The 53,650-nt window shown below is 33.5% G+C and overlaps 3 protein-coding genes across 3 annotated transcripts; all 3 read left to right on the forward strand.

The window, feature by feature from the left end:
- The first annotated feature begins 6,811 nt into the window (after positions 1–6,811).
- On the forward strand, positions 6,812–20,038 carry LOC111715115 (uncharacterized MFS-type transporter C09D4.1). The gene is made up of 16 exons (XM_023490377.1): positions 6,812–6,998; positions 7,101–7,136; positions 7,423–7,488; positions 8,526–8,666; positions 9,429–9,488; positions 9,576–9,701; positions 10,907–11,024; positions 12,180–12,251; positions 13,106–13,190; positions 14,747–14,867; positions 15,519–15,623; positions 15,900–15,964; positions 16,307–16,351; positions 16,803–16,952; positions 17,193–17,270; positions 17,967–20,038. The coding sequence occupies exons 1-16, from the start codon at positions 6,978–6,980 to the stop codon at positions 18,025–18,027; spliced, it is 1,350 nt and encodes a 449-aa protein (XP_023346145.1). The 5' UTR covers positions 6,812–6,977; the 3' UTR covers positions 18,028–20,038.
- A 2,047-nt stretch (positions 20,039–22,085) lies between these two features.
- On the forward strand, positions 22,086–26,555 carry LOC111715113 (centrosomal protein of 131 kDa). The gene is made up of 6 exons (XM_023490376.1): positions 22,086–22,140; positions 22,337–22,415; positions 22,506–22,583; positions 22,635–24,398; positions 24,814–25,104; positions 25,160–26,555. Exons 1-6 carry the CDS (start codon positions 22,096–22,098, stop codon positions 26,500–26,502), a joined length of 3,600 nt encoding a protein of 1,199 aa, XP_023346144.1. The 5' UTR covers positions 22,086–22,095; the 3' UTR covers positions 26,503–26,555.
- Positions 26,556–32,320: 5,765 nt separating this feature from the next.
- Positions 32,321–34,480, forward strand: LOC111715116 (acidic mammalian chitinase-like). The gene is given in 4 exon segments (XM_023490378.1): positions 32,321–32,383; positions 32,480–32,572; positions 32,574–33,454; positions 34,101–34,480. Coding segments are annotated over 4 exon segments (1,290 nt in total). The 5' UTR covers positions 32,321–32,375; the 3' UTR covers positions 34,409–34,480.
- The last annotated feature ends 19,170 nt before the right edge of the window (positions 34,481–53,650 follow it).

A 53,650-nucleotide genomic window follows, 5' to 3' on the forward strand; every position in this document is an offset into this window, starting at 1 on the left:
CCCCCCCCGTAAGCCCATGAAATCTATCCTATTTTTACTTAACTTATTCTTTGTAGGATTCTTTCAAATAGAAGAAAGTAAATGTTAAGTACTTCAACAATTAAAAAATATTTATTTTGAGCTGAAAACTTTAGAATGATGGATATCAAGATAACGGCTTAAACTCCTGGTTTTACTAAACCTGAGATTATTTTAATACGCATTCGATATCCAAGAAAGAAGTATAAAATTAAACCAATCAGCGTATAATGTTAAGATGTACTCTTTAACTTTTAAAAAACAGGGTTTTTTTCTGGTGTTAATTGTGTCATATCAATTGAACTAAACATCGATTAAATAAATATAAGTTTTGGAATGTTTTTTAAGACTCGTTTTAAATGATGAAAGTCCTAAAATGTGATAAATATATTTTTTAATAGGTTCATATTAAAATGATTAAATTTTACATTTGTTCAATTATGCTCTAAAAGCCGGCTTGTGAACAGCTGACCTGACTTTAATTCAATCGGATATTAGTTCAATCAATCGTATCTGTAATTGTTATCAAACGTAACTTTTATACAGAAGGGATATCCAATAAAGAGGATTAAGAATAATATCAAAACTGTGTACAGGATAAGTATATCTCATTCTATAGTTTTCAGCTCTGATTACAAAAAAATATAAAGCAAAAATTCATGATTCTATATAATCATAATTCTAATAGAAAAGAAAGCTAAGGAAAGTATTGAAAGCTCTCTCTCTAATCTCACAGTACACTTGTATACAGACCTTGTGTATACAGTATACAAGGTGCAGACAGTAATAATAAGAACTTAACAAGCTGTTGACCCGGTAATATTGCAAAGTGATACACCTGAAAAATTTCACAGTAAGGACACAGAAATGATGTAAAAAAAATCAAAACCTTGAAAATCTTTATTGAAAAACAAAACAGAGTGTACAACTGCCGTTTTTTCATTTTCAAATCCATAAAAATTGAGATTTAGAACATTTCGATAATATTTAATTACCTGAAGCACGGACACATTTCTCCCTTACCAGCCAATTTTGACGTTACAAAACAAATAGACCACATTTTGGAATACCCAGGATAAGGGAAATGTTAAAATTTTTGCGGCTTAATTGTATTGATATCTTCGGTAGATTAACGAATAAATTTCTATCGAAGACGATATGAACGTGAGAACTGTATGCCCATGTTTATTGTGACACCCTGTAATAGCATAAAGCTGGATTTCCCTTGAATTTAGTCCGTTATTTTTCTCCGTTTTATTCATACAAGCTGGAGAAGCCGGCATTGCCCAGGTTTATATTATTATAAAATGTTACTTCAGCGTTTAGTATTAACACTATGATTTTATGAACATTGATCATTATGAAATTTTTCGATATTTTTAGCCTATGTCATCCGTTGGGTATCCATGGGTTACCTCAAATAAAAATGTTGTCAAAGTGCCCAGCAAACCAGAAAAGTAGTTGAACTTCTTGTAAACAGAAAAGTAGTTGAACTACCTGTAAAAAGAAAAGTATCTAAACTACCTGTAAACAGAAAAGTAGTTGGAACTACCTGTAAACAGAAAAGTAGTTGAACTTCTTGTAAACAGAAAAGTAGTTGAACTTCTTGTAAACAGAAAAGTAGTTGAACTACCTGTAAACAGAAAAGTAGTTGAACTACATGTAAACAGAAAAGTATTTAAAGTACATGTAAACAAAGATTATTCCTTATTGTCTGTAAAATATTTCTTTAAAAGAGAAAAATATCAGGTTTAAAGTGTCACAACATTAGACTTTGTGATTTTAGAGCTTTTCCTCAGAGGAGACTTATTTTTCTTTCACCCCGTCCTTCCTCAGATCTATTCAATTTATTCATTTATTCAATAGTTTTGTTTTATGTTTGTTATATGGCCAAAGTAAATGCAAAGATATGATCCTCAGGAAACGTAAAAAGAATACAAAATTTACGACATTTCTCTTACTGGATTCAAGCTTGGGGTTTTTAGGTTTTGTTTGATATTTTTTAATTGAAAAACTAGGTAATACTGTTGGAACAAGGCAAGCTTTCAAAGGTTTTAAGTTTGTTGAATCTCACTGCAAATTAGTAAATTTTTGTTTGAACAGGAAACATTATCTTTGTAAATAATAATATGAGGAATATGTTAGGAGTACATTTTATTGTTAGTTTAAGCTGACGTAATTTTTTTTTGTTTTTACAGTTTTCTCATGGAAATGTTTGTAACTAATTATAACACTGTTATTTTGGTTCGCAGTGTTATAAAGTTTTTGGACAGAAATTTTTTCTTTATCGAGAAGTTTCAAGCCTTTGTTAGACTTAATTTTGTTCCGAGCTTTAGCGTGGGACAAAATATAATCTAAAAAGGCGAGAACCTTTGAGATATAGAGAAAATTTAAGTCCAAAAACTTTATAGCACGTCGTGCCAAAATAAAAGTGTTATAGGTAATTTTATGAAACGTTTGTGTACTTTCAAAAAATAAAGTTGATTTCAATTTTATTTTCATTTCAATTGAAAAATAAATATTTTAAAATTATCCTAAATTTTTTGGAGAAAATCCGGGAACCAATCAAACCTTGTAGCACACATGCTATAATGTACAGCTAATTTAATTCAAGTTCATTATGAAATTCACGATGAAGTGAGTAAGAATGATAAAGTACACAATGGTTTCATAAAATTATTTAAAGGGACTGTGGAACTTATCTCAAGTGGGGGGGGGGGGAGTGTGTACCCACCATTTAAATTTATTTTTTAAATCTGATGACTGGAACCATCATTACTTAAAGGGACTGTAATTGTAATTTTTCAATTGATCCTCCGTGCAAAGATGACAAGGCCCGATTTACAACAGTATCATTGAAAGCTTTGTCTGATCAAGTATTAATTAGATATCCATGTTTACTTTTTAAAACTTATTTTTAAATGTGGTTTCTGTACAAAATTCGATTCGTGCATTACTTCTGCAGATACCATGGGAGGAAATTATCAGAATTTAACACTTGAAAAGCTATAAAATTTTGAATGGAGCCTCTCTTTAATTGGAAGGTCATTTGAAATTACAACGTCAGTCCCTTTAAATGGAGAAAAACTTAAAATTACATCACAAATCCCTTTATGTACTTTATCATGAAATGTGTTCCATATGTTATTGAGCTTATATTAACAAAATTTCTGAGATCAGAAATTATTTTTAACAGTTAAATTTTAATCCCTTTTACCAATTACATGTAAGGAAAAATTATTCTTTTATTAAGTTTAAAAAAAAAATCTTAAGAAATTCACAGAGATAAGGATATATTAGACATTAATTTGACATAATCTTTCAGTAGGCATGCAACTAGTATTTTAAACTTAACAATTCATCGAGTTATAAGTAATTTTAAGTTAAACATAACTGTATTAAGTCAATAATCTTGATTTGGTTTAAAGTTTTTTTCAAAGAATTATTCAAAATACCGAAATCCCGACTATTTTATCATCTCGAACTCTTCTACTTTTTCATATTAAACGGATCCACCGACAAAAAAGTGAAAAAGAAACGAAAAAAAGAAAAAATTAAGTTTTATGATTAACATTGTAATTTAAACAGAAATGTTAAATCTGCCAGGCATCGTAAAGTTTTAAAATTCTTTTTCGTATATTCATCTGATTATTTATTTTAGAAAATGCACTAATTTTTTATCATGAAGAAAATACAGCTTTGAACGTTTTTACAGTTCAATGAAATTCAGCAGTTTCAAAATAAATAGGTTGATACAACATGTTATACTTGATTCATTGTTTTTTTCCCACCTTTCCACCAAATTTTACAATCTTTAGTCGTTTTATACTCTTGCAAAGCATAACTGTTGAATATTTAGAATTTCTAATTTTGAAAAGCACAAGTAACAAAAAAGTAAAAAATTTTGTAGTTTCATATAAAGAAGTTTAGGTTTTATGGTGTCCCTGAAATACAGTGAATTTATTTTGATGAGGTTATAGGGTATCCCTAAAAGTCTGAAACGTTAAATCTAAGTGTTACTGAGTTTTTGCCACAAACTCAAATTTTCAAATCTTTATATCTTTGGAACCTGATGGTTAAAATCTTTGATATTTTAAACTGAGATTATTTGATCTAACAGACTTCATAGTTTGAAATATCTAAGGTCTACGACATTGGGTTGTAAATATCTATAGGGATTAGATAAACAAGTTTGTGGCAAAAACTCAATTCCTTTGTTTTCACTTTTTTTTGTCAATTTTCATCTCTTCTTTTAGATTTTAAAAGTATTAAAGACCTTTGTTAGCCCTTTTAAAGCAGATTTTTTGCATTAGTTTATGCAACTCTGCTTTAAAGATGAAAGCAAAATACTTCTCTTTAAAGGAAACTTTGAGACAGATAAGATTATTTTTAATGTTTTGCATTCAGTGGAATAACAACTCTTGGCAACATAAATTTAATAATTTCTTTTTTATTTCCAGCACTGTATGGCTGTTTTGTAATCTTAATTATTCTGAAAACGTATCCACCCCCGAAGAAGGAGTTCTAAACGTCGAATTTGCGCTTAAACTCAGGATTTACAGATCTTTAAAAAGTTTAATATGTCTCAATATAATCCGAAAGAAGTTTTTCACAACGCTGCATACTCAGTTCAACTGCCTTACAAAGCCGGTCACTCCCTTTAATGCATTTTATCATTATAGATAATTTAGAAATCTCTCTATAAATTTAAAGAAGGGAGCCTATAACTATGGAGAAGGGGATATGACCTTTTATATATTTATTTGTATAAGTTTTGTTGTTAGTAAACAACAGATATTTATACAGCAGTGGTTTCTCAGCCCCAGGTTTACAATCTTGTTTATAATAAAACTAGTTCTTAAGCTGTCCTCATGCGTAGCAGTAGGATTATAGTATATGGTTTGATGATGTACTCTGATCCTTTACTAATTGTACAGGCCATGTACTTCACTTCCAAATGTCAATCTGTATATTACAGTACTCGGGGGTGATTTCTTAAAATATTTTAAATGAAGAATTTGTTTTCCATGTAACTGTTAGAATCAACTACTCCTTTATCGTGTGTAGGATTTCATTTTCACAGGAAGACGTACATTTACAGTCTTTTATAGAGCAATATTTCATCAATAATAAACTGTTCTGAGAAAACTGAGTAGAATTCAAGATATAAAACCTCCCCATACACTTTTACTCCGAAAGCGTACTACATATTTGATGTTTGTACTGTATGAATGGACCATAATCTCTAAACATCATATCCCAAGTGTACACTCAGGCTAATACACACGGAGAGGTAGCTAAGATCCAGCCCCCCTGAGTAGGATGTAAACAAACCCTACACTACCCTACACTACCCTACACTACCCTACACTACCCTACACTACCCTACACTACCCTACAAACACTACCCTACACTATCCTACACTATCCAACATTACCCTACACTACCCTACACTACCACTACTCTACACTACCCTACACTACCCTACAAACCCTACAAACCCTACACTACCCTACAAACCCTAAACTACACTACAAACCCTTACAATAGCCTACAAACCCTACACTACCTTAGGATACACTACCCTACAAACCCTACAGTACCCTTCAAACCCTTACACTACCCTACAACCTTACACTACCCTACAAACCCTACACTACCCTACAGACCCTACACTACCCTACAAACCCTACACTACCCTACAAACCCTTACAATAGCCTACACATCCTACAATACCCTACAAACCCTTACAATAGCCTACAAACCCTACACTACCTTAGGATACACTACCCTACAAACCCTACACTACCTTTCAAACCCTTACACTACCCTACACACCCTACACTGCCCTACAAACCCTACACTACCCTACAAACCCTACACTACCCTACAAACCCTTACAATACCCTACAAACCTTACACTACCCCAGGATACACTACCATAGGATACACTACCCTACAAACAACTAACTTTTCAGTTATTTGTTGAACCAGTTCACAGGTTTTAAGCTGTACCTTATCTTATCTTTATCTTTTATACTGATCTTTATTGATAAGAGGGAGAAAGGCAAGCGGACAGGAGCCACAACAAAACTCTCTTAATACCACATTTCAACAGTTCTGTCTTCCGTCAGGCAAGAGCCACAACAGTCCTATTTTTCTTTCTGCAATATTTTCGTCTTCGAGAAATTCTTTTTGCTTGGAACGTGTTTACTAAAAAAATGCTTTACTTTAATAATTAATAATTTCTATTTTAACCCTTTAAGACAATTTGGCGTAGTTAAAAGGAACTCTTGAGGGTCATGGTTGTCGAAAGACATGGAGATAAATATATAATATTCAAATATTGTGGCTCAAGACAGCTTGCCTTCCCCCGATTATTAAGAAGATAAAGAATGTAGCAATATGTATTTCACAATCCCAACCCTAGAATATAGTTCTATCAAAATTCATCATGACCGTGATTTACAATGATTTTAGATGATTTTTAGTGATTTTCAGTAATTTCAGTGATTAAAGGGACTGTGGACGTAATCTTAAGTGCAGAGTGGGATGTGTGGGATGTGAATATCCTTATTATTTTGGCTGAAAATTGAGACTTTCACTCGAGTTTACGCTATAGTTGGGTTTCGGCACTAACTAACTTGGATGATAAAGTCTAATCAAAGACATCTATCTCTGTGTAAACTATAGTTCAACATTCAAAATTAAGAGCAAGAAATTTTTTTAACGTAAGAACTTTACTTTTTTTATTTCTTAGTGATAAAGTAGAAAATTAAACGACTTTAATTCATTAAAGTTATTTTCAGAAAGAATGTTTATCTAAGAAAAATTATAAAATTTGACACTTCCACATATTTGTTAACAAAATTAGAGAAATTATAGAAAACGTAAAAGTAGTAGTGAATCTTGAATTTAGAACTTGGACAAAAATCAGATAGAAAATTAGACTGAACAATGTCTTCCAGTGAGGCCAAGGTGAGCAATCATCTAAAAAAATGGCGAATTTTGAATGTCATGATTTTATTCTGCTCCGTTTTTCTAAATTCAGAAATACTGTCAAATTAAAACTATTTTTAGGAAAAAATCGTCGTTGATGAAGAACGCGAATTCAAGGTATGACAATTTAACATTTTAATCTATATAAAACATTCTTAAATATATTTTTAAAATTTTAAAATATCAGATATCCATCTTCCAATTCGAAATGTTCATAAAAGGCTTACATGGCGCTTCGATGCTGGTTTCTCACGTAAACAATTTAACCCTTTTTAAAAAAAAAATTTGATACAAAATTTATTTGATACAAACAGCCGAATCTACAGATAAAACCATATATATGTGTTTAAAGAAATAAAAACATTAAAAATTAAATTGATAAAATAATTTCAATAACCTGTAGGCGTATCCATACAGATGGTTAATATTGACTCTGTTCATCTTGTGTTCTGCTTCAAATGCATTCCAGGTACTACAGCTAGGGGGACCCAGAAAACTGTGGAATTGGAAGACGACAGTTTAAATCAAATTATGATCTTATATATTCCCATGAACAAGAAACACAGCAATTGTTAACTGACCCATTTTCTTGCTGATTTTCCAACTTTTTGCTTATTCTCAAGATAAAAAAATAAAAAAAAATTTGTGAAATTTTGTCTTCATATTCCACAGTTTAATTGATTTCATTGTAATGCAGTGTAAACATATTGCAGTGTAAACATATTGCAGTGTAAACATATTGCAGTGTAAACATATTGCAGTGCAAACATATTGCAGTGTAAACATATTGCTGTGTAAACATTTGATGTACTGCAGTGTAGACATATAATAAACTGCAATGTTGACATGTAATGCACTGCAGTGTAAACATGTAATGCACTGCAGTGTAAACATGTAATGGATCACATCAGTGTAAACATGTAATGTACTGCAGTGTAAACATGTAATGTACTGCAGTGTAAACATGTAATGTACTGCAGTGTAAACTTGTAAAGTACTGCAGTGTAAGCATGTAAGGTACTGCATTATAAACATGTAATGTACTGCAGTGTAAAGATGTAATGTACTGTAGTGTAAAGATGTAATATACTGCAGTGTAAATATGTAGTTTACTGCAGTGTAAGCATGTATTGTACTGCAGTGTAAACATGTAATGTACTGCAGTGTAAGCATGCAATTTACTGCAGTGTAAACATGTAATGTACTGCAGTGTAAACATGAATGTACTGCAGTGTAAACATTAAATGTACTGCAGTGTAAACATGAATGTACTGCAGTGTAAGCATTAAATGTACTGCAGTGTAAACATAAATGTACTGCAATGTAAACACATAATGTACTGCAGTGTAATCATTAAATGTACGGCAGTGTAAACATGTAATGTACTGCATTGTGAACATGTAATGTACTGCAGTGAAACCATGTGATGTACCGCAGTGTAAACATTAAATGTAGTGCATTTTAAACATGTAATGTACTGTAGTGTAAACATATATTGTACTGTAGTGGACCCAGCTTGTTATAATCACCTCTATCCTGGAGAAGTACTACGATGTGTCCACGTTGTACGTGTACTGGAGCAGTATGATCTTCATGCTCACCTACATTCCTTTAATATTCCCAGCAACCTGGCTTCTTGATAAGAAGGTGAAGATTTATTTAATGTATATTTTGTAAAATAACCCCCTCCCCTCTTATAGCAATATATTTTGTATTTGTACGGAGCTCAAAAAGTATTGTGATTTGTGGCTTGCGATCCACAGTGTTTTAGTTTGAATAGATATTTTAATCTTCCAAAAAACTAAACCTAGCATTTTAACCCTGAAAATCCATAAAAAATTATAATTTCATATCATTCATTTTCCCTATTCACAACTGTATCTAGAAAATGGTGGACTACTATTAAGGGACCTTACTGTAATGTTGTAATTTGTAATCGCTATCAGACATTTTCTAATAAATGTTCAAGGAACATTTTTCACATTTTGGTATTAATCTTTTTCAGAAAAATTAAAAGATATTGGGCGAGATTGAAATCAAGGGCGCCAAAAAATTGTTGCCCCCCTCTAACAGATGCAAGGCTGAGGGGGGCAAAATTTAAACTGTTAATTAAAAACATTTGGCTTTTTGGACACTGTAAAGGTACACATACAGACCAATTACCTTATATAAGTATTACTTTATCTCTCCTTCAAACAAAACTTGCAGAAAAAAACAGCAAACTAATTTTTTTATGTTCTTCACTCTTCAGTTTCAGATTTGAAAAGTCTGATACCTCAGAGTTCAAAGGGTTAGCCCCCCCCCCTTTACATGTGTATACAGTGTGGGGCACTGCTCCCTTGCCCCCCTCTGAATACCCCTTGATTGAATTATAAAAAGAAGACGACTTTCGTTCTAGTGTTCTTTTAGGGTTTACGGATTGGGATTCTACTCGGTGCCCTTGGTACTTGTGCTGGAAGCTGGATTAAGGTAAAAACGGGATATCAATTGTTTTATAAAATAAGTCTGAATTGAAGTATTGAATTAATTAAATCAAAATAATATTTTTAATTTTAGGTTTTTTCCACTGGTCCGGATCAGTTTTTCATCACATTCATCGGTCAAACTGTAGTAGCGGTCAGCCAGATCTTTGTTCTAGGTATACCAGCTGAACTAGCAGCTACATGGTTCCCAGCTCATCAGGTATAATCTAGGATATAGAGAGATGGAAACCTTTAAAAGGTCCAAGGGTGTTAAACTCATTCTCTTCTCTTCTTGCAGCTACAGGGTGTCCCACGAAACATGACAGTTGGTGAATAGTTTAGAATGTCTTCTTCCATAATTTGTTAAGTTGATTGATACCAAAGACATGATACAAATACTGTATGGGAGTCATGTTACAGTAAAACTGGTTTTAAAGTAAAATATGAATAAAAAACATTTTTTAACGAAATAAACTTCAAAAAGCCTTAAATATCAATAAAGTATATGTAAGACGACTTATATAACTATTTACCGACTTGTCATGTTTCGTGGGACACCCTGTAGCTAGAGGGAACGGTTAAACATTATCTGCACAGAAAGCAGAAGTTCAAGCGTTTTGATTACTTATCCAAATGACCGAGAAAAACTCGATCTATGTCTTATAGAACTATGCGTATTACAATTTAAAAATATGCAAGGTTTACTTCATCCTCCTATTGGTCGATATTCCGTCCTTCTGACCGTCCTGTTGGTCGGTATTCCGTCCCTCTGACCGTCTTGTTGGTGGGTATTCCGTCCCTCTGACCGTCCTGTTGATCGGTGTTCCGTCCCTCTGACCGTCCTGTTGATCGGTATTCCGTCCCTCTGACCGTCCTGTTGGTCGGTATTCCGTCCCTCTGACCGTCCTGTTGGTCGGTATTCCGTCCCTCTGACCGTCCTGTTGGTCGATATTCCGTCCCTCTGACCGTCCTGTTGGTCGGTATTCCGTCCCTCTGACCGTCCTGTTGGTCGATATTCTGTTCCTCTGACCGTCCTGTTAGTCGGTATTCCATCCCTCTGACCGTCCTGTTGGTCGGTATTCCGTCCCTCTGACCGTCCTGTTGGTCGGTATTCCGTCCCTATGACCGTCCTGTTGGTCGGTATTCCGTCCCTCTGACCGTCCTGTTGGTCGACAGTCCGTCCCTCTGACCGTCCTTTTGTTCGGCAGTCCGTCACAAGGCCAACTAATTAGTAGAGCGCAAGCTTCAGCTTTATTTACATACTTATACTTTTATAAATAACTATGATTTAAGTCAACTCTGCGAAGTTTTTAAAATTGTGATGTCGCATAAACTTTCTGCGAGAAGGGAGATAGTTTAACTTAATCCGTCTTTTTAAAAGATCCCGGCTCAAGAAACTTTATGATTATGGTTTGAAATATCCAGGTTAGCTCTGCTACTGCTATCGGTGTGTTTGGAAACCAGCTGGGAGTAGCACTTGGATTCGTTCTTCCAGCAGCTGTTGTAAAGGACCAGGAGAACAAGGAGGATTATCATCTCATAGGAAACCATATATTTTATAAAGAAACCAAATGTTCACTCTTTATTTATTAAAACTGCATCTAGATCTGTTGTGGATGAATATTTAGTACATATTTATTCTTCATTATCAAACCCGCATTTTATTCTTTTTTCAAACGATTACATCTTGATCCTTCATTTCAAATCAAACTTTTTGATGATCCTTAATCCTGAAAAACTAGATATTGATTTTCTTATTATAGAAACCAAAGTTTTATCATCTACCAGAAAAATCATATCTTAAATGAAAATGAAAGTGGCATTGGCTTACGTCGAAAATATTCGATTGTGATTGCTACTAATCTTACTTCTATCTGTTGCGTCTAAAGGAGAAAATTAAAAACACATACCTAAAAACGTAGTGTCCACACAAATTTAGAAAGTTGCAGTTTTCAACTTGGATCGTAAAAAATCAATTTATTTCCAAACAAATCATTCAGATATTACAACCTATAATCATCTCTTTTTTTCTCGATTTATTTGTATATAGTTGATATTATATAATATGTTTTACTTGCTTTATAAACGATGTACTTTAAACGAACGATGATTTTTTTGTGGCTAGGTGTCGTTGGAGTCTCTTCTACATGGAACTCCAGGAGCATCGAGCCAAATAATCGGCCTTTTAATTATATTGTGTACTAAACAAGTAAAACATATTGAAATATCAACTATAGGAATGCGTCGAAAAAATCGATGATTATAGAATGTAATATCTGAATAATTTGCTTGGAAATCAATAGATTTTTTACGATCCAGTTGAATATTACAACTTTCTGAATTTGTGACGCTACGTTCTTCGGTGTGAGTTGTTTAATAATTTTCTCCTTATAGACGCCACAGATAGAAGTAAGATGTAGCAATTACCATAGAATATTTTTCGACGTAAGCCTATACCCCCTTTCATGTTTCGCGAAAACTCCCTTTAATCCTTTATTACCAAACCACACTTTAATGCCAAAAATTACCTCTTCAAATTTTTTTCTAGCAAACGCAAAAAAGTCCATTGCTTAGGCTTTTGAACGAAAACATAAACATTTGTTACTTTTTTTACCACAAAGTGTGAAAATAAACTAAAAAGTAAAATCCCCGCATTGAGTTATTTTTTTGATTTATAAATTATGGTTGTTGAGTTCAGGAGATGATCTATACACTATGTTCTTGGTTGTTGCAATCTATACTTCCATTCTCTTCGTTCTTATTGTCATATGTAAATATCATTATTTTTCTATTATAAAATAACATATTTATTTTATGCTAATAATTATAATTAGGTCATTTTAGTATAATTGTTGTCATAATTGATAGCATCATCATCATTATTATTAATATTATATTATTATTTTTACTATTATTATAACTAATTGTTACCATTTAAAAGTGGTATGAAATAAAGGAAATCTAAAGCCAAACTGATGTGAGTAAATCTACAGAGTATAGGAAAAATGTATTTAAAAGTAAAAAAAAAATGAAATGATACATATGAATCACGGAAAGCCGGAACTCTCTGGTGACTCTCTGCTTTTCATTCGCCTGATACTACGAGTTAATCTTCTGTCTTCCCGTAATGTTTATACTAACCATCATTTCGGTTTTAGTCCAGACCGATCCTATTTCCTCCTCCCTTGTGTCAAGCTGTGTTTCCCGCCTATTGGCTTGAATTTAAAATAGAAATCTCCGTCCAACGGTGGTTTTAGTTTTCAATGCGTTCAAATTTTCCACACATTCAAATCATGCGTTAAAAACATGTTTTCTTTTAATGGATAAATCTCTCCACACGATATTCATGAAGCGACTTATCATCCGTCCTGTCCTACCTATACCTATATACCAAAGAGCTAATACGTTGTCTTGTTTATAGGCCGGACTACTTGCAATCCGAGCTTAGCTCCAGGTCCGTCTGAGGACTGAAGGGGTTACATCAATGGAACTATCCCTAATACTAGATATTGAGCATACACTGATTACACTATTTTCGTTACTCCATTGTTAATTGTTTTATTAACGTTTATCTTAACTGGGTAACCTTAAATATTTTTGAAATTTGAATTTTCTAATTTTTAGTTTTCAAAAATGAGCCTCCAACTCCACCAACCAGAGCACAACAAAATAAGAAGGAAAACAAGGAATCTTATGTTCAGTCCATCAAGTGAGTAAACGCTAGCATAGGATGTATCAATAGAATCCTTTAATTAAATTCAGAAAAGATTTATTTTATGATAATTCATTCATTTATCAAAGTAGTTTTTAGAAATATCAAGGATCGAATTTATTTTACCTTGGATTAATTAATGAAAATATATAATCATAAATGTGGCCGCAGCGCTCGGCCCCCTAGCCTGTCCTAGCTGCATTGCTTGCCCCAGAAAATGTCTTAATCTAACCAAATCCCACATATCGGCTTTAACTTGGTCATTTTGATAAATGTGGCCGCAGCGTTCGACCCCCCCAGCCTATCCTATAGCACTGGGCTCGGCCCAGAAATCCGACCTACTAAAATTGTGCATCTGACCTACTAAAGTTGTGCATCAGACCTAAAAAATCTCTGCATCCGACCTACAAAAGTTTTGCATCCTACCTATAATACTAAAGTTGTGCATACGACCTACAAAAATTGTGCATCCAACCCACTGAAGTTGTGCAGCCGACCTACTAAAGTTGTGCATCTGACAAACTAAAGTTGTGCAGTCGACCTACTAAAGTTTTTCATCTGACCTATAACTAAAGTTGTGCAGCTGACCTACTAAAGTTGTTCATCTGACCTATAACTAAAGTTGTGCAGCCGACCTACTAAGGTTGTTCATCTGACCTATAACTAAAGTTGTGCAGCTGACCTACTAAAGTTGTTCAGTTGACCTATAACTAAAGTTGTGCATCTGACCTATAACTGAAGTTGTGCATCTGACCTATAACTAAAGTTGTGCATCTGACCTATAACTAAAGTTGTAAGTTGTGCATCTGACCTATAACTAAAGTTGTGCATCTGACCTATAACTAAAGTTGTGCATATGACCTATAACTAAAGTTGTGCATCTGACCATACTAAAGTTGTTCATCCGACCTGTTCAAGTTGTGCATCCGCCCTACAAAAAGTGTGCATCCAACCAACCAAAGTTGTGCATCCGACCTGCAAAAAGTGTGCATCTGACCTACAAAAGTGTGCATCTGACCTACAAAAAGTGTGTATCTTAAATTTGTGTGCAACCGGGACATCGATCCTTATGGTAGCACTGTCAACTATATATACTGACAATATCTGCAGTTCCTGCGTAGGTCGGAGTAACAAAATAGACTATATATCCGACCTATAGTTGGATCGTAGTTCCAAAGTATCGTAGGACGGAAGTACTGTAGGACGGAAATGCTGTAGGACAGAAGAAACCGTACCAACCATACTTTTACATGTATGATTTCTAAACAATCTGCTCCGAAACTTTGGATATTTCTTACTGGTATTGACCATGGGATGAATAAATAAATGAATGAATAGGTGAAAGGATGAATAAATGAATAAATGAATGAATGAATAAATAGGTGAATAATTGAATGAATAAATTAATGAAATAAATGAATGAATATCTAGGAATCTGCTCCGAAACCGTGGATATATCCTACTCCTATTAAACTATAGGATGACTAAATGAAAAGATGAATAAATGAATAAATGAATGAAAAAATGAATGAAATAAATTAATGAATATCTAGGAATCTGCTCCGAAACCGTGGATATATCCTACTCCTATTGACCTATGGTATGAATGTAGGAGTATTCTACGCTATTTCAACACTTCTCAACAGTACTGTCGTAAAACATTTCCATTATGAGGTACTCTTCAACTTAAATATTGGGATTCATGAAAGTTATCATTATCGATTCACAAAGGTACCCTGTAAACCTTCCCGACATCCAATATAAATTCGAAGTAAAGAGGTTTAATAGGTGATATAGAGCATCTTTGAGAATCGCTTATGAGTATATATTTATATAGGGTCATTTTAGATTTCGTTTACAATACTTTTAAAATCCCAAATAAAGGAAGTGTCCAGGAGTAACTTAATCCTAAACCTTGGAAGTATCCCGGAATTGATTAATCCTAAATCTTGAAATATCAATTAGTCAATTAGTCCCAAATTTAGGTAGTGTCAGGATTAGATTAATCCTAAATCTATGAAATGTCAAGGAGTCAATTAATACTCAATCCAGGGATTATTCAGGATTATATTATTCCCAAATCTATGTAGTGTCCTAGAATGGAAAATCTATAGAAATAAATTAATCCCGTTGATCTAGGGAGTATTTAGTAATAAACTAATGAATCTAGGGAGTATTTAGTAATAAACTAATGAATCTAGGGAGTATCAAGGAATAAACTAATGAATCTAGGGAGTATCTAGGAATAAACTAATGAATCTAGGGAGTATCTAGGAATAAACTAATGAATCTAGGGAGTATCTAGGAATAAACTAATGAATCTAGGGAGTAACTGAGGATGCTGGGTGGATAGGTTTAGTGATAGTTCTAAGTGGAATGGCTGGTTCAATGCTCTGTGGAATTATTCTGGATAAAACTCATCAGTTTAAGGTTGAAAAATTCAAAAGTTAAAAAAATTATATTTTATTCTATATTTTTTCTAAACTCTTCATTTAGTGAAAGTTTTTATATTTTGTTAAAACTCTACATTTTTGTTAAAATTCTACATTTTTGTTTTACATTTTTGTTAAAGTTCTACATTTTTTAGTTAAAATTCTACATATTGTCCAAATTCTGCATTTTGTAAAAACTACATTTTGCTAATTTCTTGCATTTTGTTAATTTCTATATTTTTTAATAAAATTCTACATTTTGTTAACATTTTAGGCGACTACCTTGACTGTGTACATATGCTCGTTTATTGGAATGATACTGTACACTTTTACCTTCAGGTAAATACGATATGTACATTGTACAGTGTACAGTGAACTCTTAAAGGGACTGTCGTTGCAATTTTAAGTTGACTTCCATTTAAAGAGGGACATGCCCGATTCACATCGGTTCCCTTTAAACCCACGATTTCAATGGAAAATTATGGATATCTCCTGCAGATGCACATGCATATAAGACATGGTTTTAAGGATGCTGATGTGAATCGGACATTCTATTCTATTCATGGAAAGTCATTTGAAATTAAGTTCCTGTAACTTTTACCTAGAATTCTGATAAGAAGGTTTGTTATTTACATTTTCATGCATTTTTGACTACTAGTTGAAGAACTGTTTGTTTTCTAGGTGTGGTTACATCTGGATAGTGTATGTGACTGCTTCAATGCTTGGGTAAGTTTATATTTTAAAGATCTAAATAATATACTTTACTTTTCATGGGACGTTAGTATTTATGCCAGTTTAAGCACCACTTCAAAGCAATATTGGTTGCGCTCTCCAGTTCTATTGCCAGTGGCAGTGTTAGTGTCATAGTGATAATGCCATTTCCAGTGTCTGTAAGTGCCATTTCTATTGCTAGTGGCAGGGTCAGTACCAGTTTCATTTTCGTTGATGGTCGTTTCCAATGAAATTTCCAGTGATGGTCCAGTGCTAGTGTCATTTTAGTGATGGTCCAGTGCCAGTTTAATGTTCAGTGATGGTCCAGTGTTAGGGTCATTTAAGAGATGGTCCAGTGCCAGTTTCATTTCCAAAAATAGGCCAATGTAAGTGTCAGTGCCAGTGCCATATTTAGTCTCATGCCTTAACTGGAAGATTTTAAACAAAATAATATTTCCTATTTTAGATTTTTTATGACCGGCTACCTGCCTCTCGGGTTTGAATTTGCAGCCGAGATAACCTACCCGGAGTCGGAGGCAACCTCCAGCGGTCTTCTTAATGCCTCCGCCCAGGCCTTCGGAGTAGTCTGCACCATGTTCGGAGAATGGATGTTCAGGTTGGGTTATATTCTTAACTCCATTGGACATCACCATTGGAGAAAGATCGTCTTGAAAATCAAATTTGTAAATTGAAAAAGGGTTTAAAATTCCAATTTGAAATTTACTTGAAAATAAAACAATTTTTTGCCTTTTTTGTGCGTGCATTGTCTTTAAATTTAACTCTCATAGATTAAAGACGATATTTTTAATTTTCTGAATAATTTATTTAAATAAATATTTATAACCATCATATTTAGGATTCTAGATGATAGAATAGCAAACTGTTGTTTGGCTGGTTTGTTACTAGTTGGAGTTTTTCTTACTGCTGCCATTAAGTAAGTTTTTTTTTCTTTTACAGAAGTAGTCTTAACTAAGTACGTATTTTAAAGCAGTTACCAATAAGTAAATGTTTTCTTATACAGAAGTAGTCTTTACTCTTAAATGCGTTTTTTACAGCGGTTACCATTAGGGAAGTTTTTTTTTTGAAACATCAGTTTTAATTTTATAGAATCTAACTAAGTAAGTTTTCTGTGACAGGAGTATAATAAAAATTAATGTTTAGAATAAACAATTTTGAAAAGTGTAAAACCCTTCAGATTTTGTCAAACCTTTTTAAAGTCAGAAACCTTTAATAAAGTGTGTTGGGTTGTCAGGAGTGTCAAGTGATATCAGGGTAAACAAAATCGAACAAAATATTTGTGTCAGAATATTAGAGGTGAATTACAGAATATGAGAGGTGAATTACAGAATATGAGAGGTGAATTACAGAATATGAGAAGTGAATTACATAATATGAGGTGAATTACAGAATATGACAGGTGAATTACAGAATATGCGAGGTGAATTACAGAATATGAGAGTTGAATTACAGCCTTTTTTTGCTTAAATCTACTATGTTGCGTTTAGCGTCCATAATCGTACATACAACAACATGATCGTTCTTATCTAAATCATGTTGTATTCAAGCAAAAATATCGTTTATGTTTATAAATTAAAATGTTCCAGAATAATAAATTTTCTTATCTATTTAGACCCGACTATAAAAGGCAGGCTGCTGTTATTGCTGAGAGAGAAGAAAACAATCAAGTTTAAATTACACAAGAAGAAAACAATCAAGTTTAGAATACACAAGAAGAACAAAATTCATGTTAGCAAGGACAATTTCTAATAATAAACAGCCAGAGCCCAAAAATAATATTAAGCCTAAAAACAAAGAAAAAAATAAAGTATAAAACCCAAGATTACAATCAAGTCTAAACCTTAAGTCTTAAACCCAATTGTAATATAAATTTGAGCCTAAGATTAAAATCAAGCTTAAAAACCCCCCTAAATATTAATTTTAGAACCCAAAAATTAAATAAAATTTAAAACTCAAAAATAAAATCAACTCTAATACCAAGGATAAAATCAAGTCTAAACCCTGGGATAAAATAAAGTCTAGTAATAAGGATAAAATCAAGCCTAAAACCCAAGAATAAAATCAAGTCTAATACCAAGGATAAAATTAAGTCTAAAACCCAAGAATAAAATCAAGTCTAATACCAAGGATAAAATCAAGTCTAAAACCCTGGGATAAAATCAAGTCCAAAACCCAATGAAGAATAAAATCAAGCCTGGAGCCCAAGAATAAAATCAAGTCTAAATCACACCATTAAAAAACAAGTCTAAAATCCAAGAACAAAGTCTATCTTGATTAATAAAGTCCATAGTTTAATCAACCAAATACAAAATCAAGTAAAATCAAAGCCATGCAAGAATTAAATCAAGTCACAAAAATCTTTGAAATGCTAATCAAATCAAGATGAATCAAGCAAAACTAAAAAACAACATAAAATGAAAATGCTAAAATGAAGACTACATTTTTTAAACGATTTGCTTTCAGGATTTAACTTGGCTTTCAGCAGAAACTTTGCATTTACACAAATACTAAAAATGAAAAACTTCTTATATTATTGGAAGTTGATTTTGTGAAAAAATGCTCTTTTTTATATTATACCGTAAAGCATTGGAACTCGTGTATATTGGAATTGATCTATTCCATTTGCAACTTTATTGTTGAGTTCGTCATTCTGTCTTTTTCAAATATTTTTTTTTATGTATTAAAATTGTAAACATTTTCAATACCCATTTAGGGCCAAACATTCTTCCTGAATTATTTAAAGAAGCAAAAAAGTATATTGTTCTAGAGAAGAAGAAAAAGCTTAAAAACCATTTTAATATCATAGAACCGACTTTAAACCCGGAGCTGAAATCGTTGAAAATTTTCATTTTTTTTTAATTCTGTAAAGTAGGTTTCAACAATTTTTATATTGAAATGTTTTTTTCGACTTTTTTCTCGATTCACAAGCTTATTGTAACAGTATATACTCACTTCGTCAAATGTAACCTTTTTGCTTATGATGATTCATTTTATACATCGTCTTTGCGTGCAATCGCTTTATCGGCCATTATAGTTCAATGATGAATTCGATGTGTACAATCGTGTCTGAAGACAATCACCTTTCAATCATTTCTGTAAATGGACAATTTCTAATACAGTATAAACAGTTAACGATAATTAACAATGTGAATATATTAATAACTTCCCTGTCTGCTTTTTTATTTTTCCTGTAATCATATTTAAGTAGAAAGCTGATGATATCAACTAAAAACTGTTAAACGTGCCAAATGTTGTAAAAACGCTTTCAAATTTTTTAATCAAAATATTTAATTTCAACTTTGAATTTTAAGCTTTAAAATATTGAACTTTTGTAAAAATATTTAAAATGGAATTATGTAAATAAGACGTGCATAAATTTTCAAATATGTGTTTATTTTGTAATTATAAATATATTGTTCAGTGTTAATGGTATTTTATCTTATATTCTTTATATTTCAGCTTTATACACTTACAGGGTTATACGCAAAGTATGTGACTTCAACGACGACTGAATTGATTCAGGATGTCCCACGAAACATGACAATTGGTGAATAGTTTTGAATGTCTTCTTCCATATACTGTATTAGATATTAAATAGTTTGTGTCGCAAGAAAATCTCTTATACTTGAATAATGTTTAACTTGAATAATATTTTACTTTGAAATAAATTTTACTATACTTTAATCACTGCCATATAATTTTCTATTTGGTATCACAACAACTTAACAAATTATGGGAGAAGACATTTAAAACTATTCACCAACCGTCATGTTTGCGTGGGACACCCTGTATAAATAAATTCTCTGCAGCTGTTTACCTTAAACCTTTAGATCAACCTACAAAAAGAGTCATCTTTGTGGGTAACCCTGTATAAAGTAATGATAAACTACCTAATAACTAAAAATGATGATTAGTAACCAAAAACAGTGACATTATTGACGTTATTTTACAACATATTTCGATTTAAATAAAAAGAACTTACGGCAGCAAATCATTACAGGGTTACCCACAAAGGATTAGCATTTAATGAAGATCATTTACAGTCTGAAGATCTATATAAGTAGGTTAATTTTTATCTTTGGTCTTTAGTATGGTCTTTTAAGGGTGTGTTAATTGGTTTGGCCGAAAATACAAACAGTTATAAAGCTATAAGGAAGGAACCATCAATTTAGGATACAAGGGTGTAAAGATTACGTAAATTTAGGATACAAGGGTGTAAAGATTACGTAAATTTAGGATACAAGGTTGTGAAGATTACGTAAATTTAGGATACAAGGTTGTAAAGATTACGTAAATTTAGGATACAAGGTTGTAAAGATTACGTAAATTTAGGATACAAGGATGTAAAGATTACGTTAAGCCGTATCCTAAATCTCATTTTTTTGTGGGTAATCCTGTATAGTCACAGTGTCATGGAATTGAACGTTGAAAACCCTGGTTATTTTACATTAAGAGAGAGTAAAAGTTAAGAATAAAATAATTGATTAAAAAATAATAGAAATAAGAATTAAATGGCAAAATCGAAAGTGTTTTTGATAGAACATATACAGTTTTATTGATCACTAACTTGGGAACCCAGCTCTTCCTGGAAACAAAATTCAACCCACTCAATTTAAAACTTTAAAACCCAGCTTAGAACCCAGTTCCCCAATCTAAATTTGAGACAAATGGATTGAGTTTTTATCGGACTTCCAAAGAAACAAACAGACATTACTACTTTATATACTTAGATCTCGTGAAAACATGTGGAGGCTTTCAAGCGAAACACGTTCAGTATATTGCGAACTACTCCTTTTAATCTAATGCCAAAAACAACTACGCTGTCATTTCAAAAACTATAAGTAATCCTAAGACCAAGGGGTTGCGAAACTTTAAATTCGACAATCGATACATATACGTTTTACAGCTGGCTGGATTGTTGTGACTGTTACTGTCTATTACTGTCAGTACTTGAATGCTGCGTTTAATTAAAGACGAATTCAAAGTCGTCATCTTATATTAACTCCCTGTAGCATATTAAATGAGTCATGTATATATGCTCCTCCTGCCTCGGTTAAAGTTTGTACGGGGATATTGATCAATCTAAACTCAAGGAATAGAAATATTGATTCTACATTCCTGATGCGTATACAGGTATACACCCTGGAGTAGGGACAGTTAAACCGGAGAATAGAAATATATTACGTATTATATTTTTAAACTAATATTTTCTTCATTGAGACTAATAAAACTGTGTAATAGGAAGACGACATTTCAGCCATGTTATTTGTGGCTTGAAAATCTACTTGTGAAGTGGTGTGGGTCTGTGTGTAATAATGGAAAAAATGAGTCTAACAGTCGTCTTCATATTGCACAGTTTCATGGGTCTTACTGTATGAAAGGACGTCTTCCCCCCACTGTTATTAAAAGGTCTCAAGCTCGCAAGCAAAAATCGATGATAATTTTGCCAATCACTTCTTGAGCAAAAATCTAACCAAAAATGCATTATATTTCTACCATGTACATGTAAAGGGCTACAGCAAAGTATTTATGAGTTACAGCGGTAAAATCAATTGCGACACTTAAAAATCGACCCTGTCTCAAACATTTTATAAGCCTGCAACATTCTACCAGCAGGCTTATAAAAAATTTTCGGAGAAGAAGGCCAATTTCTTCCTGAGGTAGAGGGGGGACTAATTTTAGTAAATAATAATTTCGTTGTTTTCGAAAAATTGTGAAAATTGTGTTTTAAGATAACGATAATGAAGTATTGTGAAGAGCAGAGTTTATGCCTCAATGGAGTTCAGGTCAGAAAATATAAAGGAATACAGTCTTCTACAGTTTTCTGGTTATCACTGTACCGTAACAAAATTCGATTCGATCAATCTAAAATTAGAAAATCTTTACTGGGATACCCAAAAAGATTGAGACTTTTAAAGCGACCTAAAACTCATTATCTAAACCAAATATTAAGACTGTTTAAAACGACATTTATTTCCGTAGGTGAACTCTGGTTTGAAGATTGTGGTTCGGAATATGGAAACAAACAGAGAGAAATCTTTCACCATGAATCCAATAAAACAGACTCAGGTGCTAGGGAAGGGCGCGCGCCCGGCCGCCGCCCCCCCTAGTTGCGCCTCTCGTGTGAATGATTCAGTTCTATTTTCTATTTAGAGAAGAAAATCTGAACCCGGGCTGATTAAGACGAAGAAAAAGATGAGTACAGGAAAAAAGAAGAATTTGAATCAAGGTGAGGGATAAAAAAATTCTTCAGAAAAAAAACTAAAATAAAATATTTCAGAAAGTTCTAAAGAGGAAAATTGTAAGAAAATCTCAAAAAATGTTCCGAGCCTGGACTTCTCTGATGAGATATCTGAATCTAGCAGAAGTTCCGTACATGGTTCAGAATCTAGTGCTAACTCAGTCGATGATAAGAGTCGTAGTTACCTTTACGAATTTTCCGCCGAACCCACCGTTAGCGGAGTAAAAGAGGAATTAAAAACAGAATCCCGGGATTCAGCCTTGGAGAAAAAACTTGCTAAATTCTCATATAGAATCAATGATAGCGGAATAGGAACGGATTTATCATTTGAAGGACAGAATGAAGAAATATTTGAAGATATTTCTTTTCAGACCAATCATCAGGATAAATACTCTTATAAAACCAAGAATAATGGAGCAATGGAGGATCTATGTTCAATGACGAGGGATAGCGGAATAACAGAAGAGTTTTCTCTGAGTTCAGACCTTCTCCTGTACAAGGCTAGGACTGGAGAGAAAACTGAACTTGAAGAGGGTGCTTCTACTTGGAGAACTCAAGATTCATCACAGAATATTCTAGATGAAAATCTTGAGACTCGGTATTATTTAGAGCGGAATAATGATTACTCCACTCCATGTCCTATCCTGTGTAAAGATGAGAACACGGATAAAAGTTCGAGTACAAGATCTGGAACCCAGTCCCCTGATTTAGACTCAACCCAGAGAGATAATCCCCAAAGTATTTCTCCTTGTAGGATAGATTACTGCTCTATTGACAATGAGGAACATTCTGATATTCGTCCTGCTCCGTATAGCCATGACTACCCAGATATAAGGATGGAAAATATAAACCTCTCTTTGGATCAACTCTACTCAGCAGCTAAATATGAAGTGGAGAAAACAGGATTTAAACTCACAGAAACCGATCCATCAATTTATTCTGAAGATGAAGAGAAGAAGATTGAAGAAGATATCATTATAACTGAGCTGGACTCTGTCAGTAACAGATGGACTCCAACTAACTCGACCCAAACCTGTCAACAAAGCAGGGACGGAGTTGAAAGCCCAAGGGAAGAACCAAGAATGCAAGTTCAGGTTCAGGAGTTAGATAAAGAAACCTTTCATTTTGAGGATACTCCGAGAACACACTTGACAGAGGATAGGAATATAAAACATACAAGTGATCCAATTACTACCGGAGAAAATAGAGATTTAGATACATGCAGAGATCTGGAGATTCAAACGTTCGAATCTCCTCAAGAGAATCAGGAAGCTAAGAACTCTGACGTATTCCAAAATAAAATCAGAAACTTTATCCAAACCATCGAAGATGAAGAGATCAAAGAAAACCATAAACCAGAAGATGAAGAGATCAAAGAAAACCATAAACCAGAAGATGAAGAGATCAAAGAAAACCATAAACCAGAAGATGAAGAGATCAAAGAAAACTATAAACCAGAAGATGAAAGAAGTGAAGGTCTTGATGAAAATGTAGATGTGGAAGAGGAAGAAAGATTAAGTGATGAAGATCTTGAGAAGTTAAAGAAGAAATGTTTGGATCGTCTCAAGAAATCAGAATCCCGTTCTGAAACCCAGGATTATGCTGCAAACTCGTCCATCCAAGATTTCTCCAATAGTCAGAAACTACTGAAGTTCCTGGCGGAGAGTGAAGAGAAGGATGAGAGAACTAAAAGCAAGGTTAAAACTGTATCCTATAGTCTACACCCTGATATTCCTAAACTAGGAGATCTTCTTTCTAAATCTGTTGCAGATCTTTCAGAGGAAGTGATGAATCTTAATCTTGGTAAATATTGATTGAAAACATCTTTAAATTGACAATATTATGATAATAATGAAAAAACACGCAGTAAATAGAGGTTCTGATTTTAAAGTAAACGTAATTTTTTAACCCCATTGTCACAATTATAGAGACTTTTAGCGTAATTTCAAGATACTCTTCATGCAAAGATGACAATGGCCTATTCATAACGGTATCCATGAAACCTTAATCTGAGTAAATGTGGTAGATAAAGTCGTTTCTCTGACTTGAAATGTGTTTTTTTTTTTCTGTGAGTTCTCCCTTGTTTCTTAAAAGCAAGAAATGCGCAAGAAACTTGAAATTACGCTTACAGGCCCTTTAAATTGTTTGCAAGTACACAATTATAATAATGATAACAATTGAATAAAATTATAAAAATAGTCTTTATCTTTCTGCCTAGAACTTGAGAAAGAGAGGAGAACCATAACAATCCTGAAATCTGGATTGGAGCAGAGCAACCTTGTAACCTCGGAGAATATAAACCAGATACTCAGAGAGAACAAGCAGAGAACGGAGATACAGAGGAAACAGTACGAGGATACAGTGGCACGTCACCAGGCATTTATTGATCAGCTGATAGCTGATAAGAAGCTGATAAATGAGAAGTGCGAAGATTTGACAAAAGAACTAAGAACTGTCGAAAAACGCGGAAAGGAAAATCTGAAAGCTATTGAAACACGACACTCTATTGGTGAGTTTAAAATTTAAAATTTAAAATAAAAATCTGAAATCAATTTTATTTTCAGAGTTGAACAGGTTGAAGCATATGAGTGAAAGCTCGGATAAGATAAAGAGGGAAAGATGGATGGATCAGAAAGTGAAGAAGATAAAAGATCAAACTGCTAAAAGTCTAGAGCTTGAGGTGGAGAAGTTGATGAGAAAACACTCAACCCAACTCTCAGATATCAAGGCAGGACAGAGAAGAGAACTAGAGGAGCAGGAACAAACCCTGAGGCGAGATTTCTCCAGGTCCTTTGATCAGTACAGGGTTCAGGTTGAAAGAGAGAAGAAGGAGATAATTGAGGAGGAGAAGGTGGCTCAGCTGGAAAGGTTCAGAAAGCAGGCGGAGCAGATTCAATCCTTTCATCAGGACGAGGTTCAACAGCTCCGGGATGAGATAGAACGAGAACGAAGAAAACAGGAGGAGGAGAGAACAAGATGGATGGATGAAGCAGAACAAATCAGGAAACTGTACAGAGATAAGGCAGACAACGAACAGAAGAATATAAAAGAAGAAATGGAAGACATGAAGAAAGCTCTGAATAGAAAACATGCAAACGAACTTCTCACGTTTAAAACAAACGAGGAGAGTGAACGGAAGGAGTTTGAACGAAAAGTAAACGAGAACTTTGAGAAACAATGGAAAGATCGAGAATCTGAACTCAGGTTTAAGTTCTCCAAGGAACGAGATCTGGAGATAGATCGAGTAATAGAGAAACTAGAACTAGAGATGAAGAAGAGTCGAGAGGACAGTGAGAAGAGTTTTGAAACTAGATTAAAGAGATTAAAGATGAAACATGATTCCGAGATTGCAGAGATGGTGAGGGAGGTTGAAGAGTTGAAGGTGAGGCTGGGGGAGATGAGGGAGAAGAATATGAAGACAGAGGAGAACAACCATCTCCTGGAGTCCATCAACAGTAAGCTGGAGCTCCGGTTGGTTGAGCTAGAGGAGACGAAGGAAAGGTTGGAGGAGGAGAGGAAGGATATAACGGGAGTTGTGAGGAAGGAGTTTACTCTTAACCTGGAGAATCTAACAGAAGAGAAGAATAAACTCTCAGAGGAGATTAACTCAATGCTGATCCTTCACAAGACGGAGATACATGACAAGGTTCAGGAGCAAAGAAGGATGAAGAGAGAGTTCGAGGTAGAGGTTCAAGGTCTCCAGGAGAAGGTTGAGGAGGTGGTGAGGAGGAAGGAGAAGATGGTGGAGGAGTTGACGGAGCAGCATGAACTAGCAGTACAGAGGATACATCACCTGGAGACTATAATCAGTCAGCAGGGTAGAGAGCTGATTATCAGCAAACAAACCAAAGATTTAATCAGCTCAACAAATATTAATCCACGTAAGCTGAAATCTAAGCATGTTTAAAATTTATTCAACTTGAAACGTCCTTGATTTTAAAATCCCTCTGCGAACGAAAGAATTTAAAATAATCTGACGGAAAGATTACAAAATTCAATTTGATCAAATCTTTTATCAAATTTAATCATCTAAACCTAAACCAAGAATTTACTTGGGTTTTTCTTTTTTTAGAATTTGTAGATTTTTCACGATTTTCACGTTTTGTATAAAAATATAAACAGGAATAAAAATGTATTATTATTGTCAAATTTAGAAGAAAAGAGAAAGCAAAGGGAGGAAGAGAATAGGTTGCGTGGGCCTTAAATTGAGCATGGGACATGGGATCAGGGAATAATATCCCGGGGATATAAAAATATATAAATATCCTGATGTAGATGTTCCTAATTACCCCCCTGCTGTTATTAGATGACATGGACAGATATTACAGTAGAATGAACCCAGCTGGAGGGAACACATTTAGAAAACATTTTCTCCTCTGGAACTCTTTATCTGTACAGTTCTTGCCTTTATACTTACTCTTCCTTTCTTTATCCTTTCACTTCCTTCTTTATCCTTTCACTTCCTTCTTTTATTTTTACACTTCCTTCCTCTATCCTGACACTTCCCTCCTTTATCCTTACACTTCCTTCCCTTATCCTAAAACTTCTTTCCTTATCCTTACAATTCCTTCCTTTATCCTTACACCTCCTTCCTTTATCCTTAGACTTCCTGTTTATTCTTACACTTCCTTCCTTTATTATTACACTTTCTTCCTTATCCATACACTTCCGTCCTTCCTTCTTACACTTCCTTCCTTTATTCTTACATTTCCTTAGTCTATACTTACACTTCCTTCCTTTATCTTTAACCCTATCCCTGCTGGGGTACTTGAAAACCAGGATATGCTGGGGGGGGGGGGTCAATTTGACCCCCCCTCTAAATCCCATGTTTTATGTCCAAATATGACAAATGATACATCATTAGAAAGCTCTTGTGCTCTACTTTTAGAATCTGCAAAAAATTGCAAATTTGCAAAAATTGAATTTTTTATCGCAAAATCCAGTTATATAGTAAAAATGTTTGCAAAAAATAATTTGTCCAAAAAATGAAAAATTATACATTTTTGAAAAGCCCTTGAATATGCCATTTCAAATATGCAAAATTTTTTGCAAAATTTTAAATAACCTGATTTTAAATCAAGAAAAACTAAAAATGTGAAAATTTCCTTTGACAGGTTGTTTGCTAAAAGTTTGCATTTTTTTCGCAAAACTTGTGTAATCCGTTTCCTTATGCCATAGGCTTTCCAAAAAGCTAAATTTTATCAAAATCTGACAAGTGAAAATGGGTCAAAACAAAGATTTAGTTTGTTACAGGCAAAATCAGTCATTCAGGCAGTGTGCCTAAGGACTCAGGCAGTTAGTATTAAAGCCCGGTTTTAGGCCTAAAGGGAGGGCTTTGGGTATGTAAGAAAAGTCAGAAAATTTCATTAGCCTCAGACCAATACTTTTTGAGTTATGTAAAAAATACTACAGGGGGGGGGGTCAAATTGACCCCCCCCCAGCAGGAATAGGGTTAAACACTTCCTTCCTCTATACATACACGTACTTCCTTCCTTTATCCTTGAAGGGAGAGACCGACTAGGTAACGTAGTTGAACTGAGACGACAGTATTATGGAAAAAGAAAATGAGTCCTTGCCACAAATTCCGATTTTCTAATCCCTATATCTTTAGAACCCCATGTCGTAAACCTTTGATATTTCAAACTTATATTATTTGATCTAACAGAAGTTATAGTTTGAAATGTCAAATGTCTACAACATTGGATTGTAAAGATATAGGAATTAGAAAATCAGAGTTTGTGACAAAGACTCAATTCCTTTGTTTAGGATTCATTTGATAAAAATTAGACGTTTTACGATGAATAAATTCTAATTAAGATGGTAAATTTGTACTCTGCTCCTTTTCTCATTACACTCTTTCCCTTAAAATGTCATTTAAATTTCCCTACTATTAAATGTATTAATGTATTCTATTTTGCGTCAATATTTCTGCATATATAAACATGTGTATATATAATATATATATGCTCTTTTGCAGCGTGTCAAATTTTTAACTTAGGGCTTGAAATCTTATATCTATCGTATATAAACGAGAATGGTGTAAATGTTATTTTTCTCTGGATCGTGACGGAAGAAAACGTGACTTTATACAGTCCCGCCTTGGTCCCTTCACTCCACCCTTCTTATGCATATATTTTACAATTTAAATAATTCATTTGATGCCATTCATTTTATAATAACATTTATTCCTTTTATGGTGAAATTCATTCATTTTGTAATTAAATTGTACAAGGGTTTATTCTGAGTTTAGTTTTCCCATGATTTGTGGAATACTGTTTCTTTTTTTTTAGTAATTTTCCTGATTCATCTGATCTCTGATCCTTTGGATCCTGTTTTTTCTGGTTTCTTGTTCTTTGAATCCTATTTTTCATGATTTCTTGTTTCTTGAATCCTGTTTCTCCTGGTTTCTTGTTCTTTGGATCCTGTTTTTCGTGGTTTCTTGTTTTATCAATCGTGTTTTTCCTGGTTTCTTGTTTCTTGAATCCTGTTTCTCCTGGCCTTTTTTCTTTGGGGTTTTTTTCCTGGTTTCTTTTCTTTAAATCGTTTTTCTCTTAGTTTTGTGCTTTGGATTCTGTTTCTTTTGGTTTTTTTGGTTTGTTATTTCTCTTGGTTTCTTGTTCTTTGAAACCTGTTTTTTCTTGGTTTCTTGTTCTTTGAATCCTGTTTATTCTGGTTTCTTGTTCAATTTGAATCCTGTTTTTTTCTGGTTTCTAGTTCTTTGAATCCTGTTTATTCTGGTTTCTTGTTCTTTAAATCCTGTTTCTCTTGGTTTCTGTTATTCATTTCTTTTTCTCCTGGTTTCTTGTTCTTTGAATCCTATTTATGCTGATTTCTTGTTCTTTGAATCCTGTTTCTCTTAGTTTCTTGTTCTTTGATTCTTGCTTCTCTTGGTTTCTTGTTCTTTGAATCCTGTTTTTTCATGCCTCTTGTCTCAGGGTCTAGTGTATCCTACCCCTGGTATCAGGGTACAGTGTATCCTACTCCTGGTATCAGGGTATAGTGCATGTATCCTCATACTCAGGTATCAGAGTACAGTGTATCCTACCCCTGGTATCAGAGTACAGTGTATCCTAACCCTGGTATCAGAGTACAGTGTATCCTACCCCATGTATCAGAGTACAATGTATCCTACCCCTGGTATCAGGGTACAATGTATCCTATCCCTGGTGCATGTATCCTCATACCCAGGTATGAGAGTACAACGTGTATCCTACCCCTGGTATTAGGGTACAGTGTATCCTACCCCTTGGTATGAGGGTACAGTGTATCCTACCCCTGGTGCATGTATCCTAATACCCAGGTATCAGAGTACAATGTTTCCTATAGGTATGAGAATACACTGATACAGTATATTCTATGGTTACGGAATGAGTAATGAATGAGTAAAGCAATATTTCAGTTTAAAGCTGTCAGGACTTCAGGTCTACACAAACTCATTTTTCAACCTAACTTTACTCTTCACCTTGTCAGGTTCTCATAGTAATTACTCCTCAACCTTAGAGATCTAGCTCTCACAGACACAGCTTCACATCAAAGATGAACGGCATTGACGACCTTAGGAATTTTTAAGTTAAAGAATGTCAATTTAACAATGTACGGGGATCTTTTAAAACTGCAAAATTGAAAGACGACATGTAATCCATCTTATGTGTAATTATGTTGCTTTTATCATTAGCTTTGTAAATCAAATATGTTCATTGAACTATTCAAAAACATAACTTGAGTCTAACAGTCGTTTTCCAATCCCATAGCTTGTATGGTCCAGTTGAACAAGCATTTTGTTATTAGCATAAAACTTTTAATAAGAAAAATACGTATTGAACCTGTATAAAAGGATAATAAATGATTTATGTTCGTTAATAAATCTTATTCTTTGTGGGTTACACTGTATAGAGATTAGAAGGAAAATTTGAGGTCTCATAGCAACAAGATTTATTCAGTACTGGAAACATCTGACTAAATTCGGTTTGAATTACGTCATACTACCGAAATATTAGAATTTTCAAATTGATCAAAATTGTAAAAAATATCTGATCATTGTTTTTTGTAACTTATGCAATGATTGTTAATCATCATTTAGAGAAGTTGGGTCTTATGTTGTCTCATTCCTGTGAATCTTGGGAGTAAGCATTGATCTCCATCTTATGCTATATATTGGAAAAATATGTATTGGCTCAATTTTCTTTCACCAGTTTCGCCAATACATATTTTTCCTGTGGGGCCCTACTAAAGAAACCAAACAGCTAAAAAATTGAGCCAATACATATTTTTCCTGTGGGGCCCTACTAAAGAAACCAAACAGCTCGATATAAAATGGAGTACCGTCTGCAAAGCATGTATAATCATATGGTAGGGCGAACCGCGTCAGTTGTCTCTCCCTTCTATTCCTTGCTCCCTGATATAAATGTACAGAGATGTTTTGAAGATTTTCCTATGATATAGATTAACTAGGTCGGTTGTGAACATTGGCTGTTCTTATGTCATTGAGTACATGAGTTCTGTAGTGTAGAGAGAAATTTAAGTTAGTTTAGCCCTTCTCATGCCCTTCTTCAGTTCTCGTCAATATGATATATTGCTCAGTGAAATATTGTGGTTCAAATAGTTCCATTCCCGGAGTTATTTTTCACTCTTTTATGAAATCCATTAAAACACCAAACCACCCCGCTTATCATTGAAGTACACTTTGACCCCTAGAAGTATGAGTTCGCGGACTGTACAATTCTTGGTGATTTTGCAAACATAAGCTATCTATGTTAATTTATTTATCTATGTTTTGTACCTTTATCTGAATATGAAGTATATTGTACGGGTGGGCCCTATGTATGCAGCTGAATAGTAATAGCTGTAATATTTCTATTAGGATAATATTCAAACCAAAAACTTGAAACATGACACGTGATCGTCCCTAAATATTTATTAGAACCTCGTCTCTTTTAATCTTCTCATCTTTTATTCTGTGCTAGCTTGGGAATCCAGCGTTGCCCAGAGTACTCATAGTTACTCCCGCCGTTTACCCGCACTTGGTCATAAATAAGCAATTTTTCACTATCAAGGTCAATCAACTCAACTAAGAATCTCAAAACCAAGCTAACCACATTCCCGTGGTTCTCCCGAGTTCACCGATCAAAATTTGAGGCATATCGGTCAAGGGGTTCGTGAGTTATGATCGGACATCCAAACAGACAGACAAACAGAGATTACTCCTTTATAATCTGTATTCCGTATCCTGTATCCTTTTCTGTGTGATGTATCATGTGCCCTGTGTTTTGTATTCTGTTCTGTGTTCTGTATTCTGTTCTCTTTATTCTGTATTCTACATATTGTATTCTCCTTTTCCTCTTTTTTCTTTTTTATAATCCCCCTCTCATTAAGTCCACAGCAATTGATTAACGTCTTGTTCTAAAGAATCGTCTGGTTTAGTTTAAAGGTTAATGAGCTCCAGCATGACATAATCATTTATTGTGTATTGTTAATATGTATATACCCTGTACTAAAGAATATATATACATATAGGGGTATATCGTGAGTTGTGGTATTAAATGTTATAGATAGGTGGGCTTTATGAGCAGTTAGTCAGCCTGGGTCAATAGTTCATTTTACAATATATCTCTTCAACAAATAAACTCCAGGAATATTTACCAACGGACAGAATGGAAAAACTGCATTATTGAATAATGTGGATTTTTCTCACGTAATTTCATGGAAATTTTATCTTTTAAGCTTCCTTATCTTAAAGTTTAAATTTGTAATGTTTACCAGTTGATCACTAAATCTACCCTAATGATAAGGTTTGTCTATAATTATATATAAAAAATTAAATAGATTTTTGCAGCAGGGTTAAAAAATGGTACAGACAAATTTTTACAAAAATAAAAACTTTTTAGGGTAAACCTGTTGATTGCGCTGCTTGGAGCAGGACTTGCTTTAGGAGCAGGAGTAGCAGGAGAGAAGAAGGTGGTTTGCTACTTCTCCGGCTTTTTACAGGCCAGGTTCAGGCAGGTTCGATATCGACAACATTGATCCTTTCCTCTGTACTCACATCAACTATGCATTCGCTAACATGGATAACAGTACCTGGGAACTAGTTTCTTATGATCCCTGGTATGATCTTGCTCCCTGGGATCAGGGCTGTGACGGAGATCATTGTCACTGGGACAGCTACAGGAGGTTCAACAAGCTTAAGGAGGTTAACCCCGATCTCAAAACTTTGATTTCCGTCGGAGGATGGAACTCTGGATCCGGACAGTGGTCTCAAATGGCCTCAGATCCGATGAAAAGAGATATTTTTATCAAAAGCTCTGTAAGTTTTGTCGCCAGATTCGGGTTTGACGGAATTGATTTTGACTGGGAGTATCCAGGTAGTAGACCTGGTTCCGACTTGGAGCATGACAAGGAATCCTTCACCGTGTTTATCCAGGAGTATGCTGAAGCTCTACACCAAGAAGGATTCATCCTAACTGCTGCTACCCCTCCTAACATTAATATTGCAGAAGCAGGATATGATTTCCCGAAGGTAATGGAAGCTCTGGACTTTGCAAATATCATGGTTTATGATTACCACGGAACCTGGGAAAACTTTACCGGACATGAAACCCCGTTGTACGGACGGGTTGAAGAGAACAATCCTGATCATCCTGGATATTTGTACAATGTGAACGCAACCATCAACTACTACCTGGAGAACGGAGCTCCTGCAGAGAAGCTGGTTCTAGGTACTGCTGGATACGGGAGAGGGTTTATAGTGGATAGTAGTACAAATACTGGTCTGTACTGTCCAACTGCTGGACCTATACCTAAAGCTGAGTTTACCAGGTCAGACGGATTCTGGAGCTATTATGAGATTCTACAATCTCAGAAAGGTAATAATAACATAAGGATTATATCTCATAGACTGATCTTGAAAGAATGCAAGGTTTTAGTACATAGTATTCTGCATTTTTTTATATTCGAGTGATTGTAAGTAATATACAATCTACATCTGGTCCTGGCTCCATGAGCATAATTGCATAATTGCATGACATATTTTCAATACAAACAATATTAATTTTCTTGAAAATTTACTTTAAAAGAATTGAATCTTTGTCACAAACTCCGATTTTTATTCCTTATATCTGAGCAACCTAATGTTGTAGACCTTAGATATTTCAAACCATGAATTCTGTTCTCTAAAATAATATAAGTTTGGAATTTCAAAGGTTTACACCATAAGGTTTCAAAGATATTAAAATATTTTATACTGCATTTTTGGAAAGCGGTGCTTCTAATTAATTTACAATCAACATAGAAAAGAAATGTTGTACTAGTCATGTACGTTTTAGTAAGAGTGACTCCGTTTCTCTAATTTTTCACAGGATCTGGCTTGATGGGCATTTAGTTGCATTACATATTTTCAATACTAACAATTTTTCTTTATATTAGGAATTAGAAAGGTGAGTATTTTAAGTAACATTTTGATTGCTCTTATGACAAATACAAAAGTTTCAAAAACCTTCATATTTTTTGTAGAATCTGAATGGGAGATCGTTCGGGACGGATGTTACATGGCTCCATATGCTGTTCAGCACTTGTACTGGATCGGATACGAGGATAGAGACTCAATACAGATCAAGGCACAGTTCGCCAACACCAAGGGTCTTGGAGGAATCATGTTCTTCTCCATTGATATGGATGATTTCAGCGGTTTGTACGGTAGCAGGTACCCTCTCCTCACCCAGGTCAAGCACGTCATGGATACTGGAGAAGAACTCAACCCGGATAATATCCTAGGAGAGAACAGTGGGTGTGAGTCTGCTCCGTACTGTAATATCAACTAGGATACATCCATTTAAACTATTGAAATGTTGAAATGTAAACCTATAATTAATAAATGTTTTGCCTTCTCCCCCTGCTGTGCTGTATAATCTAATAATAAATGAATCCATTAAAATGAAGGTGAGAAGCTTCTGAACTTATTATCAACCAAAAACTGATAAATATGTTCTTTAATTTACATGAAAACTTTAGAAAATAAGGTAAAAAAGTTGATTGCGACCTGTATATTCAATTTTTCCCATCTAATTTAAATATTCAAACTTCCAAAGGAGTTGAGTCTTTGCCACAAACTAAAATTTTCTAATCCCTTTATCTTTGCAAACTGATTGTGGAAACCTGTGATAGTTCAAACTTGGATCATTTTATCTATCAGAATCCATTGTTTGATATATCTAAGGTCTGCGACGTTGGGTTACATAGTTATAAGGATTAAAAATTCAGAGTTTGCGGCAAAGACTCTATTACACAATTACACTTCCAAATATTTACAAATTGATACTTTCAAACATTTACACATTTTTACTTACAAATATTCACAAATATTCCTAAATGTTTTAACATTCAGAGTTCCAAATCTTATCTAGGTTAAAAAAAAAATCGGCAAGATACAGGGTGTCCCAATAAACATGGAAATTCAGTGACGAATTCGATATCGCCTTTCTAAATAATTCTTTGTTTTAGTATAGTGATACCTACTGAGAAAGCTGTACTCTGTAAGAGTTTCGTCTGCTATGTTCACATTTTGTTCGTTTATGTTTTGACTGCATACGGTTGTACTTAGTAAAACAAGAAAATTGCTGTATACAAACTGAGTAAACTTGTCCGTCTTCACTGTTCATCTTGCGGAGACATTATAGACACATCTTTACAGTCTTTTACCCTTTTCATAAAATAAACTCTAGCAGACATAATACTATTATGGCTTTTGAAATTAGGTATTACAATGCTAATTCATAACAAAGACGATATCGAATTCGTCACTGAATTCCCATGTTTTTTTGGGACACCCTGTACAAACAAATTAAGATTTGTTCTTTTCAAGAAAGAAAAAGGCAAAATCTTTGTTGATTTTAAGATTGTAGTGTTGTGAAACGAGAATCAAACAATCGTTAAAAATTACATTGACAATGTTATTCACGAAACAAGAATTGATAACTGAACGTAAAAATATATCTTAATATTGTTTTTTATTTAAAAATAGAATTCATACACAATTCACGTGTTTACGTGTTTAGATATTTTGATTGCAATGTGTATTAAAACTGTAGATTGATGTGTGTATTAAAACTGAAGATTGATGTGTGTATTAAAACTGTAGATTGTTGTGTGTATTAAAACTGTAGATTGTCGTGTGTATTAAAACTGTAGATTATTGTGTGTGTTAAAACTGTAGATTGTTTTGTGTGTTATAACTGTAGATTGTTGTGTGTATTAAAACTGTAGATTGTCGTGTGTATTAAAACTGTAGATTATTGTGTGTGTTAAAACTGTAGATTGTTGTGTGTGTTAAAACTGTAGATTGTTGTGTTTGTTAAAACTGTAGATTATTGTGTGTGTTAAAACTGTAGATTGTTTTGTGTGTTAAAACTGTAGATTGTTGTGTTTGTTAAAACTGTAGATTGTCGTGTGTGTTAAAACTGTAGATTGTTGTGTTTGTTAAAACTGTAGATTGTTGTGTGTGTTTAAACTGTAGAATGTTATGTGTATTAAAACTGTAGATTGTTATGTGTGTTTAAACTGTAGATTGTTGTGTGTGTTAAAACTGTAGATTGTTGTGTGTGTTTAAACTGTAGAGCTATGTTCTATGTTCCACATTATCTATTGAGAATGAATATTCAAGGTTGAAACTAGTTTTATCATAATCCGTCTTAACTTGTCATCGTTCTACCTATCCCTACTCATACACGGAGCACCCGTACTATATCTATCTTTACTCATACACGGAGCACCCGTTCTATATCTATCCCTACTCATACACGGAGCACCCGTACTATACCTATCACTACTCATACACTGATCACCCGTACTATACCTATCACTACTCATACACGGATCACCCGTACTATATCTATCCCTACTCATACACGGAGCTCAGTTTTATATCTATCCCTACTCATACACGGAGCACCCGTTCTAATTCTATCCCTACTCATACACGGAGCACCCGTTCTATACATATCACTACTCATACACTGAGCACCCGTGCTATACCTATCCTTACTCATACACGGAGCATCCGTTCTATACCTATCATTAGCAGCATATGGAGCACTCGTTCAATACCTATCCTTATCAGTATACGGAGCACACTTTCAATACCTATCCTTATCAGTTTACGGAGAACCCGTTCAATACATCCTTATCAGTTTACGGAGCACCCGTTTTATATCTATCTTCAGCAGTATACGAAGCACCAATTCTACATCTTTTCTTAACAGTTATACAGAGCATGCGTTATATACCTATCCTTAATAGTATCTACGGAGCACACATATATACATATCCTTAACAGTATACGGAGCATCCGTTCAATACCTATCCTTAGCAGAATATGGAGCACTCGTTATATACCTATCCTTAGCAGTATATGGAGCACTCGTTATAAACCTATCCTTAGCAGAATATGGAGCACTCGTTATATACCTATCCTTAGCAGTATATGGAGCACTCGTTATATACCTATCCTTAGCAGTATATGGAGCACACGTTATTTACCTTTTCTTTTATGTATTTGTAATTATTGTTTCGTTCTCATCTATTCTGTTCCTATTCTGCTTAAAGATTATAAGAAAGAAATTCTTTATCCTTATCCGTACACAGATCAACCATTCTATCAATCCTAAATAGAAGATAGTAGACGGAGCAAACAAATCATCCTGAATAGCAAACGGGGCAAGCATTCTTTCTATCCTGAATAGTAGACGGAGAAAGCCTTCTATCTATCCTAAATAGTAGACGGAGCAAGCATTCTATCTATCCTGAATAGTAGACGGAGCAAACATTCTATCTATCCTGAATAGTAGACGGATTAAACCTTCTATCTATCCTAAATAGTAGACGGAGCAAGCATTCTATCTATCCTGAATAGTAGACGGAGAAAAACTTCTATCTATCCTAAATAGTAGACGGAGCAAGCATTATATCTATCCTGAATAGTAGGCGGAGCAAGCATTATATCTGTCCTGAATAGCAGACGGAGCAAACAAATCATCCTGAATAGTAGACGGAGCAACTATTCTATCTATCCTCAATAGTAGACGGAGCAAACCTTCTATCTGTCCTAAATAGCAGACGGAGCAACTATTCTATCTGTCCTGAATAGCAGACGGAGCAAACATTCTTTCTATCCTGAATAGTAGACGGAGCAAGCATTCTATCTATCCTGAATAGTAGACGGAGCAACTATTCTATCTATCCTGAAAAGTAGACGGAGAAAACATTCTATCTACCCTGAATAGTAGACGGAGCAAGCATTATATTTATCCTGAATAGTAGACGGAGCAAACATTTTTCTATCCTGAATAGTAGATGGAGAAAACCTTCTATCTATCCTAAATAGTGAACGGAGCAAACATTCTATCCGTCCTGAATAGTAGACGGAGCAAACGTTCTATCTATCCTGAATAGCAGACGGAGCAACTATTCTATCTATCCTGAATAGTAGACGGAGCAAACCTTCTATCTATCCTGAATAGTAGACGGAGCAAACATTCTATCTATCCTGAATAGCAGACGGAGTAACTATTCTTTCTATCCTGAATAGTAGACGGAGCAACTATTCTAACTATCCAAAGGTTTCTAACGGAATACAGGAAATGGACTCATTGTTCAAAAATCATAAAAACTAGATTTGAAAAAAAAACTATTCTGATATTTGAAAACATGTAAATCAGGGGTTTTAACTGAGCACGACACTGTATTATATCTGTTTCTCTAGGAATCCTTCAAGTTCTGAATCGTGCCTGGTTTAATGTTTGATCCACGTTCTCTCTCTAGTTCTGTATAGATCCTTCCCTTCAAACCATTCATAATCTCCTAGTTCCATCATATCAACAACTTAATCATTCAGCTTCAGCTCCGGGATCCTTAATATATCGTGATCAGATCCTAGTTCAGTATTAGACAAAGCTGTATCCGTTCAGGAAACTGTCATCTGTAGCTATCTAGTTGTCAGTATTAGACAAAGCTGTATCCGTCCAGGAAACTGTCATCTATAGCTGTCTAGTTGTCAGTATATTAGACAAAGCTGTATCAGTCCAGAAAACTGTCATCTATAGCTGTCTAGTTGTCAGTATATTAGACAAAACTGTATCCGTCCAGGAAACTGTCATCTATAGCTGTCTAGTTCAGTATTAGACAAAGCTGTATTCGTCCAGAAAACTGTCATTTTATAGCTGTTATTAGCGATTATCAAACGAGGAAACTGTCATCTATAGATGTCCGCATAAAACAAAGCTGTGTATGTCAGGATTAGATACATTTGTATCTGTCAAACGAGAAACCAATCAACAATCTAGCTGTCGGCATTGGACAAATTGTATTGTCAAACCAAGAAACTGTAACCATTCGCTATCTGGCTGTCAGTATTAGACAAAACAGTGATCTGTTAAACCAGGAAACTGTAATCAGTCGCTGTCTGGCTGTCAGTATTAGACACAAAAGTGATCTGTTGAACCAGGAAACGGTTATCAGTCGCTATCTGGCTGTCAGTATTAGACAAAACAGTGATCTGTTAAACCAGGAAACTGTAATCAGTCGCTGTCTGGCTGTCAGTATTAGACAAAACAGTGATCTGCTAAACCAGGAAACGGTTATCTATCACTGTACTGTGACCTCTCCTTCTCAATTTAGCCAATTTGTAATTTTTTAAAAAGTTTAAATAGGTAGCTTTGTCCACAAATACAAAAGTGGCAAACGTTAGTTAACTCTTTTAGTTTTTGCCATTCATAGATTTAGGTTTAAGGTTTCATGATTATAGGTTAACTCCAGGTCCTAGAGAACCTCAGGCGCTGGAGAAGAATGCAGATCTTAAATAAAGATAATAGTAACTAGACCTGTGCTGCTTAATTGAGCGACGCATGATAAAGTTCAAATCTAATATACAAGAATTCTTAAATTTACAAATAGTTCAAGTTTTTCCTTTCGCTCTGAGATAAATTTACAAAAATATCAAGGACACTCATTGTACTTGAGAATACAGGTATGTAGGTAGTAAAAGGGGCTATATAATATACAGGTGAAGGGGGCGTAATACTTTTTATAAGTGAGGTTGGTAGAGGTATATTTAAGTACATGGGAGTAGAGGTAGGTAGGTACTTGTAGTTACTTGTCAGAGTTAAATTTTGATTTAAAAGAAATTAAGTCTTTGCCACAAACTCAAATTTACAATTCCTATATCAAACCAGCCTGATGGTGTAAACCTCTGATATTTCAAACTCAGATTATTTTATCTAGAAGATAATTTGAAAGATATAAGATATAAGGACTAGAAACCTAGAATTTGTGGCAAAGGCCCAATTCATTTGTATTGTACTGCAGCATACACAATTGTACAGAGTGTATCTTTAGTTGCCCAGAATTCGGCTCGGTGCTTTACATGAACCAAAGTCCAATGTTATGTTTGGTTTAGTGGATTTCTTAGAGCTATAAACATTCTTTTATACACATACAACAGGATAGTATAAATCTATAGATATATACCTATATTGCATACATAAATATATATATAAATGTATCTAGATTGGATCGTGATATATTACGGTCGTATCAATGTTAAATATCTGATTACAATATGTCTGATGATCAATCTAGAATGGTTAGTTATGTTCTCTTGTATCACGCTATTTAGATCAAACATTCTAATAATATATTGGAGATACGTCTTTTAAAACCAGATTTTTACATTTTTAGATTTGGGTTGTAAAATTATCACGTAGAGTTAGGTTGTAAGATTTATTCTTTGAGAGTTACTTTGTAAGATTTATCACTCAGAGTTTCTTGTAAGATTTTTTCTTAGAAAGTTAGTTTGTACGATTTATTATTTAAAATATAGTTTGTCATATATATTTTTAGAAATTTAGTTTTTAGGTTTTTTCTTAGAAATCTAATTTGTTTGATTTATTCGTTGAGATTTAGTTTGTCATATTTATTATTTGAGAGCTAGTTTGTCACATTTAGTTTGCAAGATTTGTTCTATGAGATTTAGTTTCTAAAATTTATTGACTGAGATTTAGTTTGTAAGATTTATTCTTTGCGATTTAGTTTGTAACATTTATTCCTAGAGATTTAGTTTGTCACATTTATTCTTTTAGATTTAGTTTTTACGATTTATTCTTTCTGATTTAGTTTGAAAATTTTTTTCTTAAGAATTTAATTTGTAAGATTTATTTTATGCGATTTAGTTTTTTAGATCTATTCTTTGAGATTTAGTTTGTTGGATATATTCTGTGAGATTTAGTTTGTTGGATCATTCTTTGAGATTTAGTTTGTTGGATCATATTCTTTGAGATTTAGTTTGTTGGATCATATTCTTTGAGATTTAGTTTGTTGGATCATTCTTTGAGATTTAGTTTGTTGGATCATTCTTTGAGATTTAGTTTGTACAATTTTTGGTTATCAGGAAACGAGTTGAATTTCGGTAAACTTCTTCAGGGTCTTTATACCAGAAATCCGAGATTCACTTTTACACAATTAAAAAAATCAATTTCCCGAGAACAAATTATTACATTGTTATTTTTGCTGTGACAAAGGTTTAAAGGGCACCGTTTTGAAGTGAACAATTATTGAAATTATATGTACGTACAGTCCCTTTTAGTTCTCCAGGTCTCGTGACTCTAAACTGTTTTTAACCATGTTGGATCCCAGGGAACCTGGCAAAGGAATCTTCTCTCTTGAATCTACAAAAAGTGTTTCATCTTCAAGCTAATGGATTAGAGATAACAGGGGTCATTATTCTTCATGTAATTATATCATTCAGGTTTATAACATCAGTCATATCAGTGGAGGAGGTACAGAGTCACCAACATAGGATCAGACTGTAAAGACGATCTGAAACTTTTTAAGATATAAAGATCCTTATTTTGAATCAACTCTTCTGCCTAGATAGAATATAGTCTTTCAATGGCATATTTAATGATTTGGAAAAAAACAGAATAAAGTTTACAGTTGCAGAGAATAATGATAAAAAAAGAAACAAACAGAGGTGGGTGGGACAGGAAAAAAATTCCAAAATTGTAATAAAATCTTGCCATTTAATATTACATTATTATAGAGAATTCCTACAAACCGCACACAAACGACTAACATGTGCATCACCATTTATTTTGATAGTAAATGTGTTTTTGTCATCTTTTTTGCTATTTAGGCGATTTTATCATAGAATAAAGACGACTTTCGATTTTAATTCTTATTTATATAAAGCTTTTAAACAGCATGGATACACAAAAACATTGAAACAGAGAGAAGCTGGATCAATTAAAAAAGCTTTTTAACAATTATAACTTAAATAAAAAAGTCGTCTTAATTATATTGATATAATCGCATTCCACCGTAGGACAAATTTTGTACACTTCATCTATCTTCTTCTATATAATAATTCTCTTTGCTGTATGTATATATTTGTATATTTATATGTTAGCTATAGCTGGACAAACGACTGGACCGAATAAGCTAAGTTTTTTTGAGGGAACCCATTGTTGCCCGGGGAGTAACATAGGCCAAACAAACTTTGATATTTTTTCTTTAAAAAACTATTTTTTTAAATAAAATTTTTTTACTTTCAAAATTCAAATTTTTTTTCCACGGGCAACACCGGGCATTTCAGCTAGTTGTCCAAAACTTTGTAGAATTATTAGTTCCTTAGAATGCACGAACTTTAAAGGTTTTGTTTTACATTGGAAAGAAGACAAATAACACAGGGAGCGACATAATTAAATGATAATTTAAATACAATCATTTGGAAACAGGACTTTTAATGGGACTTTTAAGTCAACTTTTATTTGTAGAGTGGTATGATCCACAACCCTGATACCCTGAGAAAAGATGGGAAAGATATATCTTAGTTAAACCGTAAAAAGTGTTAAATTATTTATGTTGTTTAAGATCTGTAAAAAACTTTTTAGAAAAAACACAATTATAAATAAATTTCCTCAGACAAAGGTTTAAAGGGTCCATTTCAATATCGGGTCACTTGACATTACGTCGATAGTACATTTAATCTTCATAATTCGTTCTTCTCATCAGTAACTTCTAACCCTCTATCTCCCTAGTACTCCTTCCATGCTCCCATTTCCTTGAATACTGTACTTCCTAACACATGGAAACTTTATAGGCTATTAAAAACGAAACCGAGTTTTACAGAGATAAATTCGTTTATAAGTAAACTTATTTGAAAAATAATATTAAATCTTTGAAAATTATGTTTTTTATCTAATTATTGACACTTAACTCCAAAACCCGGTTTCATTGAACTACCTATTAAGTTTCCGACCCTTTGGCCCGGATGTGTTATACCCATAAGTTTATGGATCAGATATTTAGTGTAATTATATGGTTGGGTCGTATCCTCTGCACTATCTTGAATATACTTTATGCAGAAACAATAAATATGCAAATACTTAAACATAAATTAATTTTAATTACATGGTGACAAACACAACATGGTCTTCGAAAAAATGAGCTTAATTTCCAAAAAAAACAGATTATCAGAAAAGGCAGATATATATTTTTACTTTTTTAGGGCGTTTTTTAGTAACACGCTTTAAAGTGTTGTTTCTTAATATTCTTATTTTTAAACATTGCATTAGCAAAGCTAAAAATTCCGCGGATTTTTTAGTTAGAAATTATGAATTTAAAGAAAATAAGTTTTTTAAACTCAAATTTGTTTTTATTTTGATCGGCAAAAAATCTTACCTGTATTACGAATTTAAGCAGTACGTTACAATAACATTTTTCATTTATTGTAGTTTGAATAATCACTATTCTAAATTTTAGAAATATTGTTTTTTTAAAACACTAATATAGGACATGCAACTCTTTAAATGAGGTTTCCTTAAAATTATGTCGACAGTGCCTTTAAAGTTTGCAAACATGATGTTTAATGTTGGTAGAAGGAGCAGGGCTAAAACTAGATTAATAATGATTATTAGAGTTTAATCTGTGGTTCTGCCTATTATAGCCCAGAAGCAAGTGAAGGTTCAAATCTTGTTTAGTTTAAAATAATGGATTAGTACTTTATATCAGCTTCAGCTAATCTTAATCTAAGTTTAATAATTTCAAGGAAAAGAGTACGATTCACATCAATTCCCTTCTTTATCGTCGTTTTTCATCCCTAAAAAATATATAAATTCTCTTCATTTTCTTCATTGTCTGTATTGCCTATATCTGCAAGTTTCTTCTACTGAAAACTTAATCACTCTTTTCTCAGACAAAGGTTTGAAGGGTTCAGATTTGACACTTGAAAGTAAGTTAACAGTCTCTTTAAGCATAATTTAATTTAGTGTTAATGCTTAGTTTAAAAGAACTATAAGCGTAATTTCAAGTGACCCTTCATTCCTGCAATCTACTACGGTATCCTTAAAACCTTAATCTGATCAAAAATGTGGAAGATACCGTCGTTTTTCTGACTCAAAAAATGTTTTATTAATTTCTCCATTGCTTTATATATGTAAGAAATTCTATTTCGCAGAGAAACCGAAAATGAAAATAAACATAAAATGAAATTGAGTTCTAATTCATACTTGATCAGACATATCTTTTAAGGATAACGTTGTAAATCGTGCATTATCATTTTTGCATGGATTACGCAAGTTTTTTCTTAATAGTTCACCCTTATCTTATGTATTTTCAATTGAACTTATCTTAGTTTAAACTGAACTTAAAGGGAGTGTTCGCGAAATATGAAAGGGGCCGGGTATAGACTTACGGCAAAAAATAAGCGCTTTTGATCGCTACTAATCTTACTTCTATCTGTTGCGTCTATAAGTAGAAAATTGTTATAAAAGACTCATACCGAAGAACGTAGCGTCCATGCAAATTCAGAAAGTTACAACATTCAACTCGGATCGTAAAATAATCAATTCAATTCCAAACAAATCCTTCAGATATTAAATCCAATAGTCATCGATTATTTTTCGACGCATTAGTTTATATTTTATAAAAAATATGAAATTGTCGTCTTCATTGTCAAAAATCCTCGAAACAGGAATAAATGATTTAAAAAGTAGCTAACAGATCATTTATTTATTTTAATATTTATTTTTATAAATAATAAAAATATAAAATATTATGAAATATTAACTATATACGAATATTACATATATACGAATGCGTCGAAAAAGTCGATGATTATAGGTTGTAATATCTGAATGATTTGTTTGAAATTAAATTGATATTTTACGTTTCGAGTTGAATGTTGCAACTTTCTGAATTTGTATGGACGCTACGTTCTCCAGCATGAGTCGTTTTTAATAATTTTCTCCTTAAAGTAGCAACAGATAGAAGTAAGATTAGTAGCGATCAAAAGTAGGAACTAGATATCCATGTTTGTGTTTCTTTAAACTGTTTATTTCAGTTTTGATTTCTTTAGAAAAGTAACTTGCGCATATATATTAGAAGATAAGTAAGATAGAAGTAAGATTTGTAGCGATCAAAAGCGATTATTTTTCGCCGTAAGCCTATACCCCCTTTCATTTTTCGCGAGCACTCCTTTTAATCTTATTTTAATTTCATTTTAATCTCCATTATCTGCGGAATCAGAGCAATAAGTTAGTTCAGATATAGTGGCAGGGTATTTATTCCTGCATTATGAACATGAGACAGAAACATGAAAATATTAGGGCCGACCTTACAAACCTTTATTTTCTTCAGAGCTCGGTACTTTTGTGTACTAATGATGATAAATGATAATAATGCTTGATCTTGATATCCAATGTGGGCATATTAAATTGGAGGATCAATGATTGATCCCTTAATTAAAGTTATCCCTGCGGGGTATGAAGACTACTGGATATCGAATCAATCCGTAGTCTGCAAACATGGAGATCAATGCTTGATCCCTAGATTTACAACACAATAGTCCTCACTTCAGGTAATGTCAATTCAAATTACTCTATGTGGTTAGTATCACACCACTCTAAAAGTTGCATGATCCGTGCCGGTGCTACATATACTGTGTATTTATTTTATAAATAGGAATTCTAATTTCAATTTTAATTTTATAATCACTCTCCCTGCAATCTGATTTCGTAAACGTAATAATTTTTCTAGCTTAAATAGTCTAAGTTTGTAATATCAAGCAGTTTTACCACCAGAGATTGGGGGCGAATATTCAGTACCTTTATCCGATAATGGGAATTAGAAATATTTCAGCCCCAGTAACACTAAAGTGTATTTTATTTTACTTTGATCCTGAACTTAATTCTGATCCTGATCCTGATCTCGATCTTGATCCTAATACAGAGTCTGATCACAATCCTTGATCCTGATCTTGCTCTTAATCTTAATCCTAAACCCAATCCCGATCCTGATCCCGATCCCGGTCCTGTTCCTAATTCTGTTCTTGATCTTGATCCTTCTACTGATCATAATCCTGATATTAATCTTGATCCTTATCCTGATCATAATCCTGTTCTTAATCTTGATCCTTATCATGATCAAAATCAAAATCCTGATCTTGGTCCTGATCTTGATCCTGATCCTGATCTTGATTATCTTAAGTTTCAGTCTCCGCATAATTCATCCTAGAGAGTCAAGGGCGGTTGTATGAGAATAGAGTATAATAAAGATTAAACACTAATCTTAATATATTTAACTCAACTCGTTCAACCCACTTAGCTCAACGAACTCGTCCAATTCTTACTCAAACAATTTTTTCCTATTTTTTCAAACCAACTCACCTAATCTAATTAAATCAACTTATGAACCAATTTATGAACCAATTCAACCTTTTTAACCTTAACCAACTCTTCCATTTTACCTTACTTAACTCCACTCATTTAACTCGACCAACTCAACCCATTTAGTTCAACCAATTAAACCCATTTAACTCAACAAGCTCAATCTATTTACCTCTAGCTATTCAACCAATTTCACTTAACCAATTAACCCATTTAACTCAACCAACTCAACCCATTCAGCTCAACCAATTAAACCCATTCAACTCAACAAACTCAATCTATTTAACTCTAGCTATTCAACCAATTTCACTCAACCAATTAACCCATTTAACTCAACCAAATCAAGCCATTTAACTTCACTAGCTCAACCCATTTAATTCAACCAACTCGTCCAATCTAACTCAATCCATTTAACTCAACCAACTCAATTTATTTAACTAAAGCAATTCAACAAATTTATCTTTTAACTCAACCAATTAACCCATTTAACTCAAACATTTCAACTAATTTAGCTCAACCAACTCAACCCATTTAACTCAACAAACTCAACCCATTTAACTAAACCAACTCAACCCATTTAACTCAACCAACTCAACCCATTTAACTCAACCAACTCAACCCATTTAACTCAACCAATCAACCCATTTAACTCAACCAATCAACCCATTTAACTCAACCAATCGACCAATTTAACTCAACCAACTAACCACTTTAACTCAACCCAATTAACTCAACCAATCAACCCATTTAACTCGAACAGCTAAATCCATGAAACTGAACTAATTCAATTCATTTAACTCTACAAATTGAGCCCAACTTGAGTCTCCGAAGGGTACTTTCTTTGATGCCCGGTTATAATTATTAAATCAGAGTGTGCTCAGTCTAGGCTATATACAATATATATATATAGATAGGTTTATTAAATTGGCCTGAGCTAACCTGCCTAAGGCTTGATCAAGGAGAAATCTGGGGGAATCCAATTCTAAATTATTTTCTACTAAATCAAAACTTTTTCATGATGATTAATTAATCTATCAAGTTTGAAAACCATTTTTCTTGTTCGGTATAATTAGGAACTGTTAGCTAGATTTATATTTATTAGGATAATTAGATTAAGAATTTATGATTTGTGTTCATGTAACTTTGTGATTTAGATTTTATTCAAAGGGACGTCGACGGTAATATCGTTTAAGTGCGGGTAAACGACGGGAGCAACTTTTAGTAACCTGGCAGCGCTGGGTTCCCAAGCTAGTAAACAATAAGATGAATGAATGAAAAATAATTTAAAAAGTAAAAAAATGTCAATGAATTGGTTTGTTAAAATTGTAAAATACCGTTTGCGAATTCTAAGACGCATATTAAAAAGCAGAGACCATGAAGGAGTAAAACCAAAAATATAATTTGTCAGTCTAGCCTAAAATATAATAATTGTAAAACTACGCTCGATGATCATGTGATTAACTGCCTATACTTCCCGAACCAAGCAGTTAAGCAAATACGAGTGCCTTGTATGCTTAAAACTTAATTCTGGGATAATTGATGAACATAAATGGTTCTAAACTTTCATACGATTAAATTCTTTATGAGTCACATTAATCAATATCAGCATCATTACAAATTTATCCGGGCAACGACGTACGGTACAAGTACAATTCGGTACGGTACAATCGCACATCTGTCCCTGTGGCCGTGCCCGTTCAAGATATGGGTACAGACTTTGGACAGACAGTTTTTAAAGTACAAGAAGGATAAAACAAGGGTTTATCGCCTACGCTATTTTCTTTGACGCAGAAAAAAGGCATTGAAACACCATTTTGTTACCCCCTCCCCTCAATTAATTCCCAACCTTATCTATATTAATTAAAGTCCGAGTTTATGTTTGTATTTATAACTATTGTATTACCCCTGAGTAAATACAGCGTATTATATTTGACCAGCTCCCTCATAAATAAATATTCATTTCTAGTTAAAGATTTTATTTTCTACTAAATCTACATAAAACTGGGAGGAGCTAACTCCAAAACATGAATTCTGCCAACATAAATTCGAACTTTAGTATCTTCATATTTATACCTGCACCATGGAGGAAGGGTAGAGAACAGCGCGTGAGGTGTTCAAATCTAAACATTTAAATCTACAAGGCTCGCCTCAGAAATAATTTAGTCATAAAATTTAGATACGCGAGGGAACAAAACAAAGCACCTTTTTTGATTTTGAAAGGGGGGGATTTTGGAATAAAAATTTTGATCAAAAGGGCCGAGTTTCAAATGACCCTCTATTAAAAGGGGATATGTCCAATTCACAACAATACCCGTTGAACGTTTGTATTGCTTACTAGCTGAAAAGCCCGGCGTTGCCAGTGGATTTTTCTTTAATTGAAAAAAAATAATTTTACGATTTTTTAGCCGTATAACACCCCCCGGCCACCCATGAGTGTCAGCAAAAAAATTCAGTCCAATCGGTCCAGCCGTTTGGCCGGCTATACGCAACATATATATATATACGAATGCTTTGTTTTATTTTATAGAAGAAGTGTTAAATTCTTTCTGTAGCAAGTCACACTTAATTAGAGAAACCGCAATTGAAAATCGTCAATTTCTGGATAGAAAAGTCATCATTTCATCGAAGGGTACCGTTGTGAATAGGGAATGCCCCTCTTTAAATAAAGAAAATTGAAATTACGACTTTACAGTTCCATTAATAGCGTTTAGAAAATATTCCCAGTCCTAACTAGGTCTAGAAACTACTGCATTGAAAAAAGCGTGTAAAATTGTTTTATTAAATGAAAAGAAAACCCCCGGCAGTTTTTACAAAGATTTATATGCTCGCTGCTATTGTAATCGGAAGTGTAAAAACTCAAGTAAAATAGTTGAAATTAAGTTTTCATTAATCATTTTCTCCACTAGGCAGTAGGCAAACTCAACCACATTCTCCTATAGTTCATATTTGGACAGGGAGAACCAAAAGAATTAAGACTTTAAAAAACGGAATCTTAAATAAAGAATTTTTAAAGAGATTTTCGATTTTGAAGGTGTAGGTCTCAAAAACATAGCAAATGAGAAACTCGCATTTTTAAAATGGATAGGTTCTACTTTCGTAGTTGGTGAATATGAGAATTCTTCATTGTCAGGCTGTGGACGGGTTACTGCAATACGTATGCATCACAGTTCTATTTTGATTTAAGAATCTGATATATTATGGATCCAATGAACCAGGAAAGAAAAATCCTCGCCAAGCATATTCTATGAACTGTCAGGCAAAATTACCTAAAATGATCATCCTAGGTCTTAGAACTTTTGAGATAAAAAAACTGATCACTTGTTCAAAGCGCTAATGTTAGAATCCCTAAATCCATTCAACCTGGTGGTTTAAACTTTAGAATATGATATCCTCTATACCGATCGGTTAATTGATCTTGAGATTTAAAACAAGAAGAGTACAAACATATTTTAACTTGGATATTAGGAAAAGGAGTGGATCAAGCATTGATCCCGATATCCACCATTCAAAAGTTCCCAGCTCTGGTGGTTTAAATACTTATTGTGCTTGTAGAATTTATAGTTTGAAATTTGAATTGAAATATTAAAGGCCAGGACTTTAAGTTGCAAAGATAGATAAGAAAATTAGATTTCATGTCGAGTAATCAGATCCTTTGCACATTTTGTGATCATTATTTTTCCGAATTTATCAAAATAACCAACCCCAATTTCAAAAAGTAGTCACTGATTTCATTTGAAGAACCCGGCCGAACTTTGAGTAACTTTGCAGGCAATAGAAGGCAAAGCGGAACAGTACACCGGCAGAAGTTTCCCTTTTTAGTTAAATGCAATATGTGTCAAAATGAGTACAGTTGTCGTCGTAAATATCAATAAAATGAAGACGAATTTCAATTTTAATTTTGATTTTTAACCAAGCTTTTAAACAGCATAGATACACATTAACAAGGAAACAAAGGAAAACAGTCAATAGACAGGTTCTTTTGTTTCCTTGCAAGCTTGTAATTTGCAAAAAGCGTGTTGGAAATTAAATCTTTAATAGAAAAGTCGTCTTCATTTTCTTGATATAAACGCCGACCAAAGTATAAAACATGAATGATGTGCTGGCGGTGTTGTGGTGCATATACTTTAAGTGCATTTATTGCACACTGCATAATTCTCGGGATGTGATTATAAATAAAAATTTGCGAGAATTGGCAAACAGGTGTTCAAGTTGCAGTTTGCACATATTTTGCAACTACTGAAACGGAAAGGATTGCCAAACATAATAAAGTACGTGTGACGGTGTGAAGAGTATTATTTGCTCCATTAAAATCCATCAAATAGTGTCAAAAAGTGTACACATTCTACTGTACAGAAACTCTACCATATCATTCTTTAATAATTTTTATAAAGCTATTGTGCCCTTTCTACTGTACAGAAACTCTACCATATCATTCTTTAATAATTTTTATAAAGCTATTGTGCCCTTTCTACTGTACACAAACTCTACCATATCATTTTTTAATTATTTTTATAAATCTATTCTGCCCTTTCTCATTCATACTCAGTCATAGTCAATTTTGTTATAAGTGCGCACTATAGAGTTTTATTGGTTCCCGGATTTTCTAAAAAACAATTAGATTAACTTTTTTCGAATTAAATAAAAATTAAATTAAAATCAATTTATTTTTATTTATGCTTTGTCGAAAAGCTTGTGAAAATTTCTGTAAAAAAAAGACTTTGCCGAATTTTTTTTTAATTCTTGAAGATACTGTCGAAATGATTTTAAATGATCATCTATTTAAAGATTCGCAACAATTTACCCTTTAAACCTTAACAAGATAAACAATGTGTAAGATACTTTTATATCTTAAAAATAGATAATATCTTGGCCCCATCCACACTGCCCCCCCCACCCACTTTTAAAGCTAGGTGTTCTTAAAGTGTTATACTTTGTAAATAAGATAACTCTTCAAAGGTCGCAACTTTTGTGTGGAGTCTTGGTAATCTTGAAAACTAGAGATCTCGATATCTAGTTTAGGCCCTTTTAGATTTGAGGAAAAATGTTTGATTTCTCAATTAAAGTTATCCCTGCTGGGTATGATCGCTACGGAATTAAACTAGACCGTAGGACTGAATAAGATAAAGATCAATGCTTGATCCTAAGATTTACAAGTTCTGATTTCAGTTTATATAATTTATTTATCTATATGAAGTATCCATGTATGTGTATAAGTCCAGCTATTAAAGTTAAACTGTAAGGTTTGTAACACCTAGCGTTTATATTTACTATGCAATTAAGTTTATGTATTGCGTAATTTGAAGAATTAGAGGAGGTTTTAATATGTTAAATCCTGTGGTAAGACGAGAATGTTTAAATACAGGCTTCAAATATGCAACGATTATTAGGATTAAAATTGTATATAATTTTGTAAGTAATAATTAGCGTCAAATAATCTTATTTAAGCATTAAACCACAAATAAACTTATATTTTCAGGGTTTAATTGTACTCAGCCGTGTATAGTTAGCGTCAAGGTATATTTTGACAAGCTAGAAATATCATGGAGTTATATAAAGAAATAAGAAAAGAAGGTTGTTTACAAAATATACTATGACATATTCGCATTGCTTAAAACTTATTTTATCAAAAGAAAAGCAAAGATCAGAAATTTCATGTGCTGGGCACCGGCAGCCATAGTACATTTGAATTTCTGAGCCGGGTCAACCTTTCCGCCCGCAGTTTGTACTGTACATAGCTCTATGGACAGAACTAGCCGGTGTAACAAGGTTGACGCAGTCAGACTTTACGCTTCATATAGATTGAATTTACTTTACTAAAGGGGCTGGGGTGCGTGTGGGCTTGTGGAATCATAATTCTAATTATTGTTTATCAATGATAATAAAGCTCTTCGCATATAAATATATTTGTATGTATATTTGTAGCAAAAATCGTGGAAACATGATATTCTGTAAAACTGCAGTACGTTGTACATTATAATGATTTTATATGCTGTAAACTGAGACATAATGACATTATTCATTGAAACTGATTTCAATTGAATAGCTTTTATCATGCGACATAATTATATTACACTATAAACATGGGCGGAGATAGCTTAAATGCGTTATATCTATTCTCTCTAATCTTATAATTTCGTACATTAAACTTTAACCGTGCGACAAAAACGTACTATGATTGTCTTAATCATATGATATAGATAACATTGTAGGAATTATAACTACGTCAATTCATGTTAACTTGTGACATAAGATATTAAATAAAGTTCAGTTTAATAGATTAACTCTGTACTGTTCACTGCATGAGAGTAGACCTGAGACCCTGAATCTTGTATTCACGTCTTTGTCTGCAAGGAGAAAAAATTACGCATATAAATTTTGTATTTTTTTGTGCAATGTGCCTAGAACAAGATATAAGAAATGATTTTGTAAAAAATCTAAAAATACCATCCGGAAAATACTATCCGAAAAATACTATCTGGAAAATACTATCTGGAAAATACTTTCTGGAAAATACTATCCGGAAAATACTATCCGGAAAATACTATCCGGATAATACTATCGGGAAAATACTATCAGAAAAATACTATCCAGAAAATACTATCCGGAAAATACTATCCGGAAAATACTATCCGGAAAATACTATCCGGAAAATACTATCAGGAAAATACTATCCGGAAAATACTATCAGGAAAATACTATTCGGAAAATAGTGTCCGGAAAATACTATCTGGAAAATACTATCCGGAAAAATATAGTCCGCAATGAACCCACAAGATTCTAGTTTTAGATAAATCAAATTTGCGCATTGAACCTTCAAATGTCGAAACACAAAATTCAGATTAAAAAAAAGATTGACATGATTTATAATTTTACAAGTGCTAAGATAAAATCTGCTGACCAATTAAATATACTAACACTGAATCCTGGAAATTCACTTGAGCATAAATTTTTCTAAAGCATTGAACAGAAAGGACAAGGCTGCCAAAACATGACATTATAATGTTAAAAAAGACGACATTTTAATGAGAAAACTTGAAAACCTGTAGAATGCTTGATATATTCACCGTAATCTAATAAAACAGTGAAAGTGCATAATTTTTGGTCTAGTAAGGATAAAATGGTAATTTGGTCTTTTGCAAAGATAGTCATAATATTAATGTAATATCTTTGTTCCATTGTAATACCAAAAACTTACATAGGCAAATGTGAGTTCCTTAAGTTTTATTTTCTTGGTAAATAATTTTGTAATGGGTTCACTCTGAACTTTAAGAAATCTCATCTAAAACTATTATTCTAGAATTCTTCAATACTTCCGTAATTTAATATCTTTAAATATGAACCACTAAGTAG

The sequence above is a fragment of the Eurytemora carolleeae genome, unplaced genomic scaffold, assembly GCF_000591075.1.
Source record: "Eurytemora carolleeae unplaced genomic scaffold, Eaff_2.0 scaffold1712, whole genome shotgun sequence".
NCBI classification, from domain to species: domain Eukaryota; kingdom Metazoa; phylum Arthropoda; class Copepoda; order Calanoida; family Temoridae; genus Eurytemora; species Eurytemora carolleeae.

Excerpts from the sequence above, each read along its gene's own strand:
- LOC111715115 (XM_023490377.1), top strand. The coding sequence starts at position 6,978 with ATGTCTTCCAGTGAGGCCAAG. Across the intron at positions 15,624-15,899 it reads ATAAAACTCATCAGTTTAAG|GCGACTACCTTGACTGTGTA; the intron begins GTTGAAAAATTC and ends TTAACATTTTAG. Across the intron at positions 17,271-17,966 it reads TTTCTTACTGCTGCCATTAA|ACCCGACTATAAAAGGCAGG; the intron begins GTAAGTTTTTTT and ends TTATCTATTTAG.
- LOC111715113 (XM_023490376.1), top strand. The coding sequence starts at position 22,096 with ATGAAGTATTGTGAAGAGCAGAGTTTATGCCTCAATGGAGTTCAG. Across the intron at positions 22,416-22,505 it reads CACCATGAATCCAATAAAAC|AGAGAAGAAAATCTGAACCC; the intron begins AGACTCAGGTGC and ends TATTTTCTATTT. Across the intron at positions 25,105-25,159 it reads TGAAACACGACACTCTATTG|AGTTGAACAGGTTGAAGCAT; the intron begins GTGAGTTTAAAA and ends TTTTATTTTCAG.